This window comes from Polyodon spathula, unplaced genomic scaffold (genome assembly GCF_017654505.1).
Source record: "Polyodon spathula isolate WHYD16114869_AA unplaced genomic scaffold, ASM1765450v1 scaffolds_780, whole genome shotgun sequence".
In the NCBI taxonomy this organism is placed as follows: domain Eukaryota; kingdom Metazoa; phylum Chordata; class Actinopteri; order Acipenseriformes; family Polyodontidae; genus Polyodon; species Polyodon spathula.
Window position 1 is genome coordinate 1 of NW_024472268.1, and position 71,673 is coordinate 71,673.

General features: G+C 46.4%; 2 protein-coding genes and 1 long non-coding RNA gene across 4 annotated transcripts in view; 2 read left to right on the forward strand and 1 right to left on the reverse strand.

The window, feature by feature from the left end:
• Nucleotides 1-1,152: 1,152 nt before the first annotated feature.
• Nucleotides 1,153-33,317, reverse strand: LOC121308805 (acetyl-CoA carboxylase 1-like; the record flags this gene model as incomplete). Its single annotated transcript, XM_041241449.1, has 37 exons — nt 33,092-33,317; nt 29,968-30,100; nt 29,487-29,625; nt 28,964-29,073; nt 28,793-28,874; nt 28,454-28,552; nt 27,996-28,102; nt 27,532-27,642; nt 26,994-27,203; nt 25,931-26,101; nt 24,029-24,190; nt 23,768-23,931; nt 23,308-23,458; nt 22,919-23,022; nt 22,715-22,796; nt 22,417-22,562; nt 21,267-21,417; nt 20,993-21,127; nt 20,648-20,794; nt 20,158-20,346; nt 19,591-19,691; nt 19,282-19,370; nt 18,292-18,416; nt 15,935-16,048; nt 14,703-14,816; nt 13,758-13,847; nt 13,542-13,660; nt 12,589-12,612; nt 10,697-10,840; nt 10,387-10,489; nt 9,738-9,845; nt 7,325-7,381; nt 6,810-6,854; nt 5,124-5,165; nt 3,742-3,957; nt 2,586-2,741; nt 1,153-1,520 (listed from the first exon to the last, which is right to left on the reverse strand). Coding segments are annotated over exons 1-37 (4,802 nt in total), but the record flags the coding sequence as incomplete, so codon positions are not given.
• Nucleotides 33,318-35,139: 1,822 nt separating this feature from the next.
• Nucleotides 35,140-41,708, forward strand: LOC121308804. Its single transcript, XR_005948564.1, has 4 exons — nt 35,140-35,199; nt 40,029-40,115; nt 40,469-40,826; nt 40,956-41,708. It is a non-coding gene; the product is annotated as an uncharacterized LOC121308804 (long non-coding RNA).
• A 1,841-nt stretch (nt 41,709-43,549) lies between these two features.
• brip1 (BRCA1 interacting helicase 1) overlaps nt 43,550-71,673 on the forward strand; it is a 31,445-nt gene continuing 3,321 nt past the window's right edge. Inside the window, exons 1-18 of one of the 2 annotated variants that reach the window (XM_041241447.1) lie at nt 43,550-43,638; nt 44,151-44,267; nt 44,663-44,774; nt 45,119-45,316; nt 45,430-45,569; nt 46,201-46,356; nt 53,172-53,450; nt 54,488-54,709; nt 54,953-55,152; nt 55,539-55,671; nt 55,782-55,936; nt 57,143-57,308; nt 57,644-57,784; nt 57,988-58,149; nt 67,054-67,213; nt 67,813-67,934; nt 70,943-71,055; nt 71,155-71,237. In XM_041241447.1, the coding sequence (XP_041097381.1) occupies nt 44,175-44,267; nt 44,663-44,774; nt 45,119-45,316; nt 45,430-45,569; nt 46,201-46,356; nt 53,172-53,450; nt 54,488-54,709; nt 54,953-55,152; nt 55,539-55,671; nt 55,782-55,936; nt 57,143-57,308; nt 57,644-57,784; nt 57,988-58,149; nt 67,054-67,213; nt 67,813-67,934; nt 70,943-71,055; nt 71,155-71,237 (2,635 nt within the window). In that variant the 5' untranslated portion in view covers nt 43,550-43,638; nt 44,151-44,174. The remainder of the gene's footprint in view (nt 43,639-44,150; nt 44,268-44,662; nt 44,775-45,118; nt 45,317-45,429; nt 45,570-46,200; nt 46,357-53,171; nt 53,451-54,487; nt 54,710-54,952; nt 55,153-55,538; nt 55,672-55,781; nt 55,937-57,142; nt 57,309-57,643; nt 57,785-57,987; nt 58,150-67,053; nt 67,214-67,812; nt 67,935-70,942; nt 71,056-71,154; nt 71,238-71,673) is intronic. The other variant, XM_041241448.1, reaches the window with a different exon arrangement.

The following is a 71,673-nucleotide window of genomic DNA, read 5'->3' on the forward strand; positions in this document are numbered from 1 at the left end:
CCCGTCCCTTACTCTTTAATAGAGAGGGTAGAACGTTCTCCTGTTCACTGTCCGAGTTTATAAATAAAACACCATCCTACTGTATCTACAGCTCTGGCCAAAAGTTTTGCATCACCTAGAATTTTAGGATATATATGAACATAATTCATTGAACTACAAAATTATATCACAAGTCTACTGGAAGCTATAATAGCAGTACAGTATTTAATGTTATTTTCAAAATGTCAAATTTTTCGGGTTTTGTCTGTTTAAGTAGATGGAAAACTACAAAGCGCATTGTAATTTAATATGTTAACGTCACAATCCACTTTACGAAGCACAACGAGTTAATTCTATAGGGGGGTGCAAAACTTTTGGCCACAGCTGTACAGTACAAGTGAAAAGGATCTGAAAAAGTCAGCAATACAGTCATTTTACGATCATTATTTCTGCATCACTGAAAGAGCAGTTTTCTTTTACTAAAACCAGACATCTTTAAAAAGAGGCTCTATGAACTAAACATTCGTGTGTGATTGGATGATTTCTGAGGTTACTTTCTTTGTGATCGCATGGAACCTGCCCCCCGTGAATTCTTTCTTTGCAGGATTTTAATTTTGGGCTACAGCAAGACAACGGGAGCCCACTTGTCTTTGCTTGAGAGTTTGAAATTCTGGGGTTGGTTGTGATACTAGGGGTGGTCGAGCAGCTTCAGAAGACACCCAATGGACTGAACTGTAGAGAGAGGAGAGGAGAGGAGCGGAGAGGAGAGGAGAGGAGAGGAGCAGAGCAGAGAGGAACAACGGAGAGGAGCAGAGAGGAAAGGAACAGAGAGGAGCGGAGAGGAGAGGAGCGGAGCAGAGAGGAGAGGAACGGAGAGGAGCGGAGAGGAGAGGAACGGAGAGGAGAGGAGCGGAGCAGAGAGGAACGGAGAGGAGTGGAGAGGAGAGGAGAGGAGGGGAGCGGAGCAGAGGAGAGGAGAGGAGAGGAGAAGAGAGGAGAGGAGAGGAGAGAGAGGAGAGGAGAGAGGAGGAGAGGAGAGGAGAGGAGAGGAGAGGAGAGGAGAAGAGAGGAACAAAGAGGAGAGGAGAGGAGAGGAGCGGAGCAGAGAGGAGAGGAACGGAGAGGAGAGGAATGGAGAGGAGCGGAGAGGAGAGGAGCAGAGCAGAGAGGAACAAAGAGGACAGGAGAGGAGAGTAGAGGAGCAGAGCGGAGCAGAGAGGAGAGGAACGGAGAGGAGCGGAGAGGAGAGGAATGGAGAGGAGCGGAGATGAGAGGAGATGCAGAGTATTATACTGTACCTGTGCTCGGGGCCTCACCTGTCGGTCGGAGTGGCCCAGCTGCCCAGTGAGCGAGTCGGTCACCTCCTTGTACAGGCTGATGTCCAGGTAGTAGCCCGACTCGTTGGTCAGGAACAGGCGGATGGGGATGGCCTTGCCGGTGGGGGTCAGCCGGATGTTGATCTTCAGCTCAGCCTGAAGGACCCGCAGCTTCCAGAGCCGACTACCGTAGCGCATCACCATGGAGCGCACCGACTCCTCGATCTGTAATTCAGCATTCAGCACATGATACTCTACCACGACATATCAGACCCTGAACTAATCTCTAACCCTAACCCTAACCCTAACCGACTCCTCGATCTGTAATTCAGCATTCAGCACATGATACTCTACCACGACATATCAGACCCTGAACTAATCTCTAACCCTAACCCTAACCCTAACCGACTCCTCGATCTGTAATTCAGCATTCAGCACATGATACTCTACCACGACATATCAGACCCTGAACTAATCTCTAACCTAACCCTGAACTAATCTCTAACCCTAACTCTAAATCCTAACCCTGAACTAACCCTAACCCTAAACCCTAACCAATCTCTAACCCTATCCCTAACCCTGAACTAATCTCTAACCTTAACTCTAAATCCTAACCCTGAACTAATCTCTAACCCTAACCCTGAACTAATCTCTAACCCTAACCCTGAACTAATCTCTAACCCTAACCCTGAACTAATCTCGAACCCTAACTCTAACTCCTAACCCTGAACTAACCCTAACCCTAACCCCTAACCAATCTCTAACCCTATCCCTAACCCTGAACTAATCTCTAACCCTAACTCTAACCCTGAACTAATCTCTAACCCTAACCCTGAACTAATCTCGAACCCTAACTCTAAATCCTAACCCTGAACTAACCCTAACCCTAAACCCTAACCAATCTCTAACCCTATCCCTAACCCTGAACTAATCTCAAACCCTAACTCTAAATCCTAACCCTGAACTAATCTCTAACCCTAACCCTAACCCTGAACTAATCTCTAACCCTAATCCTAACCCTAAACCCTAACCCTAACCAATCTCTAACCCTACCCCTGACCCTGAACTAATCTCTAACCTTAACTCTAAATCCTAACCCTGAATTAATCTCTAACCCTAACCCTAACCCTACCCCTACCCCTGAACTAATCTCTAACTTTGGTTTATATAGGCTCTGTCTGAACCTAATGTCATGCTGCTGGGTGAGGCAGCTGTTTGGGTGTGGTTTCCTTCAGGGATTGCTGTTCTTTATCTAGGCTCTGTCTCGGCTTGCTGTAATGCTGCTCTCACCTTGGAGGGGTCCATGATGACGGTGGGGACGAAGTTCAGGAAGATGTGGTTGCAGTCGGTGCGCACGTTGGTGTTGTTGAAGGCCACCTCCAGCTCGTCCATGGCCTCCAGCAGCAGCCTCTCGCCCTCGTTCTGCAGGTACTCGAACGACGCCTCCTGCAGGGCAGCAATGGCATTACAGGGGAGCTGCCCGAGAGCCCCGAGCCAACAGCATCCACAGATATGTTCGGGAGCAGAGCTGAGGAACCTTCACTTTCATTCTCTCATATCGCGTGTAAAATTCAACCCGAGAATTTATCAGTGTTTATTAAAACATTAAAGCCTGGTAAAAAAAATGAATGGAATTAAAAAGCTGCTGGCCTGCTTCAATTCTCTCTGTTAAGAACTTTCTGCACAGATTGCGTTTTGTTCCACGGCTCTTTGTGATCACTGTGTAATGAAAGACACTCCATTATAAAGCCCAGGCGGTTGCTACTGTTGCTGTTGATAAAGGGTCTCATTTCCCATCCCTGGCAAGTGGATTTTGGAGTACACTGAATCACGTTTATCGATTTCCAAAAGTATAAATCTGATTAAAACGTAATCTTCAGTTTTTCTCAGTGTCTTAAGCTACACTGTATGCTGTTTACATGAAACAAATAGGTACAGTGCTTAGTATCTTCAGACCAGGGGAGAGGACAGGAGGAGAAGAGGAGAGGAAGAAAGTATGAGAGGACAGAAGGAGAAGAGAAGCTCAGGGGACAGGGAAGAAGGTGAGGAGAGGCTCTAGGGAGAGGAGAGGCAGGGGAGAGGCTCAACGGAGAGGAAAGGAGAGGCAGGGGAGAGGAGAGGAGAGAAGGAGAGGAGAGGAGAGGCTCAACGGAGAGGAGAAGAGAGGCAGGGGAGAGGAGAGAAGGAGAAGAGGCTCAGGGGAGTGGAGAGGTGAGGCTCAGTGGAGAGGAGAGAAGGAGAGGAGAGGCTCTGGGGAGAGGAGAGAAGAGGCTCAACGGAGAGGAGAGGAGTGGAGAGAGGAGAGCGGGAGAGGAGAGGCAGGAGAGAGGCTCAGGGGAGAGGAGAGGAGTGGAGAGGCTCAGGGGAGAGGAGAGGAGTGGAGAGAGGAGAGCGGGAGAGGAGAGGCAGGAGAGAGGCTCTGCTCGAAGGCGGTGCTCAGACCCACCTTGGTGACCAGGTCGGAGTGGCGGATGATGGCTCGTACGAAGAAGCGGTAGTCCGTGACCTCGATGCCCACCTCCACACGGGCCGCTCCCAGATACAGGTGCATCTTGTGGTTGGCACAGGGGATGGCGGTGAGCTCGAAGTTCCTCATGCGGTTCAGCTCCAGCTGGAAGGCCAGGGCGGGCTCCAGGTGTCTGTAGATACGATCCTCCTCAAACTGAGAGGGCAAGACAAGCGCAGGCAGCAAGCTTAGCCAGACAGCAGGAGCCAAAGTCAATCATACTCTGTGTGACTGCCGGGCCAGCAGACCATCTCAACAGTGCGAGCACTCATACAAAGAGAGAACAACAACACACAGTAACAAGCCAACCCCATACTGAAGAATAACAATGCAGCACGAAATAACTTGGTTTGTTACAATGCAGTAATAATATTTTCTTATGATATTTCTAGATTGTTGTTTGCATATTTGCTTTTGTTTTGAGCTAAATTGCTAACTTTCTAACCGCCCCCCCACCCCTGCCCCCCACCCGAGTAAAAAAATCCCATAGCGAAAAATAAGTTAATTCACTTTACTTTAAATGGGAACGGGCTGCCTGAGGAATCCAGTTATTTTACTGAGCTGGAAAATGCCCACAAGCTAGCAGCTAGGCTAAGTAAATTAAATAAAAGGCAATCAAATACTATTAATGGGAGTCATTCCTCTCTATGGGGAAATAATTATAAAGTTCATTATTGTAATGAGTCAGGCAGCTTTAGTGGTTGAAAAGGCACTCAAGGGAAGAGAATGCCATCATATATCAAGATACAGTGCCAGTGTCCGGACTCGCACCGATGGGTACGACAATAACAATAAGAGGAAATAAAAAAACATAGAGGCACAAAGTAAAAGCCCACAGTTTGGGGTGCGGGGTTCCTTTCTATACAAGAGAAACGTGACGGGACTGAGGAGAAGGGCAGCTGCTCTCTCCACAGCACTTGACCTCCTCCCACGTGCCTCCTGCTCCACTTCACTCAACAGCTTCTTTAACTTGCTTTCCAGCCTGAGGTCTGCTCTAATGATGGAAACAGAGGCCGACGGTGAGCTCCAGAGCTCCGCATTCAAAACCAACGAAACTAAAATAAACCTGCCAGCTTTTCTTCGCTTTCCACTTCTCACTTCAACAAACCGGTTAGTTACATATTCTGGCTGGTCCAATTAAAAAAGTATCGCCTAAAAAAATAAAGGTGGGAGGGTGAAGAGAAACGAACTGGTGAGATGTCACCCTCCTGTCTGCAAAGCACATGCATGTGCGGAGCACGCCAGCACAATCCAGCCTGCTAAGAACAGCATGCCTTCTCCCTCAAGGGGTCGGGCACAGATACGCAGACAAACCCGCTTACCTGGTCCCTGGCACGGAATGTGAAGAACTTGGGGAATTCTCTCTGTTTGTGTGGGGAAACAAAATAAGAAAAGCCCATTATATCATCACACACAAGAAAGCCCTGTGCTTCCCACATTATAAAACCCCAGAAGACATTATAAATAATACAGTGTTCAGCCTACGGGCGAAGAAAGCTACCAAGAAAAAGAACCCCCCCCCCCCCCAAACACATTAACAATGTAGCAATTCCTTCACATCCCACTCAACTTACTTATAAAACAAAAGTGAATGGCTTTCCAGAGGGGAGAAGCTGGGCTGCACGGTGAAACTGAGAGTGTGGAAAATCGTATAGACTGTGATTAAAGGTTTGACAGAACCAGCTAATGGATGCGTTAGCGGAGGTTTGCGCCCCCCCCTTCTTGTTTAATTTCAGTTCAATCTGAAAGCACACATGGAATATTGTGACACTAGACCTGCCTGGCAGGGGCACGGGGTCCCGCTGGGTGATAATCACATCGGCGCTATGGAAACAATCTCAATAATTCCCTGAAATGAGCCTGTGGAGACGCCCTGCGAATCCGAAGATTTGAAAACGATCCCGGACAGCGGATTCCTAACAGCAGTGCTCACCGCCGAACACCAGGAGAAGACGGGGTGCCTCCCAGAGGTGCCTTCCTTCCTCGGGGCCATGCTGCCTGGCAATTAGCAAGACTGTAAATACGAGAGAAAGCCAGCACGGCCGCGCGTTGTGTAACCGAGAGGAGAGAGCTCGCGGGCCCATTCTGGAAGCGGAACTCTCTTGGCTGTTTCTCGGCAACTACGCTTTTGTCCAGCTTTACAGCCGCAACAGCGTTAAGAAATGGCTTTCCATCCCTATTAACCAAAGCTGACAACGAGCCAGCAAGCGCCTGGGTTTAATCAAAAGCATCGCTGTAGAGCCATGCAATCCAGCAGCGCTACAGCAGGGCTATGGCTGCCTTACAGCTGCATTTGCCATTCCCATTAATACGAGACCAAGGCTGAGCTTCTGAACACAGTGCCAATAACCCTAACACTCAGAACCCCCTCGATGGCATTGGCAATTCAGCCATTTCCAAACACGGTAAGCAACATCTGTCTTTAAACAATCGCTTGCCCCACAAATCCCAAATGAAAGAAACATATGATGGAATGCATCACAATGCATTTCATCACACAGCTAGTCAATGGGAGCCAAGAATCCAGCATGGTGGCTAATTTAACAGGATTTGATTTAGTCGGGGGGGGGGGTGGAGGAAACCCAGGGCCTCCTCTCAGAGAGAGAGAGACACAGAGTCTTGTAATTAAGACAGGACACAGCAACTACAGTAATTACCACCGAGGGCTACAAAACAAAACTGCTCTTATCGTAATCAAGGTCTGTTCTCATCTAATCAAACAGACAAAGCCATAATCCGAGAATTAGAGGAGGCAAATGAAACATCACCGACGTGCATGCAGGTTTCCGAACGGGGAGGAGTGCGACTGGAGCACTCCTTCACCTGGACCGAAACGCTGTCTTCACGAAACAAAGCTGAACGTAACGAGCACTAGGAGCCTGTTTAACACACTGACAGATCAGGCTTTGGGGTGCGATGAAGAACACTGTTTCTGAAACACTTATTTCTACAAAGAACAGTGAGCCACTAGACAGAGCACCCTGCAAGCCTTTTCGTTTTCTACTTACGTGGAATCTCTGATCCACCTCATAGTTGACCTGCTTTCTGAAATCCTTTTCGCACAAAATGAGAGAAAGAGAGAGAGAGAAACAGAAAGAAGAGAAAACAACTAGCAATGAGTAGCGGGATTAACAAATTAAAACAAAATTACAGAATCAAAATTTAAAAATAAAAAGCAAAACACACAGGAGAATCCCTTCTATCCAAACTGCTGTGGGGTCGGACAGAGGTTAGGAAGAGGGGGGGGGTTCAGTCTGCAGTGCTGATACTGGTGGGGAATATCAGGGAGACTGAATAATAAAACAGGGTTCAGATAAAAGGGGTTCTCTGTGCTAATTCTATTCATTTTCATTTTCATTATACAATCAATTCAGAAGCAAGGCTGCAGGTAAAACAGGACAGTAACAATGATTATTTATATATATATATATATATATATATATATATATATATATATATATATATATATATATATATATATATATATATAAATCACATTTGGACTTTTCAAGCGTTTAAATACCTTTTGAGCAACCAGGAAGGTGAGTCTACGAATCCCATTGTCAATCAATACAGATTTCTGAAAAAAAAAAAATCAATAAATCCAAAATGAATAAAAGCAAGCATGTGAGGCCTGATTCGGGGTGTGTCTTCATTGTGAAGACCGGAAAATGCATTGGAAAAAGAAACTTCCATTGCTTTGCTTCGATTTATTAGCAGGCAAGAAGAAATCCGAGATCTCTGAGATGGTTGATCATCTCAACCAAGTTTACAGCCATACATACACTGGTGTGTTAGTGCTGACTGAAGCGAGCCAAGCTAACAGCTTTTCACAAGGAGAAAGCACACGCCAATTAGCATCAACACCCGAGCCTTCCTTCTGAATATTGCTCTTAAAACTGGCCAGGACTGGGAATTAAAACTGGTCAGAAATCAGGAAGCTTCTTACAGCTTTCCAAAACTGTACCAGTGAAATCCGCGCAAGCTGCAGTAAATTATTTCCAAGCACATCTCATGGTGTCAGAATTGCATTTCGATGGGAGAACCTTGTTTCGGGACGGCTCCGAGGTCAGGACGAGTTTTATTTGCAGGAGCCGGACTCTCCGCATTTCGCCTGGATCTGAAGCTGTGCACTCACTTAACATTCCCTCTTAATGAGGAACCTTACTCCCCGGCCCGTCTGTTAGAAACGATCCTGCATCGCAATCTCAGGAGCGGCTTTAATTCTCAATTTCAAGACGCTCCTACCCCCAACAAACACAACGTACAACAAGGGGCAGATAATGACGGCACAGCCGCGGGACTCTGATTGCATTCTAGAAAGCACAGAATTCACACAGCGTGGCCCTGGTTATTACAGCGAGATTAGGTCATCAGTTACCTGGAGCAACTCTATTTACACAAACTGCTGCAGCCTCAATGGGGATTCGGGCGCGGGGGGGATCGGAGACGTTATGATCCTAATTTCAAAGAGACCATGCTGGGCAGGAAGGCCATTTACACAATAGCGATTCTCAGCACAGCATCTGTCTGTGTCGCCACATCTTCCTACGCTTCAGGAGTGTTGACGAGTTCCACGGCTTGCGTGTTTTTTTTTTTTCCCTTGGCTTGTGCAAACTTTTGATTAACCCTTTATTGCACGCGAGGATATGCATGTATACTCTGTTTCCGGGTTACCAATACAACAGTTGAGTGTAAAGGAGATTTCTGGAATAACAATGTATTTACTAAACAGAGAACTACTTTAATAACCAGAAATTGCAGTTCAAATTCTACTAGCAACACCGCCAGGTAAAAATGACCTAAAACATGAGGCGCTGGAAGTGAAAACAGGAATACCTATTTTATCAATCCAGGTCTCTGATCCATTTCAAAGTGCTGTATAAGCTTTATTTAAGGACTACTACATTTTTTGTTTATAAATAAGCTTTGTGTGCAAAGGGGTTTGCATTACAGCACAGATCAGTGCGCTGCGTTAAAAGAGGTCTTTTTATTGGTGATGGGGATTAAAATTATGAAACGTGTAAACTCTCTAAAGCCCTCAAGTGCTGATAGAAATTATGTGCATATTTTGAAAATAAAATGTAAAAAACCACATCTTCTCGGTGCTAAAGAGAATGCAGGCTGGTATTTTCAGGATGTTACGGGTTACCAAATACCTCCACTCTGACATGCGCCACTATTCTGCCGAGTTGTAAGCCTTTAACTAAACGACGGCTACCTTTTTACAGCAAGTAATCCTCTTAGGAGGGAATCTAGCTTTCCTGCGTGAAGATTTATCACGCTCTCCCCCCCCCGCAACTTCAGACACATCTCTGTACGCAGCGTGTGAGCGGCGCGGACGCTGTGGGATAAAGAAGGGCTCAGAGTAGGGGCATTCCTGCCTTCTTCCAGGTGTCTCTTCAGAGACAAGGAGCCACAGTCACAAAGCTGAAGATTAGAAACCGCCAGGGCACTGGGAATTGGGTCTCTTTCAACTGAACCGATATATTATGCATGCAAGTACATGCTCAAAAGATTACTTTATTTAATCCATTAAATATTTCTGCAAATACTATAAAAGGTATGTTGCAGGACTGTTAAAAGATAAACGGCACAAACATGCATCCATGCATACAAAAGGAAACAGAGGTTATTCAGAGTGGATTACAAACCCGCATTCAGTACAAATACATTTCTATACATAGCGTACGTTCTGCACACAAACACCCATCAAGAGATCACTCTAGAAGGCTCCACCTGCTTTATGTACAATGATTTTACACTCAGTTTTAGGCACTGTATTAAAAAAAATATAGGAGCGCAAACTGAAAAGGGTGTAAAATAATATGAACATTAATTCTGAATTGAGTTCGATCCATAATGTTTCACATGTACCATGCATGGCAATAAGAACCCAGAAGACGTTCTCCCTCCCAGTCCAGTGCAGCGCTCACCTTTGATTGAGTGAACTCTTTAAACATGGCAGCCAGTGCATCATCCTCAATATCACTGTCTGTCTTAATGGCCACATTCAGGATGTGAATGGACTCATCTTGGGCGCTCTGTAATTTAAAACAAATTAGAGATAATGCCGGTCTTCAGATATTGCCAAGGTAACAGGCTCATTCTGTCACAATGACACAGCTAAGGAAATGAGATGAAATATAACCAAATTACAATCTTGGGTGGGATTGTTTGGACTGGAGATCCACTCCAGCAGCCTGTCAAGACTCTAAGTAGCTCTTAATACCTGCTCCCATCTACTGAAACCAGCCATTTTCGGTGCATCTGCACGGTACAGCTTAAATACTTCACATAATGGAGAACACAGATAATGCGTTTTCCCCTGACCTCTGTTAAACAGCACAAACTGACACCATAACTCTGGATAAGTAGCATTCAGCAACTTTTCTTTATCGTTCTCAACCAGTTACTTTTTACAGCAGGCTTGTGTTCATACTGAAAGTTGCAGAATACAAAAAAGCAAGAGACAGAAGAGTGCTGACTGTGAGAAGCAGGTGCCTCTCCACAGAAGGGTATTGCTTGTGTGCTCTGTGCTGCCTGCTCGGTACTGGTGGCGGACTGGGATCTCTGCATTCTCACCTTGTTGTTTTCCTCACAGTACAGGGCGGAGTGGCCAGGCTCCGGGAATGTGGGGCTGGGAGGCGGGGAACCGCAGAAGCAGCTCATCACGTCATCGAAGTTTCTAAAAAAAAAAATAATAAAAAGCCATCAGCACCAATAAAACGTTTGAGTCACCTGGCTTCCTGGTCCCGAATTGATCTTCAGAAAGAGCTTCAGCTCAACACCACCTTGGCGTCTTTGCATGGTTTTTAAGCACATCGTTGGTAAACACGACACTGAAATGCAAGCAGTGGCGCAGCGGTAACGGCCAGGGCTGCGGCCCCCTCACCTCATGAAATCGTCGAAGGAGCGGAAGGAGACCATGGCGCCCATGCGCTGGCAGGGCGGGGTGAAGGACGTGTCCAGCAGCACATCGCTCACGCTCGCCACATGCTGCATCCCGTAGTGGTTCAGGTTCGACCCAAATGACATTCTGGATCATGACACAGACAGTCTGTTAACATCCTCATCACTGGGCTTGTTTTAACTTCAGAGGGGACAAACAAGAACAAACAGAGCACCCCCCCACCCCTCTAGCTTTCCCTTTCTACCTCTAAATGTTTGTTAAAATGTCGACCCTCTCACAGAAAATCCCCATCCTAGTCCCTGGAAACACTGACAGAAAGCTCCTGGCACAGCCAGCTATTTTCAGGCTGGTGTTAATAATAAAGAGGTTATATTAGAAAGAACCCGTATTAGCGGTTCCATGAGGTACAAACCAGCCCCCCTGAACATCTTGAATCTCGATCCTCAGCCTGCTGTGACTGGATCTGCACAGACAGGGGTACCATGAGGTACAAACCAGCCCCCCTGAACATCTTGAATCTGGATCCTCAGCCTGTTGTGACTGGATCTGCACAGACAGGGGTACCATGAGGTACAAACCAGCCCCCCTGAACATCTTGAATCTGGATCCTCAGCCTGTTGTGACTGGATCTGCACAGACAGGGGTACCATGAGGTACAAACCATCCCCCCTGAACATCTTGAATCTGGATCCTCAGCCTGCTGTGACTGGATCTGCACAGACAGGGGTACCATGAGGTACAAACCAGCCCCCCTGAACATCTTGAATCTGGATCCTCAGCCTGCTGTGACTGGATCTGCACAGACAGGGGTACCATGAGGTACAAACTAGCCCCCCTGAACATCTTGAATCTGGATCCTCAGCCTGCTGTGACTGGATCTGCCCAGACAGGGGTGCTGCTCCCATCACTCAAGACTAATTAGAGCATGCGCTTCTGAAATACTTAGCAAACACCCAACATGCTTCTGTGTCGGTCAACACAGCTCTGAACAAAGTGAGGACAGCACGAGGAGGGATCTCAGCATTCCACAACCCTGCAATGGACAGCAGCCATCTCCTAACCTTAAACACTGGAAACTGGGAAAGCAGGTTCTCAGGGAGCAAGACGACAAATGAGATGAAGAAGAGCACCTTCAACACTCTCGGCATATTCAAACCAGGATGCATGTCCTCAGCACCCTTAAGGGGACGGGGAGAGGCGCAATGCTCTTAAACTACTGAAATGGAATGATTTCTCACAAGCACAGCTCCAGTCAGTCACCAGCTGCAGTGCCAGCGAAATTGCTTTGAGGGTTTTAAACATGCAGTATGCTCATGTTGATGCAAAACTAGAAACTACTAAATGTACTCAATGCATTGTACATTGCCTGCAGGACACACACACACACACATATATACACACACACACACACACACACACACACACACACACACACACTTCAATTCTATAAAACAGCACAACATTCAAGACATGTACAAACACACAGGATTACTGCTCTGCTAAATGCCAGCTCATGCCATGCTACATTAGAACGGCACTGATTAGAACACCACTGTTTCATTTACCTTTGCAGCTGTTAGAAGCTATTAGCCATAAGCAAACATGACAACATTCACCCCATTACCATTCAGAACAAGTCAAACCTGCTGGTAACAACCAATCAGAGGACCACGTGTCCCTGATGCTCTCTAACATGTACAGTGAGATGATTTCTACATGGGAAGTGCGCTGTGTGGGGGTCTCTACACACAGGTGGTCTTTATTCAAGGCTTGATAGCTCCCTCCCCCCATATAACTACGCTGTACAACTTTGCAACAATTCTAGATTCTAGCAACTGGATTGAAAAAAAAAAAAAAAGTAATTTGTACAATACCTGTTAAGAGTGGGGATGTTCCCTCTGCAATCAAACAACATTGATTATTGATTGGTTAGTGCCAGCCAACACAAGAGAGAATGCAGTCACTGATCCTGAGCGAGCGAATGTGTGTGTGTGTGTGTGCATGCGCGTGCGTGTGTGTCAGCTCGGAGCTGTCTTCTTACAGAAATGATATATTTAATTGCAGATGTGTCTCAGATTTTTCTATATTCTCTAACAACGTGCGTAGCATGCGATTAAAACGATCTGCAAGTCATTTGGACAAAAGTGTCTAAAACCCACCCTAAGACACTTCCTCCAAGTTTAATGAAACATGAATCGTTTTATTTTGCGTTTTTGTCATTCCGCTCCGCTCACTGAGCCAGTGACATGTGTACGTCCAATTCAAACTCCATCTCTAGTTGAAAGATATGTAAGAGGTTAAGTGTAATTAGTGATTCGCTCTTGTTTAAGATTTAGATTTCAATTCTCAAGTGCTCTCATTCCTGGAAGATTTTAGGTGAAAAAGCCAAGTGCATGCAAACAGTGAGTTTCAGGCAACAAGCCATTGACCAGTGCGGTGTGCTCGTGTGAGGCAGGGCTGAAGCTCATAATAGAGGAATCAGAGAGACAGACACAACAGAACAACAAACACAAACATGTCTGGGATGCTAGGTTTATTTTAACTATGATCTGTCACCCAGTTCAGTCTATCCCTGCTGTATTTAATTTTTATTTTTAAATCATGCCTGGTGCTTGTTTCTCCTATCCAGCACTAGGTTTTACTGAATTCTGTCTCTCAATTTTCCATCAAGTCATCCAGAATGCAGAAACATTCCTATACAGATTCTTTTTTTTTGTTACGCTGAACGCTGTTTTCTCATAAACATTTCTTTAAAGCAAGAGACAAAATGTAAATTATCTCCAGCAAACGATCAAGAGTGAAGGCAGCCCGGTCCTGGGCTCGTTACCTGTTGGGATGAGAAGTGGGGAGCATGAACTGGAACTCCACCACGCAGGTGCTGTCTCTGAGCTGCCTGTGCTGCACGCTGTTCAGCTCGTAAGCAATGTACGCTCTGCGCACGTACACCTGGGTGGGAGAGAGAGAGGAGGGGCAGAGCCGTGAGGGATCAGCCCACACCTTCACGGAGTCCTGCGCGGGTCACAATGCAGGGGGAGGGACCTACCTCAAGAGCAGCCATCCTCACCACCTGGTTGCTGTGATAGAAGAAGTTTGGAAGCACGTCAAAGATGGACGTCTCGGACAGGATGAGTTTCTGGAGATCAACGGAAAGGATCGGGAGTCAGGAGAACATTAAACAACTTCACAGCTCTGCCCAGAGCTGGGCTGCCACCCCACCCACAGATATGCAAGCAGAAATGTGTCGGCCTCTCTCTGTGGGTGCTGTACTGTATACACACACGCTTGTGTTGTAGTTGCCCTTCGACAGATGTTAGATCTGTGGTTTGCTGCCTGCAGTTAGTTATTTTATACTTGAACACTTGGGCAATGGCTTTTCAATAGGCTTTACGTATTACTAGACTACATCAATCCGAGCTGGTCCATCCGCTGTGCTTGCTGTCAAGCCTTGCAGGAAACCTCCCGCTGCTCCCGTGATGAAGCTTGTTCTCCGAGGCCCCTTTCCAGTGATCTGTGGAAAAGCCTGTTATCGGAACACAGCACTCGTGGGCACACGGCTTCTTATTTGAGAACCACAGAACTTTTTTACAGGGCACTGCACATGCAAACAACTCAACAAATTCATTCACAAAAACACTACTCCAATACTGTTCTAATTAGACTGCATTGCAGCTAGTGTGAACTAACCAGATGCCACACTTAATATTTGCAGGATTTTAGTAAAATATACAACAACTCATTTTTAGGTAAATTACAATAAAGGGGTAAACTTGATCAACCCGCAGCCCTAGTTACCCTGCATTTACCCTTCAAATAGGTGCAGGTGTATGCAATCCAGGGCAAGGAGATCATGTGTGTGGAGCCTCTTATAATATAAATGCTTTTGCAGTTTAGGGTTAAACATCTTCGCTTCACAGATGTCTTGCCCCAAACTGCACAAGACAAGTTAATAAGGTAGCAGGTGGCATTGCCAGGCTGTGAAGAGACCCACCTGCAGATTCTCGATGCAGAACTGGTGCCCGTACATGTCGATGGCAGACAGGAAGATGGACTCCACCTGGTTGTGCCGCAGCTCATAGGAAGGCAGGTGCGAGGCGATTAACACCTGGGGAAGGAGCAGGTAACACAGGGCAGGTAAGACTGGGCAGGTAACACAGGGCAGGTAACACAGGGCAATGAAAGAACACAGCCCGGAGAAGGCAGGGTCTCCAGGTCAATGCAGACTCCATCCAGTGAAGAGAAACTGCAGCTAACTACAGCCTGAGCTGAGCTGGCGTGCTTTCACACTTTAATTACATGTCAGCTTTCATTAAACTAGGTGCAAATATTCAGTAATTAACACATAATTAGATATCAATTAACAGTAATTAACAATAACCAAAAAAAACATCTGTGTATTCGTTACACTTCATCATTTGGGTAAATTAATTACAAACAGCGAAACTTGGGTCTGTCACTTTGTCTGTATTTTCCTCCATCTCAAAGTGTATTTTATAAAGACTTTTATCATGCAGGATATTGTGCGTATGGGTTCTCGAGACTCAGCCGATATCCCTGGCACAGCATACAACAATGCAGTTCAGCACTGTGTGCTGTCTTGTGTTCTGCATCATGCTGCCAACACCACTCTGCCACTGCTGCCCCTCTTTACTGCACATTGATTGTGAGCAGTGCCTGATGAAAGAAGCAGCTGTACACAAATCAAGAGGCTGATCCTTCGACCCCAAGGAGCCCCGACTCTGCAGGACCAGAACCCAGTGAGGTCAGAGAGCCGCTTCAAACGAGCCCCTTGTTACACACTCCAGTGCACAGGCTCCATGGAACTGAAGTCCTTCCTGTAGACTTTGATAGCCCTGCGGACAGAGCCAGCACGATCTACATTGCACACAACACTGTGTCTGAATCCACACTGCACACAACACTGTGTCTGAATCCACACTGAACACAACACTGTCTCTGAATCCACACTGAACACAACACTGTCTCTGAACTAGAACCAGGGTAAGGGGACCGGGATGCAGAGAATTGACCAACCAATAAGAGAATGTCAGTGTGTCACTCTGGAGAAAGGCATTCCTGAGCTGTCCTAGGCTTTCTCTGACTGCTAATGCAACAAGGAAGGCGGTGCTTTAGAGGGATTCAATCATTTAAAACTAGAAAGCGTACTACTGGGAGTTTAACTGAAGCGAACACCCCGAGCCACTAGGGGGCAGTGTAACTCACCTGGCGCGCTCGCAAGGACACCTTGGCATTGGTGGTCTTGCTGAGCTGGGTGAACTCCGTCAGGATGGTCATCAGCTCGTCGGTCAGGGTGGGGTCGCGCCCGCACAGCTGGTCCTGCGGAAACCAAGACAGGGGTCAGCGTGGTTCTGTTACGGAGAGACACCTCCTCGATTGGCAAGCCCTGCATGCCGGGAGCACTTTGCAAGAATCGCCACTTTGTAGTGATAGTGAGCAGCACCTGGACACATGTTGAAATGTGACCCTCCTGGATGGAGATGTGCTCCGGGAGAACGTGAATTGAAGATCACGACGAGTGAAGCGTCGCTGCTGTTGATGTTAGAAACAAGCGGACAGGCGTTTGGGATCGTGCCTTTGTTTTTGGGTTCACGGCGGTAGGTTCTACGTTACAGTTTATGACAATGTGTTTGAAATAATGGATAAGTTAAGTGCAAGTTCTGTACACTTTTGAATTCGTGTACAAAACTTGTGTACGAGACACTGTTTTCAACAGTGATTAATACTAAGCGCCACATCAAGAGTCATTCATCACGTAAAGCATGCTGCTGCTGAAGCTCCTTCCTGTGTAGAGGTTTGTATTCATTATTTAAGCCTGGCATCAGTAATTCAGTAACAAATGCAATTATTTCACATTGAATGAGATCCTCGTCACACGTGTCCAACACTGCCAGAAACAGAACTCTTATTAAAAAATAAATAAAATATCCCACGGCATCGCTGCCAGGACACACCTGAGTGGGTGACGGAGCAATCAGAAATAAACTCTTACTGAACACGAGACTTGACAGCAGGACTCAGAAACACTGTCTGCCGCAGGGCAAAGACCATCACCGGGACATACAGAAAGATGTGTGACTTTCATTTCATTTTATTTTATTTAAAACACACAGCGCTCCCTCGATCTTTCACCACTCACTCGCTGACCTCATTCACTGTGAGGCAGGCCTGTTAACAGTACAAGCTGAACGTCTTTTCCTGTATAAGGACTCTTCACTGATTCATAGTTTTCATTCTGTAACTCTGAAACAGAGCACCGTATACAGTGTGTGTGTGTGTGTGTGTGTGTTGCAGTGCAGCTCTGGAGTGACGGGGCAGGCAGGCGGGTGTGGGGGAGGGGTGATGAACTGAAAGCCCTCACACCTCCACGACAACCCCCATGTAATTACACACTCGAGTGGCTGGACTGAAGAAAATTGAAGGCCTGAGCTGGCGAACAGCTGCCATTTTCCCTCCCCATCACCGGGCTGTGATTACTAGAGAAATGAACAGGCCGGGCGCAAGCTCCTTCACAATTCTCCCAGGAAATACAGCTTTGTGTCCGAGTAATGAGATTCTTATAGCACGACCCTAACTTACAATCACAGCGAAGAAGAAATAAAACAGGACACGGCCCCTATCGCTTCCAAATGAGTACCTCTCCAAACACCAGAGAGGTGCTGGGGGGTGAGGGGGGGGCACCTTTTAGCAGCATGCATGTGTTCAAAAATATATAGAAAATCAGTCTTCAGCAGCCCTGCAGTGTTTGCCTATCAGGGTGTGTATCGAGTGTGTGCTGGACACTGAAAACACCCCCTGTTTTACATCTGCTATAATACATTCTCATTGGTGTCTTTTAATGACAGTGTTTTAAAATTCAAATCAATACATACAATCTAGTTAAGAGAATCCATCAGACATGCAACAGTCATCTTAAAGGTTGAGAAAGATGAGGTGGACACCAAACAGCGCTTCACTGTTTTTATTTACAATGTAAATGACTTTGCCGGGAGCACATCCACTGCTGAGGATTCAGCCACTAACGCTTTCTTTCTATCACAGAACACGTTATCAGGTTTAATGCTTGTTTCGTTTCCCCTGCTGTGTAAGTACTTCCTTTCTGCGAAGCAGATTTTAGAGGAAGGCCCAACTCAAATGGAGAGGTCAACACTCTGCTTTTGCATGGTCTGCAGTTTGCATGGTGATTGGAACGACTGTGAATCGAATCACAGTAAATACAGCTCTGCTTTCCCTCTCTGTTCATTGCATATACTGAAACGCAGACACGAAAAGACAGACACTGAAAAGACACGCAGACACGTAGAGACACGAAGACACGTGCAGACACACACACACACACACACAGACAGAGATGCTGTAGACACATGCAGGCGCATGCAGACACAAGCAGATTCATGCAGGTGCACGCAGACACGCGCAAACACACGCAGACCCATGCAGACGCACGCAGACACACGCAGACCCACGCAGACACACGCAGACGCACGCACACACGCAGACGCACGCACACACGCAGACGCACGCACAGTCAGAGCTGCTGTAAGAGAGAGCTCTGCACTCACAATCAGCATGGTGACCAGCAGGTTCTTCTTGGTGACCTGGGCGTGTGAGAAGATGTAGTTGAGCACGTTGACCATGTCTCCCTTGTTCTCCTCGCGCAGCGCGAACACGCACTTATCATAGTGGCCTGCAGCGGTCATAAATAAAGCCATTCTTTATTTATTATCATTACATATGCAGATATTTCAAATGCAACGCTTTCCATCCTGGTGCTATTGCATGGCTGATTGACTGAGATGGACAGCGAGAGTATGTGAGTTTGAACTACTGCAAGTCACAGGAAATAAAAGCAACTTTCCATCCACAGCACAGACTTAGCTGTAGAACAGATATCTGCATACGAGCAAAGAGCAGGAAGATCTTCAGTGAGCCAGAGGTGTAAGAAGAGGCAAGAAAACGAATGTTAAAGCCTTGGCTAGCACTGCCCTCAATTGAAGTGAATTGTGTGCCTCTGAAAGCAACGTGTACATAATAATAATAATAATAATAATAATAATAATAATAATAATAATAATAATAATCATCACTGGAGAGTTGCACACCCCTGTGCTGCTGTGGATTTCAAAACGAAAAAAAAAAAATCTATTAATTCATAGAACACAAACTGGAAGATAATTATGTCTGGGTGAATTAAAACATTACAATTAAATTATGTGTGAAATAATGTTTACTTTAAATGCGTTCCTGACAGCGAGCAGAGTGATGACTCTGACTAGTCTTGCAAGGAAATAAGCCACGCTGGACACAGAGAGGGCTCGTTAGCTTTATTACGCAGTGTGCTGGCGACATCAAGTGGCTCTCAGGGGTATTACACAAACACACTATTTAAACTCTGCCACTGTATCAACTGTGCCAGAATGAAAATGTTAACAATCTGAGCATTTGATACAAGACTCAACTTAACTCCCTGTAAAAATACATCATTCAAGACTAGACATGGCAGACGATTCAAGGCAGTGTTCCTTTGAAGCTGAGCTTCTGCTTGTTCTTACCGTTCTGGAATTGAATCTCCACTTTGAGGTACTGCCGGAGTAGATCCATGACCACTGCCTTCATGTGGCCCCTGATTCCACTGCGGTACCTGTGGGGACACAGTCGAGAGGCCCCTGAGACAGGAGGGACACAGACACCTGCAAGGGGTAAGGCTGAAGGACAGGGAGGGGCCAGCTACTGTGAATGTGCCCTGATGTGCGCTCAAGACCACTCAGGTGTTTCCATGTATTTCTTTCAGCAGCTCTACGTTTAGCATGTCAGACGCCACCTCCCATTTACAACCTGAGCGGAGTATCCTGCTCACTTACTTCTGCACCAGCTGCACGATGCTCTGCGTGTTCATGAAGAAAACCTCCCTCTCGGACTTGCGGTTCAGCGTGGCTGCGTGGCTGTCCAGGATGTTAGCAATCTGAAACCAGAAGGACACACCCCTTTAGCACAGGTCCCTCTGCAAACGCTGAAGCTTTCCACTTGCTGGTGATTAATGCATGCTGCCTCACTACTCCATTAATATTGTTAAGATCAAGCCAGAGTAAACATGCACTAAAGAGGGAGAAGCCACAGCTCATGCTAGAGACTAACAGCCTCAAACAAAACTGAGGTTGTACAGCTTGTCAGTGACAGCTCAGGGATGGAAATAAGACTCCTACTGCATAGCAGCTTCACCCATTCCAGGTTTTACTACGAGACTAACTTGATTAGCCCCAGTGTGTTGGTAACAAGGTCAGATGTGTCTTACTAAACTCGTTGTAAAAACCAGGAACGGATCACACTGCTGTGCAGTGGGAGTCTTACAACAAGCTCAGGTGTGTCTTACTAAACTTCTAGCAAAACCAGAAACGGATCACACTGCTGTGCAATGGGAGTCTTTATACCTGCTGGCTGGGGAACTGGCAGAGCACGGAGGTGATGTTGCTGGCATACTGAGCCATCTCCTTCTTGATGGCCTTCTCCACGGCGATGGGGATGCGCACCGACACACTGGTCATGATGTCCTGCAGCTCCAGCAGGGGCAGGGAGGGGTCTCGCAAGGTCTTCATCAGCCTCTCCACCCACTCCTTCACCTGAGGACACAGGAGGAATCCCTATACCAGGGCAGTGCAACTGCAGAGTTCAATTAACTTCTCTAAAAGAGTGTTTCAGTTTGTAATGCACATCTCGCTCTGCCCCCCCCCCCACCTCCCCCCGTACGTTTTTATAAAATTGTATTCCTTTCTAGATATATTTGTGAGTTTTACATCAGAAATGCTCAAAGAAACGTCGTTTTGATGATTCTCTGCCTGATTCGATTCCTTCAGTATTTCTGCACGCAGCACTATGGCACTGTGTTCTAGCTGGCTGCAGGCCTGGCTGCTTTGCGGGTACCTTGGTGCTGAAGAAGGGCTCAGGCAGGCAGTACCCATTCATCACGTTTACCAGGTGGTCCAGCACGCTGTGGAAGACACGGTGCAGCTTCTCTCCGTGCAGAGACATGGCCTGGATCAGGGGCAGCTTGCCAGTGTACAGTTCCGCCTGGGAGAGGGGGAGAGGCAGGGAGAGAGCGGCTTAAAGAATGAACGAATAAAAAACTAAAACTAATCGAAAACGAGCACAGCACACCCGAGAGCAGTGTGCCGGAGGAAGGGGAATGCATTACTCAGCCCCTGGGCTAGCTGAAGGCTGCTGTGTTTGGAGGGTTCCTCCTCAGCTCTGATCCCAGTGGAGTCTCACCTGCTGAACCCTGCTGGGATCGTCAAGCTGCAGCTTGGCAATGACACAGCCCGGCTCCAGCACCGCCCCTGCTCTCTTCACATAGTGAATGCAGCCAGACTCGCCTGCAGTGAGAGTCATCACCATCTTCATTACCTGGACAGAGACAGGGAGAGAGAGAGGAGAGCTCAACACACAGGAGAGAGAGGAGAGCTCAACTCCGCCCCGCTTTCTTAACAAGAAGCAAAACAGAGGCGAAAGAGGAAAGAGGAAGTAAAGACAGAAGCGTCCTGACCTCGATCTCAGCGTAGCACTGCCCTGAGAAGACGTGGCCCCCGTCCTCCACAGTGTACTGAATCAGCTTCCCCGCAGAGGGGGAGCGCAGCAGAGACGGGTCATTCTCCTTCTCAAACACGCACGTCTTGTTCCCAATGGTGATGCGGTACCTGCACACAAACCGGGACGGGGCGTGAGAAAACACTCCAATCTGGTACCAACGAGACTGCCGCTAAATGCAGCCTGATCTGAAGTGAAAGTTTACACTGCAATGACACGGTGACTCTAATGCCCTGCGTCTGGGCATCAGTGTTGTAGTGACTCTCTCTGCTGGTCTAGTCAGTGCTGTAGTGACTCTCTCTGCTGGTCTAGTCAGTGCTGTAGTGACTCTCTCTGCTGGTCTAGTCAGTGCTGTAGTGACTCTCTCTGCTGGTCTAGTCAGTGCTGTAGTGACTCTCTCTGCTGGTCTAGTCAGTGCTGTAGTGACTCTCTCTGCTGGTCTAGTCAGTGCTGTAGTGACTCTCTCTGCTGGTCTAGTCAGTGCTGTAGTGACTCTCTCTGCTGGTCTAGTCAGTGCTGTAGTGACTCTCTCTGCTGGTCTAGTCAGTGCTGTAGTGACTCTCTCTGTTGGTCTAGTCAGTGCTGTAGTGACTCTCTCTGCTGGTCTAGTCAGTGCTGTAGTGACTCTCTCTGCTGGTCTAGTCAGTGCTGTAGTGACTCTCTCTGCTGGTCTAGTCAGTGCTGTAGTGACTCTCTCTCTGCTGGTCTAGTCAGTGCTGTAGTGACTCTCTCTGCTGGTCTAGTCAGTGCTGTAGTGACTCTCTCTGCTGGTCTAGTCAGTGCTGTAGTGACTCTCTCTCTGCTGGTCTAGTCAGTGCTGTAGTGACTCTCTCTGCTGGTCTAGTCAGTGCTGTAGTGACTCTCTCTGCTGGTCTAGTCAGTGCTGTAGTGACTCTCTCTGCTGGTCTAGTCAGTGCTGTAGTGACTCTCTCTGCTGGTCTAGTCAGTGCTGTAGTGACTCGCTCTCTGCTGGTCTAGTCAGTGCTGTAGTGACTCTCTCTGCTGGTCTAGTCAGTGCTGTAGTGACTCTCTCTGCTGGTCTAGTCAGTGCTGTAGTGACTCTCTCTGCTGGTCTAGTCAGTGCTGTAGTGACTCTCTCTCAGCTGTACCGGTCCACTTCCTCCTTCATGTAGGTTGTGTAGCTGCTGCCGTCATAGGAGAGGAGCAGCCCCCCGTCACTCAGCCTGTGCACGTCCACCTCCACGCACGAGCAGTTCATGATCACCACGTAGGAGTTGGGAGACTGCCGGGTCACCTGGGAAGCACAGAAGAGAGCCCCGGTCAAGCCTTCACACACACACACACACACACAGTGAAATAAAGGTGCATCCACACGACTTGCTAGCCCTGTAGGGGAGTACATGCGTGCATTCGCTGTTCCCAGAAGATGCGACTCCACAGGTTTACCTTGAGGGCGTATTTTACAGCTTCGTAGATCAGCTCCACATCCACCGTGTTCAGCAGGGTATGAGCCGGGAGGACCTGCCCCCTGGGAGGAGAAAGCAGGAGGTCAGCAATGCAGAGTGAGGAGGGGTCCCTGTCCCCAGCGATCACCACCCCCTCCCACCACAGGACCCAGGAGCTGCCCTGCACAAAGCCCGCGCGGCGTACCTTTCCAGAGAGTGCAGGAAGTTGGAGACGCTGTTCCGCAGGGTGACGTCGGCCACGTGCAGAGCCCCGCACACAATACCCAGCATGGTGTCGGGCCTCTCCGCCTGGAGAAGGACAGGGTTTAGCAAGGCAGGGGAATAACATTCTGCAAGTGTCAGGCAATGTCAGCCCATGTCGATCACCTGTATTCCAGCGTGTCTGGCCGTGTCTCTGTGTGTGTGTGTGTGCCTGTGTCTCTGTGTTTCTTTGCTTGTGCGTGTGTGTGTGTGTGTGTGTCTCTCTCTATGTGTGTGTGTCTGTGTCTCTGTGTGTGTGTCTGTGTCGCTGTGCCTGTGTCTCTGTGTTTGTTTGCCTGTGACTGTGTCTCCGTGTGTCCCAGTCTGCGTTACCTGTACTTTCTCGGAGATGAGCTTGTCCAGCCAGCCCGTGTCAATGCTGTTTTGTTGGAAAGACTCTGTCTCCAGCAGCTTGGTGAGATACTCCACGGTGGTCCTGAAATCCCCTCGAATTGACAGCTCCTTCAGAGCAACCACCATGTTACTGAAAAATAAAAAGCACAGGACTGAGGGGCACATCCAAGAACACCAGGTTTCTATAGCAAAGCACCACTGAATAAAACCTCATTAGACAAGAGCTTGGCTACAGCGCTGCTGTCCTCAGGAGTTAATCCACACTCGCACTATTCCCATGTTTGTCACACCCTTACAGTAATAGTAGAGCAGAAGCATTCCTATAATGCGAGAGGGCAGGTGTGTTTGATAAGTGGTGACAGAGCTGGATTCAGAGTGGTCAGGAAGGTGTGTTTGATAGCTGGCAGTGGTCAGACTAAAGCAGCCAGGGCTCACTCACGAGATGGCCTCTTCACGGTTCTCCCCCCAGGAGAAGCAGTGTCCAAACTGGGAGTCGGCAAACTCGTGCAGCCCCCCCGCCGCCGCCACGCTGAAGTAGCCCCAGACGTTCTTACTGCTGCGGAAGTTCAGCTCCTGCACCGTGCCTGAGCTGGGCTTGAACCCCTGCGGACAGGGAGACAGGGAGAGGGGGAGTCAGGGCTGCAGTGGAGGCTCACACAGACGGAAGGGTGGAGAGAGATCATGAAGGGGGTCCTCGCACCTCGTCAGGGTTCTCGCTGGTGATGCGAGCGGCGATCACGTGACCTCGCGGGGAGGGGGCAGTGGACAGGCCCTCGAAGTCGATAGGTGATTCTCCCCAGGGCAGCACCCCATACATCACTCGGATATCCTTGATCCTGTGCAGAGGAATCCCCATGGCAATCTGAAAGAAATATAGTTGCATGAAGTTTATCAAAACGTACGACGCAAACTTTACACAAGCAATTTCTCATCTAAACAAAATGGCATAAATGGTAATCACGCATTTGCGTCATCCACATGTTCCCATGTGAGGTCCATGCGTGAAAGGGTTCAGTGGAGTGTTCTGTCTTATTTCAGAATCTCTGTAAGTGCTGTTTCCTGCGTGGCCAGCAGGTGGTGTCTTTGACCGGCATGTTGACGTGATTGACAAGAGCAGCAATCACACCTGACTCAATAAGATCTTATCATTTAAATAAAGTGCCTGTCGGGTCACCACTGTACCAAACTGCAGTTAAAATAACCTGAGAAAATGCAGAACAATGCAATAAGGGTGATGCAGACAACCCAGGCATCAACAGCTATTGGTAGGCGTTCCATATAAACAAATGGCACCGTTATATTATTGCTGTGTCCTGCAGTAGTCTTTATTCAGCCAGGGGTACTACAGGGTTTGATAGCATTGCTGTCACATGCTAAAGGACAAGCAGTCTTTGTTGAGTCCAGTATCCAAGACTCAATACTACACAGGACACATGCATCGCATGAGAGCGAGTGCTCCTCGAGGGGCAGGCAGCTCCCCTGTGACCTACATTGCAGTCCTGTGGCAGGAGGGAGGTCATGCTCCTGTTGTTCACATCCTGGCACTCTCCTGCTGTCCCCATGGCAACAGGAAGGCTGCAGGCAGTCTGCGCTGGTCCTGGGCAGGATGATGTGATGCATGTCTAATGTGATGTGAGGCTGCACTCTCTCAGTGCTGTGTGCGTTTACTGCGTGTCACAAGCACTGCAATCGGACTTGCTTTTTTAAAAATCCTTTGTTGCTTTCATTTTTTCTGTCCCTTGATTAATTTACATTTCCCCATCTGTTTAATAGGATTTTGTTTCTTATGTGTTTTTGATTTTATTAGATTTTCCTTCTTGAAACAGGGCTTAACCTGTAGTCAGTATAACACTAACACAGCCGTACAGTTAATGGGTAATCCTGAAACTCAGGATTGGGTTCAAGCCTTGTTTCCATCACAAACAAAGAGCAGTTAACATTGCATGCCTACAGCCGCCTGCATACTGGACTACCACAGGACCCCAAGATGAGGGAGGTACAGGGGGCTCTCCTGCAGCTGTGCGGAGGGCAGGTTGAGGGGGTCCTGATGGGTTACAGGGGGACTCTCCTGCAGCTATGCAGAGGGTAGGTTGAAGGGGTCCCAATGGGGTACAGGGGGCTAACCTGCAGCTGTATGGAGGGCAGGTTGAGGGGGTCCTGATGGGTTACAGGGGACTCTCCTGCAGCTATGCAGAGGGTAGGTTGAAGGGGTCCCAAGGGGGTACAGGGGGCTAACCTGCAGCTGTGTGGAGGGCAGGTTGAAGGGGTCCTGAGGGGTTACAGGGGACTCTCCTGCAGCTATGCAGAGGGTAGGTTGAAGGGGTCCCAAGGGGGTACAGGGGGCTCTCCTGCAGCTGTGCGGAAGACAGGTTGAGGGGGTCCCGAGGGGGTAAAGGGGGGTACAAGGGGCTCTCCTGCAGCTGTGCGGAGGGCAGGTTGAGGGGGTCCCAAGGGGGTACAGGGAGCTCTCCTGCAGCTGTGCGGAGGACAGATTGAGGGGGTCCCGAGGGGGTACAGGGGGGTACAGGGGGCTCACCTGCAGCTGTGCGGAGGGCAGATTGAGGGGGTCCCGAGGGGGTAGAGGGGGGTACAGGGCGCTCACCTGCAGCTGTGCGGAGGGCAGGTTCACGTCGGCCACCATCTCTGTGCAGGGGTGCTCCACCTGCAGCCGGGGGTTGAGCTCCAGGAAGTAAAAGCTGCCATCCTGGCTGTACAGGTACTCCACTGTGCCGGCACTCACATAGCCAACCATCTTCGCCAGCTTCACGGCACACTGAGAGGGCGAGAGAGTGAGAGAATGAGAGATCAGCTTCACGGCACACTGAGAGGGCGAGAGAGTGAGAGAATGAGAGATCAGCTTCACGGCACACTGAGAGGGCGAGAGAGTGAGAGAATGAGAGATCAGCTTCACGGCACACTGAGAGGGCGAGAGGGTGAGAGAATGAGAGATCAGCTTCACGGCACATTGCTGGGCATGAGAGCGAGAGACAGAGAGACAGACTTCACTGCACATTTAGTTTATTTTCATTATTTGAGTTTTCCTGGCCCTCAAGTGAAATCCTATGAATGCAGCGTGTGTTTCTGTAAGAACGAGGCTTGGCCAGCATATAGGAGTTCTGCTGGTTAATGCTGTGCTGGTTTACCTCACTCTTGCTATATTTATACTATGCACACGTTGTACTTTCACACTGCACTGCAAGCCAGCCACTAACACACTGTAGTACAGAACAAACACATTCCTCAGAGCACAGCCTGTCCCGGGATCACTCCCATCAGCAGAGAGAACACACTGAACTGAAAACTCAGACGCTCATTGGATAAAACAAAGGGGCAGCCAACTGGTGAAATCCCAACAGCCAGGAGTTAAACACGGCTACACAATACAAGAAGAACAAAAAAACTGGTCTTCCCACACTGGATTAACACAAACCTTACCCAGAGACAAAGAAAAGCAGGTTTCTGCACCAGGAACTGCAAATGAGACTATCAGGGAGACATTATTCCTGGTTCACTGTCTAAGAATGAAAAACTAACTCAAGAACTAAAAACAGTGTTAGAGTGTTTCCTCTGGCTGAGTGTTCTGAAGTTCTGGCTCTATACAAACAGACAGGTAAAGTGCAATACGAGCACAGCCAGCTCCCACGGTGCCTCTCCTCCAGTCCCACCTGCTCCATTTCCTCAAACACGTAGTGGGGGGCGATGGTGGCCGGAGCCTCCTCGATGATCTTCTGGTGCCTGCGCTGCACGGAGCAGTCGCGGCCGAACAGGGAGATGGCGTTGCCATACTGGTCAGCCAGGAGCTGCACCTCCAGGTGCCGCGCGTGTTTCGCCAGCTGCATGACGAAGATGGGCGAGCCAGGGACTTCGGTCTGGACCTGGAAAAGCAGACAAGCATCTCTTTAAAACCACAGTGAGAACTAGTGAAGAGCAAGGAGAGGGACAAGGCACAGACCCAAACTATTCACAAACAGCTTCATTAGAGACGCAGAGATGCTTCTATTGGGTGGCTGATGAGGCTATGCTTGTGCAATCTGGAAAGTGGCGTGCAATGAGAGTCTGATATTAACAGGGTTGTTTCTGGTATTGCTCGCTCCCATTCTTATTCCGTTTTCCACCTGCATGCTTTCCAGACACTCTGGTTATCAGAGCACTCCCAGGAGTGGGAAGCTGTCCGGGAGATCGGGAGAGGCCCAGTTGACTGACCTGTCTGAAGAGGTTGGGGAAGTCGTCTACGCTGTTCACCTTCCGGATCCCCTTCCCTCCTCCGCCCTCCGAAGCCTTGATCATCAGTGGGTAGCCCACCTTCTCAGCAGCCTGCAGGGGGCACAAGGTCACGGGGTCAGCGGAACACTCAACATGGCAATGCCAGCTCCTGATTGTGCATCAAAACATCAGCTCAACACACTGCTGAGAAACACTTACTACCTCCTACAGTTTGCACATAACTATTATACTTTATTATTATCTGTTTGTAAACTACAGCCTGTCTGACTGTGCGAAGGGGTCGGCTATATAAGAATACAGAATGTCCTTAGCAAACGATTCATGCACATTGTGGGGCGTTCTCAAAACAGCAAGGAAAGAAAAGACTAGCAGCACTGGTGAGCTGTGCTCGACACTGTGTGTTCTCTGCAGTGGTGCTGCTGTCCTGTGGAAGCTCTGCTCACCTGCAGCCCCTCCGCCTCGTCTCGCACGCAGCCCTTCTCATACACCTCCGGAGGCACACTGATCACTCTCCTCCTCTGATCACTCTCAGTCCATTCCACCGTCAGCCCTGAACAAAACACACTGCGTTAGCACCGCTCAGCGGCACAGGCCAGGCTGGCTGTACCATGTTTTCACTGGGATTATTACCACGCTTCGCTTCAGAATCAGGTCCACCAGAAACCCCTCGGTCACGATTTTTTTTATTGATTTTTTTTTCATTTTAAAAAGTGTTTGTGTGAACTGTATGTAATTCGAGAAGTTGCCCTGCCATAACTTTGAAAAAAAAAAAAAAATTATAAAATAGATACATAGATAGGAAACTTAACGTGATACAATTATGCACGCAGTGAGTGAAGAGGACAGATTTGCAAACACACAGACACTTTGCATCTCTCTCAAGACAAACGCAGCCTCTCACCAGATCCACTCCAGGGCAGTGTGGGGATCCCAGCGGTCTGTGCCACGATGGAGGAGGCAATCTTATCACCCAGAGCCCACATCGCCTGGCTGGGGGGCCCTGCAAGCAACACACACTATTACAGTAGAGCAGGACAAGCGCTAGCGATTTCTAATGCAAGTTAACCTCCGATCCTAATACAGTTATCAGAATCAAGAAGCAACAACAGAGGATGCCAGACACCTCCAGTCTCTACCATCTATCTTGCAGCAGGTCTGCAGATATATTAATGGCAGGCTTGCAGTGTAAAAGTGTACAGTGGAGAAGTCAGGACTCCAGGACCCCCCGAGTCTGTCTTACCCAGGAAGGCAATGCTGTTCTTGTGCAGCAGCTCGGGGAGTTTGGGGTACTCAGAAGCGTGGCCCCAGCCTGCCCACACAGCCTGCAGATGAGATGAAGACAACAGCATTAGAAAGAAATGTGCAAAGAGCTGCAGCTGCAACGTTTGACGCAGGAGGCGGTCAACAGTACCTGCACTGGGATGCGCTTGGCGATGTCGAGGATCAGCTCCACGTTGGCGTAGTTATTGTTGTTCGTTCCTCCCGGCACAGGAACATAGTGGTCTGCCATTTTAATATACTCTGCAGGCAACGGGTTAACAACACAGCTTTAAAGTCAAGGAGGCCGAGTCTATAAATGTAAACAGCACCGCCGCGACACGATTCAAATACACCGCCTGGGCATCAGGGTTACGAAGCCCAGCATCAACACACGATTTACTGTATTCTTCCCTTCAAAAGCAGGTGAAGCATGTGTTCCTGATCCCACCCTGTGTCATCTCTACACACCAGCACTGACATGCAGGTGTCTGCCCGAGCACTGTTCTGTTCTACAGCGTACGAAGGACTAATAAACCCCGGTGCTGCCCTGCCTGAAGCGGCTTTTCTGTTTTGCCAGCGTCTCGCCGGCAATCGTTTTCGTGTCATTAACACCCTGCTAAGCAACTGCTCAAGACAATAACAACAATAAACTGGGACTCGCTCCCCACACTCACCTGCATTGGCCTTCAGGTCTTCGGGGGTTACCATGACAACAAATCGAATGGCGCGCTCATTCCTAAACATCTCGTACGCCCACCGCCGGATTGAGCGCATGCATTTCACCGCTGCGATCCCGTTATTGGCAATAAGAACCTACAAGGAAAATACCACACATACATATCCATGCCATCCTCAGATGTGGGTGCTGGGGTTTGATCGGCCTATACTCTGCCCGGGAGCATTTTCCAGCACTCAGGAAATCCCCCCAATCAAGCACTTATCTGCAGTTATCCCCGGGTTACCCCTTAATAAATGATCCATGTGGGTGCCCTGGTGCTGTGAAATGCTCTAAAACACACCATGGTTCTCTAAAATGCTGCCGGTTATCAGGGCAGAGGTTAATCCAATAACACCAGTGCATAACCCAAACCCACACAGGGTAGGCAATTCTATGGATGGGAACGAAGACTGAACTCCTCCCTCACAGACACATACCTTCTCAATGACTTTGTTGCCCCCAAAGCGAGTGACGAACTCAGCGGGCGAGGCCACAGTGAAGTCCCTCTGCAGGTCCATCCTCCTACGCTCCCGGCCCTGCTTCACCAGGTGCAACCCCGACATGCTGGGCCTGAGTCCAGGGAGAGACATCACTGTACTGGACAGAACATACACCCACTGCACAGCTATCCACACCCAGCCCCACCCACTACACATCTAACCACGCCCACTGCACAGCTAACCACACCCACAACACAGCTAACCACGCCCACACCACCTACAGCACAGCCTACCACGCCCACACCCACCTACAACACAGCTAACCATGCCTACTGCATAGCTAACCACACCCACAACACAGCTAACCATGCCCACACCACCTACAGCACAGCCTACCACGCCCACACCCACCTACAACACAGCTATCCACACCCAGCCCCACCCACTACACATCTAACCACGCCCACTGCACAGCTAACCACACCCACAACACAGCTAACCACGCCCACACCACCTACAGCACAGCCTACCACGCCCACACCCACCTACAACACAGCTAACCATGCCTACTGCATAGCTAACCACACCCACCCCACCCACAACAAAGCTAACCAAGTCGCCCCCCCCTCCGCTCCACCATGCATGCTAACCACTCACTGCAAATGCCATAAGTTTTCAGTGCCACAAGATAGGCAACTTCAAAGAAGAGGCAGCTTCAGATGTCATTTTATGAGATTTCTATTTCACGATTCGGACCGATCTTTATGAACCAATGTGGAATTAAAGCCTGATAATAAACCTGTTTGGCTGTCCTATACAGGGCTAACCATGCTCACCCTTCCTGCTAGGCTATTCTCAAAGGTGGCTATACAGCTGTCTGCTGGGAATCACTCTGGGATCGTTGCCCTGCCTCATACACAAACTACACTGTCAGCAGGTCTGCTTTCTGATAAAGTGCAGCGCACAGAATGCTAACCCACTGACCAAACCAGCAGCACACAGCCCCAGAGGAGTCCTGCTGTACTGCAGCTGCCAGTCCTCCTGAATGTAGAACACTGCCTTCTGGAAACTGTACAGCTCTGTCTCGATCTCAAACACAGGCACAGAATCAACAGCCAGCCGCTTGTATGCATTCCACAGTCAGTCCATGGAACAGGGTAGCTTCCGGCCAGGCTTGTCCACTTGCTACAGCACTGCAGGCAAACTGAGCCCTGCTGACGGCTCCCTCACTCATTCCTATGAGTTACAAAACATTCAGAAATCATTACAATCCTTTCTGCACCCTCGTTACCACTCCAGTAGTTATGTCTGCTGGCATTCTGCTTAATACAACATGTACAGTAAGCACACAGTCCTGTGAATGCCTTTGTTGAGCTGTGAAAATGAGCAAGCATTTCGAAAACCGCCTTCCCTTTACCGTACTAACCTTCGCAGCATATGATAGATTGTCTCAAGGTTTTCTTCTGCAGAATATTCCATGGTGAAAAATGTCAGAAGCCTGTTGTACTCTCTCCCTCTCTCTCTCTCTCTCTCTCTCTCTCTCTGTTCCCTAAAGCTCTGCAACACACAAGGCCTCACCCCTTCTCAGCATGGAGTTGTCAAGCAGGTATGACAGGGCTGGGGGTGATCAGCCTGCAGCTTCTCATCATGAGACAGAGACTCCAAGCAGTTCCTGTGTGAGAGGGATCTCTAATCTTCATCCTTCTTTGTTTTCATCAGGGATCTGGCCGGCTGCATGCTGAATCAATGACACACTGACTTCACTATCACCCGGTTCATACTCTAGCCTCTACAGGCATTAATGTCTTGAAATAAAGCTAAAAGCATAGGTGGGAAAGATTCAAAAAGCACGTCTAGTGCTCTCCTCAGCTGAGCCAGAGTCTCCTGTGTGCTTGTTTACTCGATGACACTGAAGTCCTGTGTGTGTTCAGAAAGTCTGCAGCTCACACGGATTTCAAAATCCTGCCCAAGCTGCAGTTAAACAACCAGGGTCTCTGCTCTGCGGTCAACTCTGCCCTGACCGCTCCCCTTCTCTCAACAGCCACGCCCCGATCCAGTTCTTAACAAATAGGGAGAGACTGGGCGAGACAGTGGGAGGGGCTTCTCATGTTTGCTTTTCAATACTGCCAATTCACTGAGAGCACAGGTCAGCTTCAGTGCAGGGGGGCACGCCAGCATCACAGGTTCAATATCTGCAATGCACGGCACATTTCCCAGCAAAGCACAGCAATACTCTTTGATAACAGACGCAGGTGCACATACATAACACATGGCTCATACAAGCATTAGTTAGCATTGCCGGGAAGAGAATTGCAGTCCTTCGCATGAATACAGCAGGCAGGTTCCTGCGGTGAGATCTGTCTCAACGGTACACAGATACAAGTCAAGGTTAAGGCGATGGTCGAATCATTTGTCTGCTAGATTCTTACTTCACTCAGAGTTAAGAATGCACTAACTGTCACTGATGCCCGTTCAAACAAACACTTCAACAGTCACAGGACTACAGACTCCAGCTCTGTATTTTCAGATCTGTCCTGGACGAAGCAATCTGCCATTGTGAAATATTAGAATCTATGTCTTCTAGAAACCCACGCAGCATACAGGGGTGAAAGGAGGTGATGGTTACAATTGTTGGCTGCTAAGCAACAGCTGCCCTTTTATTCCATACAGCAGGCTTTTCTCCATTCAGAGCGGAGGGCTGTTCTTTCACACTACATGGAAGTGTGCCAGAAGTGGGGTTTCTTACTTACCACCCACTGGGATTTCAAGCCTTAATTATTGCACAACAAACTACACAGCAGAATGGGAGACTTACTTTTTAAATTCTGGTTTAAAAGTTTACTTTGCAAATAATCCTAACTGAATTGAAATATGTCATTTCTTCCACAGTGTATTCATTTCATTTTAATAAACTTCAATCTTGGTACAAGATTCCAGATGCGCTAAAGCGGTGTTCCAGTGAAAAATTTGTATGTACAGTAACGATGAAACACACATGTTGTTCTTGCACTGCTAATAAAAACAGTTAAATAAACAGGAGCCACAGAGGCTACAGAGCAGCTGAGCCATTCAGCCCCTGCACCTTACACTGCAGCGGGTCGGAGCAGCGTGGCCGGCTCACCTCATGTTCTGCGCCAGGCCGTCGATGTGGTTCAGTCCCAGGTCAGAGAAGCTGTCTGAGCCGAAGGAGGCGGGGGACAGCGAGCGCTCCTTCCCCAGGCTCAGGATCTCATCCTCGGAGTTCTCCTCGGACACAGAGCCGATGATGAAGTGGGACTGCGGAGCAGCCATCTCAGGGGGCTCCTGCTCTGTCATCACGGCTTCTCTGCGCTGACAGGCTCCGAGCACTAGGAGGAGAGTGAGAACCAGGATCAGCAGAGAGCAGGCAAGCACAAGCACTGGCAGCTTTACCACACACACACACACACACACTGCGTCAGGCAGGCAGGCTGGGCCCAGCCTATATGAAATCCAGCAATTGCACAACAGCACTTGAGCAAACAGTGACTGACCCTATCTGGCAGGTTGGTCTGCCAGGTGTTTAATGATGAGAAGAAGGGTTCAGATGTTTTCCGAGGTGAAGGTCAGTCTTTTTCACATTGTACTTGTTATTCCAGTAGGATTTTATTTTTCTAAATCATACTTTAAAACTTTCAATAGAATCCAGTAGCCACTATTAAATGCTTTAAATTGCATGAGTACTTTTATTTACTGTGTGTTGCTAAGACAACGGAGGAACTCCGAAGGTTAGTTCTATTAGTTTTGATAACATGCTCAGCTTTCTACCTAACTGCAAGCTTCATTTATCATGGTGTTGATTTTGTGCGCAAATCTTTGGGATGCCTTTGGCACTATACAAATGACATTTGATTAATTGATTAATGGATTTATTGCTGGTATCAAAAAGCTGTGATCTTAGAAATTAGCAAATGTGCCAGATTTAAAAGCTGCTTTTTTACCATGTAAAATAAAAAGGATACGAAATGATTTTTACATTAAGAACCAGAAAGAAACCAATCAGAATATTAATTTTATACACCCGTCTATGTTGGTTCTCATTAACACTAAAGATCTACTGCAGTCAGGGACTTCCCTTGTAAAAGATTACTGCAGTAAAAGTACAGTAAAGTGTATTGGAGTGAGAGCATGGTAAAGCCTATGCAAGCATTGTAATGCACAGTGAGGTATGGGAAAGCACATTCAAAAATATCACGGCAAACCATAGTGTGAATGCACAGTATAGCCCATAGTGTCAATGCACAGTATAATCCATAGTGTCAATGCACAGTGTAACCCATAGTGTCAATGCACAGTATAATCCATAGTGTCAATGCACAGTATAATCCATAGTGTCAATGCACAGTGTAACCCATAGTGTGAATGCACAGTATAACCCATAGTGTCAATGCACAGTATAACCCATAGTGTCAATGCACAGTATAACCCATAGTGTCAATGCACAGTGTAACCCATAGTGTGAATGCACAGTATAGCCCATAGTGTCAATGCACAGTATAACCCATAGTGTCAATGCACAGTGTAACCCATAGTGTCAATGCACAGTATAATCCATAGTGTCAATGCACAGTATAACCCATAGTGTCAATGCACAGTATAACCCATAGTGTCAATGCACAGTGTAACCCATAGTGTCAATGCACAGTATAACCCATAGTGTCAATGCACAGTGTAACCCATAGTGTCAATGCACAGTGTAACCCATAGTGTCAATGCACAGTGTAACCCATAGTGTCAATGCACAGTATAACCGTGGGAAATGCAATGGAAAGCTGCTGCATGACTGTGCAGCATGAACACAGTTAACTTGTATAAGGGTGCAGAGCCTGAGGTTTCCCTTGTAAAGCACAGATAAGTGTCTCCCAGAGCACACAGTGATCATGCACTCTGTGGATGCTGCATCCCTGGACTGTGTGCCTCTGCCCTGGGTTACACAGTACAGAGTCCACAGCACAAGCACACTGTCTGGGGCTTTGGACAGGAACACTCCCCCCCCTCTTTGCAGCAGTACAAGCCTGGGAGTGCAAGCCCTCAAGTTGCTGGCAGTAAAATAGACCACCTTGTATTATGCCAGATGGACAGCATACCAAAATTACTGTCAGTTCCAGTATATTATTAACAACAAGCGTGATGTACTACTCACTCTGCTTCCTGTATCATCACAGCATCATCCCCGGAAGTGACAGAGCCTACACACCGACTGACAGACAGGTAAAGCTCCTGTATCAACTGTTGAGACAATACAAGCGACTCCGCCTAACAAAAGGGAAAGCGGAACCACGTGTTCCACCGAGAGCATTCCTACAGTAAAAGCGCAGCACGGTGGCTTTATCACTGCTGCTAACAAGAAGTGGATTTACGTGCATCAGTGTGTATCCCAGTCCACTGCGTATGCAGCTACACCCTGAATGCATTCCCAAAACATGCCGTGTCGGCTCTTACGTGCAAATGCAGCGTAAATCCAGGAAGCTGACCGTCTTTCGGTGAATTATAATTTTCATTCATATATATATATATATATATATATATATATATATATATATATATATATATATATATATATATATATATATAACGACGTTACCTATTATCCCATCTCTCAATGAATACGCTTGAGTAGCTATGACACCACAGCTCGACGCAGCGGCTTGCTTGATGCCTGTGTAACAGTCTGTGCGTGTACAGTATTATTAGCGTGTATTTATTGTTCAACGCTGTCATCAGACAGCAATGGTGTTCCAGGAAGCATGTGTAAAGATAATTCTCCCATGCTGTTTCTCAATGCACTACTTTCATTGTGAGTATATCTCTGTGAAAATCAACCCAGAAAATAAAACTATCGCAGTCGTTTCTATCAAATAGGATCATTCGTTTAATAAGAATTCACCCAGGCGGCGGTACTGCGGTTGATGTTTTGTTGTTGTTGTTGTTGATTATTCTAGCAACACGTTAATTGTTTTATATCAAGCAATGGTAGACGTAAACGTCGACATGTTTACAAAATAAAATCTGATCTGATTGCACTGTAAATCTAAATGTAGTGTACAATGAATGAGCTATTATTACTGAAGAAGTACTCGCTAGGCTTGATGTATTCTGTTGAGTGAATGCGCATACTCACCCTGGTAGATACTGTGGAATAATCGACACGTTATCCTGATGTAACCTTCGGACTCTGATGCAGTAACTAGTCCAGAACACGTTACCGGAGATCATAGGTCCGATTGCAACACAAAAACCTGATTACTGTACAATGGTTTAAGCCGGCCGGTCTCACTGACAGCTACAGTCACAGGGATGGTGCGATCGGGGTTACTCCAGTGCGTTCACCTCTAACCCAAATGTACCAGCCCACGCTTCTGCAATCTCGCAATCCGATTGGAGGCGGAGCCTCTGGGGAGGAGTCAGCTCGGCTCAGGCCAAAGGGAGGTGTGCCCAATGAAAGCACGGCTGCGTTAACACGTGATATGGGTCAGCGTGGCCTGATCTGCCCGCCTGTCATGTGTGCACCCGGCAGCGCTCCAGATAGGCTTTAGGGTCTGGGAGCAACTAACTTACTCTCTGATTTTAACACCGAGAGAGTCAAATGTATTTTCAGGGCGTAAAATGCGACATTACCCTCAAGTCACGAGTAATCGCGATACATACTGTGCAGTCTTTAATGGTAATGGGGTAGGCATTTAAAAAGACACTTCTGGTTCAGCCGGAATGTTACTGTGAATTGCTGACAACCACGCGTGTGCTCTACAGTGTTCCTTATCGGCAAAGCGCATTTCTTTCGAGGTGTCACACTGACTGCGAATTAATGACATTACTTATATTTTAACATCCGATTCTTAAACATGTTACAACTTCAATATAAAGCCGTGCAGATCAATCAGATAAGGCCATGCATTAATACATTGTAAAACAGATCGTTTAATATTACAGGCATCTTATTTTAGCGGTCGCCTCTGGCGATGGTTGCAGTTGGATTTGTTGCAGTCGGACTCGGGTGTTTACCCTTCAATCCCTGCAGCTTCCAGCAGTTTCTGATTCTTACTGTGATTGGTTGCAAAGACGACAGAGGTAGCCGGAGATTGTTTGGTTTTTCTTGTGTACAGTTTCCTAGTAACTGAAGACATTGTATTCTGGGAGATGGTTATAGATGTAGGCAGGCCTGCTGTGCTATGCGTATTTCTACGCATTACATTTAAATTTAGTGCGTACAATGTTCGGAGATATATATATATATATATATATATATATATATATATATATATATATATATATATATATATATATATATATATATATAAATGGCAGGTATGCAGCTTATCTGAGTCGCTATTTATACCCCAGTAAAAGCTTAGAATGATTTTAAACTGTTACCCACTTGCGTTTTAAAACTTGTAATTTATTTTCTTAAAGTTCAATTTTCGATTTGAGGGTAAACACGAACACTGGAACATGTGTTAATCATGCGGTTCGTTGGCTATTGCTTGTTTTTGAATAATATCAGCAGTTTTTGTCATATCTTATCATATATGTCAGTTATAATATTTGCATAACACATTTTCATAATCCAGCCATTAGAACCAGCCAATGTTGTGCTCACCACAGGGTTAATTCTTCTTTTTGCACAGCACCCTTACGGTACTGTAGTATCCAGGAAATACAATTCTGAAAAGTCCTTGTTTATCCCGGGATCCAGAAGATTCTCTAGGGCAGGTAGCTGCTTAATTAAGAACCAGCAGGTATAGGAGGAGGTTTATGGAGGTATAGGGCGGCCAGGTCGCTCCTAAACTACACACGAACAGATTTGTCACTGTATTAAACTCTCTTACTGCGGTTGTTACACCGAAATGATTAAATATCGCCCCCTACTGTTGAGTTATGACATCCACCCAGACCATTACTATATACCGGATCCCTAACCCTTTAAAACAGTGTAAGACTTACTGTAATGGAACACGCACGCACACACACGCACGCACACACACACACACACACACACACACACACACACACAAGATGCTAACTACTTATTACACAATAAGGGAGTATAATACTTCACAGTATCTGGATAGAGTGTAATAGGAAAGTGGTCGACGGTTGAGATATTATCAATTTACTAGCACTGCAGTGATAGCGTGTGTGAGGTAGGAGTTCTTCAATTCACCCCAAACCACGGATCTCGGTGCAGGTCACCCTGCCTTCCCTTCCAGATGCCAGTTCCTATGTCTCTGCAGCAGCCCTGCTGTTCTGCTATCAAAGCTTCTATCAGATGCAGGTGACGGGTGCTACAGACCTACCCTTGACCATTGTCCAGTAAAGGGCTTTATCTCCATATCCTTGCTATCTCTGGATATGCAGCTCTACAGTTTTATGGTGTTTCTGGATTGCTCTTGGATGTGATCACAGTTAATAATTCTCTATGCTGGAGTTGCTTGCGTTCAGTAGGAGTAATTGTGCTCTTGTGAAGGCAGAGGAGTGATAGTTGCCCTGCCTCTGCTTGGTAAACACACAATGGATTCAGTGTCACTGTTTGCTTTCTTTTTGCTGTGCTCCAGCGTTGTTTGCAGTGGTGAGTTCAGTTTTGCTCTACTTACAGTTTTCACTCTGGTTTGAGGACGACTCCCATCCCTGGCACTACTCCACATTGTGCTAGTGCAGATGGAAACAGGCTGCTCTGTGCTGTAGAGGAGGAATAATCCTGACAGCATGTGTTTGTTAAGTACTCAGTCATTCAGCACTCGTTCACATGTGATCTGGATCATCAAGGCTGCTGTATTCATGTGTTTGCTGTGTACAGAATGAATCTAGTGGCAGGCAGCTGTGCATAGCTGTTTCATTTAGTAATACAGGTCTTTATTTAAGGAATGTCTTTGTCTGTCAGATTCTATATGTTTCTGTTTTACGTTTCATTGTATGTGAACTGTGGTTGCTAAGCGATAGCAGGGGATAAAGCACAGGTAGAGCCATGTGGCTCTCGTGCAGGGTGCTGCAACACTAAAACTACTGTAGTGACAGGATGAAGCACAGGTAAAGCCATGTGGCTCTCGTGCAGGGTGCTGCAACACTAAAACTACTGTAGTGACAGGATGAAGCACAGGTAAAGCCATGTGGCTCTCGTGCAGGGTGCTGCAACACTAACACTACTGTAGTGACAGGATGAAGCACAGGTAAAGCCATGTGGCTCTCGTGCAGGGTGCTGCAACACTAAAACTACTGTAGTGACAGGATGAAGCACAGGTAAAGCCATGTGGCTCTCGTGCAGGGTGCTGCAACACTAACACTACTGTAGTGACAGGATGAAGCACAGGTAGAGCCATGTGGCTCTCGTGCAGGGTGCTGCAACACTAACACTACTGTAGTGACAGGATGAAGCACAGGTAGAGCCATGTGGCTCTCGTGCAGGGTGCTGCAACACTAACACTACTGTAGTGACAGGATGAAGCACAGGTAGAGCCATGTGGCTCTCGTGCAGGGTGCTGCAACACTAACACTACTGTAGTGACAGGATGAAGCACAGGTAAAGCCATGTGGCTCTCGTGCAGGGTGCTGCAACACTAACACTACTGTAGTGACAGGATGAAGCACAGGTAGAGCCATGTGGCTCTCGTGCAGGGTGCTGCAACACTAACACTACTGTAGTGACAGGATGAAGCACAGGTAAAGCCATGTGGCTCTCGTGCAGGGTGCTGCAACACTAACACTACTGTAGTGACAGGATGAAGCACAGGTAAAGCCATGTGGCTCTCGTGCAGGGTGCTGCAACACTAACACTACTGTAGTGACAGGATGAAGATCGGGTCTTTACTGGAAAGTGCAGTTTTCATTAACAAGCCAATCTGAATTGATTAAGGTACTGAAATACAACAGTGACAGTGTCTGTGACTGGTTTTATTTCCCTTTCACAGAATAAGGTGTAAATATTCTGCAGTAAACCAAACTGGGCTGGTGTTTGGGACAGTAGCTGCAGAGCCTGACTTGCCTTCAAGTACATTTTGTTTTATCTTCATCTCAATAACCAGCACTTCAATCGACTCTTCTTCCAGCCGCTGCCCCTCTAAAATCTCACGGCGTGGTACAGTCCGAACCAACAACAGCTTCAACAGTGGAGCAGTCCACACAGCAGCAAGAGGGTGAGAACAGGCTGGTAATGAAAGACAAGACCTCTGGAATGCTTGTTTAACATTGTGATCCCTGGCTCAGTCAAGGGTCAATCGTCCAAGGTGGTTTGCATCCTGATAGTATATTTGAACTACTGTTCTTTTTGCTTTGCTTTGTACATAATCACCATTTACTGTGTGCTGTATAATGTAACAAAAGAATCAGACAAGGAACTCATAAAACGATTACAGTCCAAATATACAGCAACTCACAAAGCAGCTGGCACTGCCTGCTGCCTGTCAGCTATGCGTGAGATCCCTGGTAGTGGGTACGGGACCCATGCCGATTGGGTTTGCATGTATATAACAATCCCCTTGTGCTACAGGTGAAGATGCTGCATTGCTGTGGAGAGAGAGGCTGTACACTCTGGTCATCAGACCCCTCATCGTACTTGGCTTACTCGGGTGTGGACTGCCTGTCATAGTGTTTGTCATTTTTGAAGTCCCTTGTCCTGTAAGTAGCTTTTCTCATTGGTTAGTCTCTTTTTGGCCGCATTTGAATACTGCAATAATCCTATAACTCCCGATCGTCTGAACACCCCAGACTTTCTGCTTCAGATTGATTCACACTGTTGACATGGAGTGAGTGGGATGACTGGGAGCCTTGTGTTTCAGTGTCAGTGCTGCAGGAAGCTCCCAGAGGAGGAGAAACAGCCTGAGGAACCAGCAGACCTGTCGGTTTGGGTGAGTCACGAAAGCCTTTGTGCACCAGCCACGGGGGCAGGAACAGGCAGCTCTATGTCATGTTTCTTTCCAAGGGAGTCAGTCTGTCAGTGTTTAACAAGTTTGTTTTGTTTTTTTTTTCTCACTTAGCATTGCCTGTCAGGAATGCTGAAAGTCACCACAGGAGAAAACGCACCCAAGGAGATTGTGATTATCCACGAGACTTTCCTCTAGAGAATGAACAGACAGGCGCCTGGAAGGTGTTCCTTTTGGAGTTACAGAGAAAGACTGCATTTCTCTTCTCTGAGAGATCTGTTTTGAAGGTTTGAGACTGAAATTCTTGAAGATCAGTCACATGGATTGTTTGCAAAGAGAACAATGAAGTTATGTTTGAGAAACAGTACAATTAATTTTAACTCACCTCAACTCTGCGTCAATCATAGCAATGCAATGGGGCCAACTTGGAAAATAAAAAGCTTCATATGATAAACGCTCAGGCCTTTCTCCCCAATGAGAACTAGCAGTGAAATGAATGGCCATGAAACGATTCCACCTGAACTTTTAAACCACTGTGAAGATGGTGTTGCGACGGGAAATCTGTGATACATCAAATAAACATTAATTGGATTATTTTTTTTAATGTGTTAAACATGTTGTTTTGCTTCTTTTAAATCTAAATAAGTCATCACAATAATGGGCACAGCTGTCTCATATCACCTTATCTATGTAATTGTCACATGTATAATTTTATATACCTTTATTATACCAGCAAGGTTATTTTTTTCCACAATGATAAATACAGCACTGGCAGTCTACAGCCAAACCCATAAAATCAGTTGCCTGGTAAGGAATTGGAATTGCTCTGCTGTGAAGGATAATAAAAATACCTCAGTTTGCCATTGAGTTGCAAATGTCTCTTTGTTCTTTCATGCACGCCTCTGTCATAATGGCCCTGAGTATCAAAAGTGTCTTCTGCCAGTGTGAGACGCGCTGGCTCGGTCTGTTTAACCCAACTCTTATCCCCTGCCAGTGTGAGACGCGCTGGCTCGGTCTGTTTAACCCAACTCTTATCCCCTGCCAGTGTGAGACGCGCTGGCTCGGTCTGTTTAACCCAACTCTTATCCCCTGCCAGTGTGAGACGCGCTGGCTCGGTCTGTTTAACCCAACTCTTATCCCCTGCCAGTGTGAGACGCGCTGGCTCGGTCTGTTTAACCCAACTCTTATCCCCTGCCAGTGTGAGACTGGCTCGGTCTGTTTAACCCAACTCTTATCCCCTGCCAGTGTGAGACGCGCTGGCTCGGTCTGTTTAACCCAACTCTTATCCCCTGCCAGTGTGAGACGCGCTGGCTCGGTCTGTTTAACCCAACTCTTATCCCCTGCCAGTGTGAAACGCGCTGGCTCGGTCTGTTTAACCCAACTCTTATCCCCTGCCAGTGTGAGACGCGCTGGCTCGGTCTGTTTAACCCAACTCTTATCCCCTGCCAGTGTGAGACGCGCTGGCTCGGTCTGTTTAACCCAACTCTTATCCCCTGCCAGTGTGAGACGCGCTGGCTCGGTCTGTTTAACCCAACTCTTATCCCCTGCGCTGGCTCGGTCTGTTTAACCCAACTCTTATCCCCTGCCAGTGTGAGACGCGCTGGCTCGGTCTGTTTAATCTTATCCCCTGCCAGTGTGAAACGCGCTGGCTCGGTCTGTTTAACCCAACTCTTATCCCCTGCCAGTGTGAGACGCGCTGGCTCGGTCTGTTTAACCCAACTCTTATCCCCTGCCAGTGTGAGACGCGCTGGCTCGGTCTGTTTAACCCAACTCTTATCCCCTGCCAGTGTGAGACGCGCTGGCTCGGTCTGTTTAACCCAACTCTTATCCCCTGCCAGTGTGAGACGCGCTGGCTCGGTCTGTTTAACCCAACTCTTATCCCCTGCCAGTGTGAACGCGCTGGCTCGGTCTCTTTAACCCAACTCTTATCCCCTGCCAGTGTGAGACGCGCTCTGTTTAACCCAACTCTTATCCCCTGCCAGTCGCGCTGGCTCGGTCTGTTTAACTCTTATCCCCTCCAGTGTGAGACGCGCTGGCTCGGTCTGTTTAACCCAACTATATATATATATCTGTTTATAACTCTTATAGTGTGAGACGCGCTGGCTCGGTCTGTTTAACCCAACTCTTATCCCCTGAGTGTGATGGCTCGGTCTGTTTAACCCAACTCTTATCCCCTGCCAGTGTGACGCGCTGGCTCGGTCTGTTTAACCCAACTCTTATCCCCTGCCAGTGTGAGACGCGCTGGCTCGGTCTGTTTAACCCAACTCTTATCCCCTGCCAGTGTGAGACGCGCTGGCTCGGTCTGTTTAATCCCCTGCCATAAGGCATCTATGCTAAAACGCCCATTTCCCAGAAAATTCTCATTTAAAAAAAGTAATTAAAAGCGTTTTAATTTGGCCATTCTATTTACTTTGATTGCTATTTAAAAAAAAAAAAAAAAAAAAAAAAAAAAAAAAAAAAAAAAAAAAGTTTCCGCAAACAGCATTGGAAACTTTCGGGAGTTGGCCATCCATTCTTTTACATTCTCCTTCGGATTGGTTAATCGGATATGAGCTCTTGTATTATTGGTTGGTTGTTATAGAGGAGAGTTGAGTTCATTGGGCACGGCTCCGTTAACTCTCCGTTAGTTACCTGGCGTCAGAGCTCATTGGCTGTCGGCGACCCATCCTTGTGATGACGTGATAGATAGAAGGCCGTCCAAGAGAGCGCGCGGATTCTTTGGTTACAAAATAAAGATTAAAATCGAGCAGCGTTGCTGTATTTCAGTACTCCTGAACAAATCTCTTATCTTCGAGAGGTAATTATTCCCCAGTTCTTGTATTATTTAAATACGATACTCGCATATGTTGCGCGTTGTAACCGCAGGTGGAACTTGTATATTATTATTAGGACGTGCAGGGATTTCAATGCTGTTTACTGTAATTAAACACACAACTCCAGGAATCTTTGACATAGTTACTATCAATGTCATGCTAGAATTTCGAACCGATTTACCTAACGTTACATTAGCTAGTCCACGATTAATGCTAATCGGGGTCTGTGTGAAACCGGCGGTAAGAACCATACAGTAATATCTATCTATCTATCTATATAGGCCTGTTCTAATAATATCACCACAAGGTATTTCAGCATTCCGTTCTGTTCTCTTAACTTTCAGATTACCTTATTATTGACAGTCAGTCAGGACAGGCTGTTTACATTCTGTGACATGCCGGTGGTTTTTACTTGCCGCAGTGGGAGGTCATCACAGGCATGGATCAAACTGCTGTGCAACGAGGGGCTTCATCCCGGCGTTCTTGTGTTTTTCAGCTGAAGGCATGCGCGGTGTCTGCAATGGCTTCCTCCCTGTCGCAGTACACGATCGGCGGGGTGAAGATTCTCTTCCCCTGCAAGGCTTATCCCTCTCAGCTGGCAATGATGAACTCGGTGAGTACTGCACTGTAACTGGAAGGCAGGTTACAGGTTAAAGCAACCAGGTGACATTTTCTACATATTTAAAATTCTGCCGCCTCTGCGGGCCGGTCATCTGTTAACAATATCTCTAACACTGCACACCCTTTGCATAAGAAATAGTCACATTAAACAGTTACATTACTGTACACATGGGGGAGAAAGTGCCCTCGTTATGAAACACAGAAATGATCAATACTCTTAACGAAACCACGTGAGGGCAGAGCTGTAGGTTTTGCAAAGTAATGCCACTTCAATGCTCTTGTTTCTAGACATACAGCACATGAACCCATTGAATGTCAAAGCGTTTGGAGGTGAAGGGGCTGAGACATGAACATAGTGACTGGTGCCCTGTGTCATTGTCTCTGCAGATTGTCAAAGGACTGAAGTGCCATCAGCACTGCTTGTTGGAGAGCCCCACTGGCAGTGGAAAGAGCCTGGCTCTGCTGTGTTCAGCCCTGGCTTGGCAGCAAGCTCATTATGGTATGGGTCTGGCGCATCATCTTTCATGAGAGAACAAGGGGACAGGAGTTGCACGAGTAAAAAGGCACTAGGGCAGTCAAGCTCCACCCTGTTGCAATAAGAAAAGAAAAAAAAGAAAAAGGTTTTTAAATGTGAAGAATCTTATAGTCTTAAAATACAAGCCAGCCTTGCTTCTGTTGCTGACGTGCGGTCTGTTTTGTCAGCTGGGCACAGTACAGGGGTCCTTATAATAAAAGCTTCAGTCCAATCTCTCCTCTTTGATCGGGCTGTGTTGTATAGTTTTTTTAGAATTGTGTCACTGTTGAAGATTCATATCCTGTGTCCTGTCCTAATTGTTTCTGTAGAGAAGCCGTCAGGAGAGGACTCAGGTGCTCGTGAATGTAAGCGGGAGGAAGAGGAGAGTTCCTCTCTGTGCCGGTGTTCGTGTCACACAGCGAGACCGCCCGACTCTAACCCTGCGGGAGACGGCCGCGCCGCTGCCTTCCAGGCGGACTGCAAAACATCGCCTGCTGCAAACGGGACCCCCACGCTAGGAAAGAAAGGTACTGCGCTCTGAGCAGCAGCAGCAGCAGCAGCAGCGTGACACTGTGACACCTGCAGGCTGTTTTAATACAGTGTGTGCGTGTGCTTGTTTCATTCTCCTGGGTTCCTCCAGGTTCCTCCCCAGAGGACTGCAAGCTGAAGACCACGCTGGCTGCCAGGCTGGCTGCGAGGATGCAGGCTTCTTTCCATGAGGACGACGACGACTTTCAGCAAGACAGAAAACGGATCCGCACCCCAGCAAGTGACCACAAGGTAGTTCTACAGCACTGTGCATTCAGACTGTGTTGTTTTAAATGTATTGTTTCTGTTTTGTTTGTTTTTTCTGGAATCACAAGATCAGCTCATCTCAAAGCTTCAGTGCACAGTGGAACGCTAATGTACACGATAGCCCTGAGGAGTCTTTCCAGAAGCAGGGTGTTGCTGGAATAGTTAGTAGGCATGACAAATAATGATCGCTGAACACACATAATAGGAGACCCCAAACAGGTAAGAAACAGGGTCGGGCCAGTACCTGTTTCCCAATTTCAATTCTATTTCCTTCTCAAAATCAATTCAAATTCCTTTATAAAGTCAATTCCAATTTCTTTGAAGGAATTGGTGTTTAGCGACATAATGATTGTTCACTACTAACAGTGACTTCAATTCAAGTGATTTGTTGCCACTGTGAGAAGCTCATATTTTAACAGATTGCTGTTCATTTAAATTTTGATCAGGGATGTATTGGAATTGATTGAAAGGGAATGGACCTGACCCTGGTAAGAAATGAACATGGAGATTATAAACGGTTACATTTCAAGTATATCCTCCTTGTTCTTTCCTCTTTCAAATAATGAAACCGTTCTATACCTGCTGCCTTGCCTGATACGATGCTTTCGCCATATAGGTGAGGAAGAGGCGCTGCCTGGATAAGGGGGTGCAGTTCATTGATGATGATGAGGAGGAGGAGGAGGAGCTCCGGGGTCCTGCTCCGCAGCCTTGGACAGTGGAGCTGAGCACACAGGCAGAGCCAGCCAGTCTCCTGCCAGCAGCACACACAGCAGTGAGTACACAGCCTGCCTGCAGCATCCACACACACACAACAGTGTGTACAGAGCCTGCCTGCAGCATCCACACACACACAGCAGTGAGTACAGAGCCTGCCTGCAGCATCCACACACACACACACAGTGAGTACAGAGCCTGCCTGCAGCATCCACACACACACACACAGCAGTGAGTACAGAGCCTGCCTGCAGCATCCACACACACACACACACACACACACACACACACACACACACACAGCAGTGAGTACAGAGCCTGCCTGCAGCATCTACACACACACACACACACACACACACAGCAGTGACTCATAGTCGGTCGGACGCCGTGAGATCACACACACACACACACACACACACACACACACACAGCACACCTGCCTGCAGCATCCACACACACACAGCAGTGAGTACAGAGCCTGCCTGCAGCATCCACACACACACACACACACACACACACACACACACACACACACACAGCAGTGAGTACACAGCCTGCCTGCAGCATCCACACACACACACACACACACACACACACACACACACACAGCAGTGAGTACACAGCCTGCCTGCAGCACACACACACACACACACACACACACACACACACAGCAGTGAGTACACAGCCTGCCTGCAGCATCCACACACACACACACACACACACACACACACACACACAGCAGTGAGTACAGAGCCTGCCTGCAGCATCCACACACACACACACACACACACACAGCAGTGAGTACAGAGCCTGCCTGCAGCATCTACACACACACACACACACACACACAGCAGTGAGTACACAGCCTGCCTGCAGCATCCACACACACACACACACACACACACACACACACACACAGTGAGTACAGAGCCTGCCTGCAGCATCCACACACACACAGCAGTGAGTACAGAGCCTGCCTGCAGCATCTACACACACACACACACACACACACACACACACACACACACAGCAGTGAGTACACAGCCTGCCTGCAGCATCCACACACACACACACACACACACACAGCAGTGAGTACACAGCCTGCCTGCAGCATCCACACACACACACACACACACACACAGCACACAGTACACAGCCTGCCTGCAGCATCCACACACACACACACACACACACACACACACAGCAGTGAGTACACAGCCTGCCTGCAGCATCCACACACACAGCAGTGAGTACAGAGCCTGCCAGCAGCATCTACACACACACACACACACACACACACACACAGCAGTGAGTACACAGCCTGCCTGCAGCATCACACACACACACACAGCAGTGAGTACACCTGCAGCATCCACACACACACAGCAGTGAGTACAGAGCCTGCCTGCAGCATCCACACACACACACACACACACACACACACACACACACACACACACACACACAGCAGTGAGTACAGAGCCTGTCTGCAGCATCCACACACACACACACACACACACACACACAGCAGTGAGTACAGAGCCTGCCTGCAGCATCCACACACACACAGCAGTGACTACAGAGCCTGCCTGCAGCATCCACACACACACACACACACACACACAGCAGTGAGTACACAGCCTGCCTGCACCTGGCACATGCTTTATAGGCACTGCTCCTGCACAAGGGAAGCAAAAGCAATCTTTGAAATGTACAGATTACAATAGGAAAGACACTAAATTACTGTACTGTTTGGTTTAACATAGAAAAAACATTAAATGGCAGAGGGAGAGACCGGTACATGAGTGTGTGTGTTGCAAGTAAAAGCATTTAGCAAACTGTGCGTTGATATTGAACATGAGCAGGTGTGTTTTATAGAATGACCACTAGAGTGTGCTGTGGCACTTGGCTATATTAGTTCATGTATGTTATGCTTGCTTTAGGGGCTGATGCTTCATTCTCCTGTAGCTAACACGCATTGGCAAAGGGATTTGCAACTGCATTGGAAAATAAAGAAAATATTAATAGGGAAGCAACTTGTTGTATAGCAGACTAGGTTATCAGTGGCTAAACTAGTATAGGGAATGTGAAACTGGGCTTGTTACTTTGCAGCTAGAACGTCAGTACTGACCGCCTTGAAAGATGTTTAAATCTCTCTAGTATCTGAATGAACTGCAGTGTAATGGAACTCAACCCACTGATTCGAATTGAACAAGATTCTTTTTTTTCTGCTTTATTCTTTTAATCTTGGGGTGTTTTATTTTTAAACGGCATTAAAAAATATAATTAACAAACAAGGAAAAATATGATAATTATAGTCATAATTCAAAACCAAATGGATGATGTGAGAGCCTCCCCAGTGGGCAGAACAGCCCCACTTCTCCTTCACGTCTGGTGGTTTTGCACCTTGCTTGCTGTCGCCTCCCCTTTGCAAGTTAATCCAGTGCACTTTCCCCCTCGTTGTCCGGCAGTGGTTATTAATCATCTCATAAATGAATGATCAGCAGGCTTCTATCTCGTGTAACGCTATATGATGGAATCCCTGCTACTGCAGCCCCAGCGTAATGAAGCTGAACAGAAAACCAAGAGCATTGTAATAAACACTCTCGGTCTGAAGAAAGCAGCGGTGAAGAGACTCTGTGTCAGTGCGCTCGCCCCTCACACAGGCTAACATATTGCTTACAACCTGCACAATGGAGCCCGGGTGAGTTCAGTTACACGTTCCCAGAGACGAGCAGTCTGTCACAATGGCAGCGCTGGGATGAAGAGAGCGGGGGGGCGGGGGGTTCGTGTTACACTCTCTCACCTGACTCTGCATTCGATCCCTCGCTCGCTGATTGACATCTTCAATGGGGCCTTTGAAGCGAGCTCCAGCTTAATTAAAACGCTCGCTCGCTTAGCGGCGATCTGTGAAAGCCTGTGATAAATATTGAATGGGGTTCACCCGCTGGTGACTGCGCAGGGGATAAACAGGTGCTTTGTGTCGGGTGTGTCATGCGATCATCGCAGCGGGGTGCAAGTGAACCCTCCCCACCCCAGGAGTGGAGTAATAAAAGAATAGCCCCTGTGCCGTGACAGAATTGCACCGTCACTCTCTCCTGTGCTCGCATCTCACTCTGGTGTGTACAGTGTGAGGTTTCGCGCAGCACCGTTATAGCACCACATTGTTCAGGTGTCTTTTGTTACTGTGCTAAGAAGTGGGGAAGGTTGTATGAAGCTGCCTTTTCTTTCTGCCGTTGTGTGGAGAAAAGGGATCGGGCTACCAGAGCAGAGAGAGACCATGTCTCCTCCTGCCGTCGCTCTGCCACAGCACAGGTGTGCCTGCTCCATTATCAAACCCAGTGAGAAAGCCGCTGCCCAGCCCAGAGCTGGAGCTGGAGCATGCAGACTTCACTCCACTACTGGTATCTGAGTTGAGCTGGAATGAAAGAATGAAGACCAGGCATCTGCATTGAAACGCCGCACTACAAGAACACGGATTGGTGCCATGCTTCCTTTAGGATGAGGGAGGATATGCAGGCTTGAGAGGAATGCTTTCACTGTAAATATGCTGTTATTGAGCAGAGTTTCTGCTCGTTGATTATATTCTTGTAACATCAGCGTACCCTCAACAATGTATAAACGCAGGTCTTTAAATTTCCTCTAAAATCAATTCAGATAGTTTCCCAAACCAGTTCCTAAAGTGTTGTTGCTAAGCAATTGTAGCAGAAAGATAATCTACGTGATCAATAAAAGCCGAAGGTGCAGTCCTAACATTTGTGATCTCGACCCGCCCAGTGGTTGCGCTGGTATTAAATAGCAGGTCTTGATTCTTCTGCTCCAGGTAAGGATTAGTTGCTGAGCAATGGCAGGTATTAGTTTGTTTTATTTACCCTGCTGCTATTGTGTGCCATACTTCAAGTTAAGTGCCCTTCACAAAAGACTGCACACCTGAGTACAATTGACATGTCCCTGCAGTATTTGGGTATCTTGTCTGTCTTGAAGGTAGACTGCGGACACACCCGTCTTTCAAATGCATACAGAATGATAATACGCATCATACTGGCAGACCATTCATTATGTACAATGTAATTCTAGTGACCAATCAGATTATGAGTAGCATGGTCAGGTGGTGGATACTATTGCAACATTACAATACAGGTTTAGTTGGGCACTTTGCTGCGCTTCTGTTGGTTATTAACAGTATTCAATGCAGAGCTATGATACATGTTGACAGCAGCCTCTTGCAGCCCTGTTGGGATTGTTTCTGCACTGCGGTACACAGCGGCCAAGCAGACTTTAACTGAGGTGCTTCTGTCACTGGAGGGAAATGCTGCAATGTTCAGTTTCAATTAATGCATCACTGAGGTGTTTAAGTGATTCAAAAAGATGCCTCTGAAAAGTTTAGTTCGTACTTGTTTAATTTCATGTGTTATTTTTTTAGCAGGCTGTGGTTCATTTTAAAAGAACGCTTTTTGTCTCAAACTGATGAAATCATTTCAGATTGCTGCTTAACCATCCATACATGCCAGCAACAGGTGATCACGTGTTTGAAGAGAACTATCCACCTGGACTGATGCCCTGATAAAGTTGCTGGTCACAATGCTAATTTATAGCTGTTGGCATATTGGTATTCAGATTGGAAATGGCCCATCTCTGAGCTGAGCCACACAGCTTTATTAATGCTGGGATCAACCAGATAAGGCAATCATTGTCCACGCCATTATATTCATAATGCCAAAAAAACCCCGAAATAACAAATTGACCCCCCTGCTTCACCTCAGTACTTTATATTCTCTAAGATCCAGCACTGTATTCTTACGCTATATACTTTACGAACTTCATTAAGAGCAGAGCTGCTTTGTCCAGGTGACCCAGTGATCGCAACTAAGATTTGCTGTATATCACTCCGAATATTACAATGCAAAGGCCAGCCTTTCAAATAAAATGATCTAGTTTTCCGTTCTGTTTTGCGTAATCGCACGAAGCATGATTTATTTGAATTGCGTTTGTGTTTTATTTTGTTCTGTGTGAAGTCATTTCAAGTCTGATCAGTATAGCTAGTGTCTCTGCAGGAATGCACCTCAGGCAGCACTATTAGCATTCCAGCGGTGCCTCCTTACCACTATCGCTGCTGCTCGAACTAGCATGCGAGCCGGAGCAGGGGCTGTGTCGGGCAGCGCATGTAACATATACCCTTGTGTCAGCTGTTTCCTGCCCTGTTCCTGACAAGGCTCCTATTCATAACTCTTCCCTTTATCCTTTTCAATGAATAAGTAATTATGCTATGCACAAGGCAGGATATTTGGAGCTGGCTATTTAATGTGGCAGCCCTGGGTAAGCGGATCTGCTGTTAGTGGCAATCTGAGCCACGGATGTAACCATTCCACACGGCTGTAACTCCATCAGCTTGGAGGGGCTGTTTATTTGGCACATCAGTGACCCTTTTATCCCGGTGAGTGACAGCGCTGGAAGGGTCCCATTCACCTCCATTCTATGGCGTATTGTAATGTTTAATGGAAGACAAGGTTGTGAAGGACTGCAGGTAATCTGAACTCGGTTTTCCACAGAAACGGAGGCTGTGAGACAGCTTGATCCCCGGTATTGTGGTGTAACACTCGCCATGACTTTGCATTTGTTTATAAGGGATAATCTTACTGATTCACAGTTTTAAAAAAGAGAGTGAGGGGTTTATTATTAAGAGTTACGTTGGGGAATTGGGGTCTTCTAGTTATTAAATACAATTCAGATGAATGTATTGACTGAGAGCACAGAGAATAAGAGACATGGAGAACTTGACATTTGTTTATAAAGAATAAAGATTTTTTTGTGGCATATGTAAATATATAAAAAGAAAAATGAGGTACGAAGTTAACGGCATGTTGTAACTGCACGTGAAACAATCCCTGATTTAAAGACTACAAACAGAAAGGAACTGTTTCTATGTGTAACGATGCAAGACGTGATGCAGAACCACGATCCAGCAGTGCTACATTGAAGAACTCGCAAACATGCAAATGCATCATCCATATGAACTTTTACATCTTGCAAGTGACTTTCCAGCTTTCCCCTCGCCATTGTTTCTTATTGTAAAACGTGTTTCCACATGTCACTGCGGTAATATCTGTGCTAATGACAGGGCTGCTTCGGGTCAGTAATACTAAGTGGGGGTTCTTGTGTCTTTTCCAGGTGCCCGATCCTCTGCGGGGAGTTAGGTTAACATGTAGTTTGCTGTTTCGGGGTGTGTGAATGTTGGGCTCGGAGTGCTGCAGTGCCTTGCTTCTGCAGGACTCGTTTTCCATTCCTGGTGGTTGCAGTCCCTGCAGATCCCGGCTGCCTGGGATTCGCACTTCCACCACTGCTTTCCAAGTGGGATTCTGTTACTGGAAAGCCGCGGGGGGCTCAATTTCCTCCGCGAATGAAATGCCATCTGTGCTCCGCCATTAAAAGCTACAATTAAAAATCGGTTTCATTACTAAATTTAACTGACACTGTATCAATTTTTAATTTCCAAAGGTTATGTTACTTCTGTGCGAGGATGTCTTATCTCGCTGGAATTTGCAATTTAGTTACAAGAAACACGTTAAAAAAACCAAAACAAAACCATGCTTTATTTGTTTATTTATTTATTTATTTCAAATGGGTTTTGTCGATAGCATACCGATACCTATGGCAACTTTAATCTGTAATTTTGTATTCCCTTATACTGAATTACAAACGTTGACACAGCATAAGTAAATACACTTCAGAAGTTCTGCCTCTCTGAAGTCTGTCATTTTATTGTTTTTTGCTCAATATAAAAAAGGCTTCTAGCGTCTACAGTGTTTCCACACGTTCTGTGTAACTCCGTCTTTGCTGACGGACGCTCTTTCTTGATTGTTTCCTCATTGCTAGTCCCCTGGCCCGTGCTCTGTGTGCCCCTGCGCCTCCACCAAGCTGAAGCAGACGGACTCCCACTGCTGTGCCAAAGACAAGGAGAAGGTCCCGAAAATCTTCTTCGGGACCCGCACTCACAAGCAGATCTCCCAGATCACACGGGAGCTGCGCAGAACGGCGTACTCCAGCGTCCGGATGACCATCCTCTCCAGCCGGGACCACACCTGCGTCCACCCTGAGGTGTCGGCAGGGGGGAACCGCAACGAGAAGTGCAGGGAGCTGCTGGAGGCCAAGCACGTGAGTCTGGGTTCACTTCGCTAGGCAACACCGGACAGTGCAGGGAGGGGAATGAGACTCTCATTGCATTTCCGTGTGCCCTGTTCCTGGTTCTACTGTGAGTTTAATAAGAAGTGCCTGAGCTTGTTGCCTGCACTGGCTAATCAAGCTTGCAATAAAACCTGGAATGGGTGAAACTGCTTATTTGCAGCCCTGCAAGTTTCCACCACCATACTCTGAGCATTAAGGAAGTTGCTTCTTCTATAAGCGTTCTCCAAAAATATACTGCAAGTACCTTTAGCTGTGTGTGTGAGTGTGTGTGTGTGTATGCATGGATAGGATTTTAAGTTCTTAATCCTGTTACTGTAGCCGTAGGTGGCAGTTACGGGAAAGAATACACTCGATCAGTCATACAGAGCTTTTTATTGTGTGGTAACGTCAAGGGCTTCAAACGTGTCTTATACTCTGAGCATTTATTGTTCCTGTTACCTGGGGAGGGGACTGCTGGTATAGTGAGAGGCTGATCACACTGTCACCATAGGTGTCTGCGCAGAGCAAAGCCCTATTGCACCCGTGGTATGATGAACAGCTAGCTGACAGTTTGAGAGAGAGAGAGATCAAAAGTATAAAGTGCGATCACGCTTGTGCTGGCCTCGGGGTTGTGTTAATGTTACAGCATACCAATGCATGAGCCTCTTCCTTGTTTTTCATGATCCCGTTTCACCCTTTTATAACGCTCTTAAATGCCTCAAAAGTGTTGGCTTTTCAGACCCTTGGCTTAAGAATGAGCAAGTATGAATGGGGTTCAAAGGAGCAGAGAGATCATTTTCTTCATATTAGTGTGGTGGAGGAAGTGCACACTGCTTCAGTGTATCTCTCTGCATTGCATGTCTTATTGCAGAGTAATCTTTTCTTAACTCGTTTTATTAAGACTTAATTTCTTTTGCAGTTATGTGGTATGTTTCAGTGGCCTGTATTGTTGTTATTCCCCCCCCCATGTCGTTTTAGCGCCTGTCAGATTGATTGCTCCTTTTGTTCTGAATGCCTTGTCTCTGCAGGAGAAGTCATGCCGTCCTTACCACAGCGTCCACAAGATGCGAGAGCAGAACACCCTGCAGTGGGTCCACGGGCTGCACCAGGCCTGGGACATCGAGGAGCTGGTGGGTCTGGGCAGGAAGCTGCGCTCCTGTGCCTACTACGCGGCTCGAGAGCTCATGCAGGAGGCGGACATCGTCTTCTGTCCCTACAACTACCTGCTGGACCCGCAGATCCGGGAGAGTGTAAGTCCCGTCGGAGCAGGGCTGGCAGGAGCTGACCCTTCCAGTCCTGGTCTTCTGTTCCAACACTTTCAACCTCCATCCAGACCCTGAAGGGGTTAACTATAGTTTCATTAAACCCGACTCAAGATCAGTCTTATAATATGCTTGTGTTAGAAGAAGCACATAAAGTTTTGTTTTGTGGGGTGGGGGTGGTTTGTGTTGATGGCGGACGGGGTTGAACAATGGACTCTTGTCCGCTTGCAGATGGACATCAGTTTGAAAGGTCAGATTGTGGTGCTGGATGAAGCTCACAACATCGAGGACTGTGCCCGGGAGGCTGCCAGTTACACTGTGACCCAGGCCCAGCTGCTGTTCACCCGAGAGGAGCTGGACAGCATGGTGACCCACAACGTGCGCTGCAGCGATCACGGACCGCTGAGAGCCCTCTGCTGCAGCCTCACCAAGTAACTGTTACAAACACACAGCTCGCCAGCTCATCAGAGACAATATAAATTCACACCAAGTGACTGATAGACACACAGCTCGCCAGCTCATCAGAGACAATATACATTCTCAACCAAGTGACTGTTACAAACACACAGCTAGCCAGCTCATCAGAGACAATATACATTCTCACCAAGTGACTGATACAGACACACAGCTCGCCAGCTCATCAGAGCTCATCGTTTTGAATCTGTAGATTAATGTTCATGTTTTTTTCTTGTGCTCAGCAGCAGTATGTGCTGTAGTTGTTAACCTGTGCTGTGTGATTGATGAGTTTGCATTTCTGATTGAGTACAGCTGTAGCAGTGATGATAATGCTGATCTCTGTTGTGTTTGCTTTGTGCAGCTGGGTTGAAGAGAGCTCTGCTGCTCTGGTGGACAGGGAGTATGAATCCTCCTGCAAGGTCTGGGATGGCAAAGAGATCCTCAAGGTTTTCCATGGCTTGGGGATAACAGAGGCCACCTTTCCTATCTTGCAGGTGAGAGCTGCCTGAGCTGCACCCGAGGGGCTCCTCCTGCTTTGTTGTGTTGTCAAAGGGCAGGCCATTGAATCGGGGTCTCACCCTGCTGTGCTCTGTGCCTCTCTCAGAAACACCTGGCGGCTGTGCTGGAGAAGGAAGAGAAGCTCAGCCTGGTGAATGGGAAGGAGGAAGCTGTGCCGGTCCCCACTATCAGCTCGCAGTCTCAGATGGTGCTCAGAGGTCTCTTTGTGGTTCTCGAGTTCCTCTTCCGATACAACTGCAGGTCAGTACCGGCACCCTGTCTACACCTCAGAGTCTCCATGTGTGCAGGGTTATGCAGGGATGGGAATAGGGCTCCCATTGCGTAGCACTTGGATTAATTCCTGGTTTTACTAAGATTTTAACAAGACACATCCAAGCTTGTTACCTGTACACTGTGGCTTATCAAGCTCTTATTAAAACCTGTAGTGGGTGAAACTGCTACGCAGTACGAGTCTTATTTCCACCCCTGGTATATTAACACTTGCTTTTTCAATAAGCCTTTACAATCAGCATTCCCAGTTTCCCTGTCTCATTATTCTATGACTTGTGTCCCCTGATTAGATCACGTAAAGCACTCTAAAGCTCAGGTGGGATTGTGACGTACACTTTGTACAAAACTGAATCACTACCGAGATGTAGTCTTGGATAGTCGAGATCGAGGGCGGAATAGGTATTCATGAAATAGTTACAAGATGATTATGTGCTGCTAGGGTGTGTACAGTAAGTACTGTAGATTTGCTGTAACTGGCTGCACCTTGTATTTGTTTGTTAGAATAGAACACAGAATGTGTGTAATTAGTTCTTCCAGGGTAGTCTAGCTGTACAGTTGTGAAAGGGTTAAGCACGCAAGATATTAGACAGAGTATTGATATTCAGTGACAGCTGTTTAGGAGAATTTAGCATGTTTGCAAGAGTGAGCTCAGAAAATAACAAATTGCTAAGGTCTATGTCGTTTGGACATCATTAGATAGAAATCAATATGAAGTGGGATCATTCATCATCCACAAATTACCATCCACATGGACAATATGCTATTCTCACTTCCTACATTGGTTTTGACAGGGCAGTGTTAGTTGCCATAGAAACACAGTATTCCATTTCAGCCCGTTATCGGGTTCCGGATTGACTTTCAGGTGAGGTCACTGTTATGCTAACATAGCACAACGTGCCTGATCAGTTCCGGCACGCGTTAGTATGTTGTTTCTAATTCTAGGATTAATATATTCATGCTATATAGGATATTAGGTGACTAGTGATCAGATAATGCAAATTATTCCTGGCGCTAGGGCAATGCCTTGCAGCCTACCAGACTACTGTAGTAGTCTGCAAATAATGCTTTCTCCAGTGCCTCTGTCCATGTAATCTGCACATGGGGTTGTAGTTCTCATAACTGCTCGAGTCCTGTTTAGTTTTGATTTTAACTTGCACCCATTTCCCCGTGCTTTAGGTTTGCAGAGGATTACAGAGTGGCGCTCCAGCAGACTTACGCCTGGTCTAACCAGCCAGACCTTCCTGATGCAAACGGCTTCTTCGCCCGCCCCAGGAGAATACAAAGTGCGCGCAAGAAGACTCTGGTCTACACGCTGAACTTCTGGTGTTTGAACCCTGCAGTGGTGAGACGCTCCTAAGCTTTAGAATGTGTTTATGGGGAGGTTTGCATCTAAATTAGCTTTAAATGAGGGACTAGAAAGTCGCAGGAGCCCCGCGCCCAGTCCAGCCTTCTAATACGTTTATTATTGAAATGATGAGGAGCCATCATTTCCTCGTGATGCGTTCCTCCCTTATAGCGGCACGGTAAACTGCTGTTAGGGAGTGGTTTAATCATGCGGTCCCGAGTGTGATCGGTTCAGAGCAGATTCACCGGGGGGCCTAAGTGTTTGTTTAGTATTGTCTCTTGGTTGTAGTGTGGTAATTCCTGAATGACCTTGCTGTATCTTGCTGTTTCCAGGCCTTTTCTGACCTGAATGGCACTGTCCGCACGATCGTGCTGACGTCCGGCACTCTCTCCCCGATGGGATCCTTCTCATCTGAACTCGGGGTGAAGTTCTCAATCCAGCTGGAAGCCAGTCACGTCATTAACAAGTCGCAGGTAAAATACAGTGGTGGAATCTGCACTGCTTAAAATCAGAACACTGAGGGGGAGTTCGAAATGGTGAAGAAGTACACAGATTCATTGCCTTATATTTTCCACGGCTCCATGTTAAATGCAGGCCGTGGGCAGTTTTGCCCGCAGTGGAAGACCCAGCCCCTCCTGGGTCTTCTCTTTTAATAAAAGCCTCCTTCTTGTCGCAGGTGTGGGTTGGCACGATCGGGGCAGGGCCGAGGGGGCGGAAGCTGTGCGCTACGTTCCAGCACACGGAGACCTTCGACTTCCAGGATGAAGTGGGTGGATTGCTGCTGAGCGTCTGCCAGGCTGTTCCCCACGGAGTCCTGTGCTTCTTGCCTTCATACAAGGTAGGCAGGAACGCTGCGCAAGAGGCTCCAGATGCTGACCTTTATGGAATGGCGCCCTGTAGTCTGTCTCAGTTTGGTAGCTCTGATATTTCCCTCCTTGTGTTGTATCTTACTGCTTAAATATAAAGCTGAGGGAACTTGGTTTCAGTAAACTAGGTGTCAGACCACTACATTGTACACCAGGGGAGACTTGGGGTTTGATGCAGCAAAGTTGCCTCAAACTAGGTCTCCTGGAACCAGGTTTCTTGCCGCTGTTCCTGAAAAAGTGGCTTTGTGTTCCCTCAGCTTAAGAAATGCATCTAAAAAGCTGCTAAAGTCTCTGAATATTTTACTGCAGTTACCTTTCTTAACCTTTAGATGGCTTCAGAGACCATACATTTCCATGGCAGTACAGAGCGAAGACCAGCTCAATATGAGTTACTCGAATCTGTACCTACATGTAAACACAGCACCCTTTAAACCATTAAGTCAAGGATCACAGTAGAATAAAACACACACTTGAAGTTAGTTACAACAAAGAGAAAAGCACTTTTTAATAGAGTAAAGTCATCGCTGTGTCGGTTATTCTGAGCTAAAAGTTTTAATAAGCCCATTATTAATGTTTAATAAATGTCTTGCAAACCTCAGAATTCAGCCTGCATTTTCCTGTATCGCGTTTCACTTGCAGGTTTGCTTATAGGATCCCATTGATAAATACTTTGTCCTTCTTTGTTTGTTATGCATTTGCTCTGAATAATTTATTTCCATTGAATATGTCTGTCAGAGTGAATCCTCCAAGGGTCTGGTAACTTTCTCAAATGACTCTCACAGATCAATGAGAGGCAGGGAGTCCGCAGCCAAGATGGGCAAAAGAGAAGCCGGGCTGTCCTGCGTGACAGACTGGAGCACACCAGGGTTTTTTATTTCATTACCTTGTGGTTGGAGAGAGAGAAAGAAAGAAAGTAGTATATAATGAAAATAGCATTCTGTGGATGCATAAAAATGGCTATTACAAAAAGTAAATAACCATTTTATGCATCCATACAAAAGTAAAATATATAATTATTAATTAACATAACATTTGGTCAGATAACTGTTTTGTATTTTTTTACAAAAATATTTTTAACCTTTAATCGGTGAAATTGAAACATAATGTTAATCGCTCATCTTGAGTGTGTATTATTCACTGTCTCGGGAAAACACAACCAGAATGAGGTATTTCTTTGCAGCTGAAATTCCCACCTAGACATCCCGTCATTTTGGTTCTACTGTTGCTCAATTGTCCTTGCTCTTATAATCCTAGACGTCCCATCGTTTTGGTTCCACTATTGCTCAGTTTTCTGGTATAAGCATGCCATGTGTGTCATCAATGATGCATGCATGTGGCTCCAGTGATGATGCGTTAATGTTGAGTGGGTGTGCTCGGTGCATCTGTCTTTTAATTGTGAGAGCGGAGGACCAGGGGCTTGGTGTCTCCAGTCCCTGTAAAAGAGATTCAAGTTTAATGGGAGAAGCATCTGAAAAGGGCAGCCTCAAGCACCGACCGGGAGCGCAGTGTAGTGAACTTTTTATAACCTCTGCGTTAAACTACAATAAAAACATTCTCATATTCTCCACTTGAAGGGCAATTTTCTATTTTATTGTATGAGGCATATTTAAAAGGATGTGTTTTAATAAGACCCAAATACAGTATAATCGTAATTCTCGAAAAACTACTCTCTTCTAAATCTTTTGTAGTCATTTTTGTATTACTTTAGTATAAATACATGTTAATTTGGATTCATATGTTGTTTTTTTCTGACTTTATGTGAACGAAAAGACACCCATTTGCCCGTTTTCCCATTGGAAATAGTGATATTTTGAAATATCACTGTCCTGGTCACAAAAGCAAAGTTTGTGGGGAATAATAGCCATTTTCTATACTTTTGAGGCATAAGCAATTAGGAAATAACACTTACTACCCAGGAACAAAAAAAAATAAAAAATTGTTACACTGTGTTGTTGTTTATTATTATTATTATTATTACTATTATTTATTATTCCATTTTTTTTTTTTTTTTATATGACAAAATAGCAAACCCAGCTTTTCAGTAATGCTTGTCTGTTCCGATGTCTTTGTTCTGCTCTACTGGAGACCAGTTTCTACACTGGGAATATTAGAATGCTTATAGTTGCATCCTGTCGTAGTTTGAACTCTGCATGCTGTGGGAATCGTTTAACAGTTACATCATAGCCAAGTCAAACCTGCTGTACATGCAGAGGAGAAACCACAGCAAAAAATAAAACACCTTATAAAAATGAATGTCAGAAAGTGAAAAGATCAGTCAGAAATGCAAGATGCTTTTAAACCAGATTAAGATAAGAACCATTAGGGTTCATGTCGCCGAGCTGTCTGCATTAAGATGTATCTCGCCTGGCGCCTGGAGCGAGGGTGATCTATTCAATATGTGTCATATCAAAGTCAGAGCACACAGCAACTGCAGTGCTAATGCTTCTGAGTTTCACTGGCCTCGCTCTCACCACACTTTCTGAGGCTGTTTTTTTTTTTCCCCTGAGTTTGTTCTGGAAAAAAGATTCAGTCTAAGTGTTTTATAATTTACAGATTAAGGCTACTTCTTTTGTGTGGATCTTGAGGATTAAATCTGAAGAAGGAGGAACTGTTCCTCTTTAAAGAAAATGACCGTATATTTTCCCCCTGCCTGGGGGCAGTTAGATTTCATAGCTTTGTACTGTTGGGAAGAGCGTGTTTTCAAATTGAATTCTATCAGTACAGGTCATTGATAATAGCTGATTTATTACATAGACACCAGCTGTTTCCATTTGGGCATTTATTATTATTATTATTATTCAAAATTTTGAATAAAATATAAATCTTGCCGGTTTTTTTTTTTATTTTAAAGCTGGATTTGCACAGGAAGAAGTCAGCCTAGCTCAGGAGAGTCTGCTCGCTGCATCGCTGATGAATAGCACTGTTAGAAATGCAGCTGTTACACCAGTGACCTCCTGTCCAGAAAGGAACAGTAGCGGCAGGACATGGCTCTTCTAAAAATAAAAAATCTTGCCGGTTTTACCCTTTTTTTTATTTTAAAGCTGATTCAATTCAAGATCCTTCACAGTGTTTATTGGAAGATGCTTTAATTTGGTCATTTGAAAATGAAATTGCACAGGAAGAAGTCAGCCTAGCTCAGGAGAGTCTGCTCGCTGCATCGCTGATGAATAGCACTGTTAGAAATGCAGCTGTTACACCAGTGACCTCCTGTCCAGAAAGGAACAGTAGCGGCAGGACATGTCACACTGATCTGCAGAACCCCGCTCCTCTACCACACCCGTCTCTGCACAGGTTAATGGCGCTGTGCATGTCGCACTGATCTGCAGAGCCCCGCTCCTCTACCACACCCGTCTCTGCACAGGTTAATGGCGCTGTGCATGTCGCACTGATCTGCAGAGCCCCGCTCCTCTACCACACCCGTCTCTGCACAGGTTAATGACACTGTGCATTCGTTACACTTGTATATGACACGCTTAACCTCTGGAACTCTTGCTCTTGTAATTCACGATTGGAATCAGATCTGTGGATTGATTGACAGCAGTGGAATGTGCCCCCCTCCCTCGCTGTATGGCAGAGGCACAGACAACCATTTTAACCACAGGACTCCAGACAGTGCAGTCATTAGTGTCCTGTAGGTCCAGAGGAAGAAACAGCAGACACTGTGGTGTCTGTAAAAACCCTTGTGGTGTCGTGATCTGTAATGTGACCAAGAAGTCATGTCCATTCACAGTCTGCTGCTGTTTGTTGTGCAATGTGGAGTATCAGACGCAAAGACCGCTGTTGGTGCCAGGGTGAGACGCACTGCTGGTGTCGCGAATGGGCTTTTCCAGAGGTGAAGGGTCAAAGACTGCTGTTTGGAAGTTACCTGCTTGCTCTCATGTTGCCGTGGTGCTGCTGGGAGCACATCGCTGCCCTGTGTCATGGTGTTGGATGCTGAGAAAACGTTTCTTACAACAGTATTGGAATCATCAGCCTTCAGGAATGCGATGCAGTGTTTGTGTGCAGAAACACAGGCGACAGTGAGGGGCTCAGACTCCATCGCAGGATCTCCAGTAATACTAAACTAAATAAAGCAAAGTTTTAAAGTAAACAAACTGTTTCAGAAAGACTGTGTTTGTGCACTTCATTATTGTAACCACACTGAGAGCTGGGGGAGAGGGAGGTGTCTCATATTGTTTGAATTATATATAATGCATGCTTTTTGTGCTTTTGTTTTTTTTAAGCATTAGAAGGTTCAAACTGGAAATGGCCACGTATCCTCGGCAGAAAGAGTTTGCAAAGTTCAATGTGTGTTTGTTTTTTTAGTTTTTTTAGTTTTTTTTAAACTGTTCCTTGCTAACATTTCTTGGGCTTGTGGTCACCACCAGCATTACCAATGGCGCCAAACAAGTTGGTAACCATGGCAAAGAAGTGAAGTCACCGCATGTAGGTGGTATAATGTTTTATTTAAACCCACGGACTAAGTGAACACTTTTAGGTTGAGCATAAACATGGCAATAGCCTCTGAGTCGTTTGCTAGACCACCCAAACTACAATGACATAAGGCTCCTTAATTATACTGCTGCATGTAGCAGTGACTTGAAATAGTGTGTTACCATAGTTAGAAAACTTTATGCTGTGTGAAGGTGTCATTAGTGGAATACATCAAATACACAAACCCAAAGCTACTAAATCCTAGCCAGCGTTAGCTGTAGAAAGCATGCATGGTTGCACAGTGGAACCATTTAGAAGCATATGAGAAGCGGCTGCTCTAGAGCGGTCCATAGTAACAACTGTGACTTGATTTGCAGAGTGCTGTCCAGTGGAATGTTAAAGAATTTGATGCAGAGATGAAAAGCTGTTGTTTTTCTGGCTTTCTGCAGGGTTGTGTGTTTTTTTTTTGTGAGAGAATTATGCCAAAGCCTGAGTCAGCGGCTCGTACTAAGATATAATTTATGTGCTGCGTTTATTATTCGCTTTGACAATATTTCATACGCTCCTTGTAAAACTATTCCGAGCTGTAAATCACACAGAAGTAGGAACACCAAGTAAAAAACGCTTATTTTTAGTTTCGTCCGAGCCCTGTAAAGAAGTAATAGAATTTGGAGAGAGAGAAACTAATGCCAGCGTCCTCTTTTTCCAGAGGTCTTAATGACGTATTACTGAGGGGAAAATGAAGGTTTATTGCAATTCGCTCGTTCTAAAGTTTCGCCAGGCAGCCGCGGCCCAGTGCTTTATTAATATTCTGAACGTCTGGAAGTCTCTGGGAGCTGTACAGGTTGAGCAAGCGCAGCGTCCCAGCGGTCCGCTACGGTTTCCTCTCTCAAGGATGACAAACTGACCCTATCCAGATTGGCTGAGGGAGTTCTGTTTGCATATACAGTATTCTTTCATGCCAATCTTTAAGTCCTTGTGGTACCGTGGTTCCCAAGCTCAGACGCGTCAGTTTGTCCTGGGAATGGAGGAAGCAGCAGTCCAACACTTCTTTCTAAGATTGGAGTAACCCTCGCTGCACCAGTGTAACCCGAACTTCGGAAATGATGTTTCTAGAGAGTAAAGCCAGATCTCACTGTCGTTATTCTGGCTTTAGTATTAATTCCTTTTATTTTGTAAGCTTTCATTGATTTCATTTTTTTTTTGCCAATGAAGAAGCAATACAGTGTGAGATCTGAAATGCTTTCCTCTGCTTTAAACACTATTATTTTAATTCAGCTATATAGATTCAGCTATAATGTTCGTGAAACGCAGTGTATTGTTAGGAAGGATAGAAAAAGCGATCTGGAGTGACGACGGTTAACTTGGTAACATTGTAACAGTGCTGGGTGTTTGAACTGGCGAGAGGGAGAGCTTACCGGTCAGTTGATGGCCGCAGACCTGCCTCTCCCGAGGTAGAGTTTCCGGTGTGGCTTCTTCAGTCCTTGCCTTTACAGTTAGTCCTCTCTCTCTCTGTCTCGCTCGCTCTGTCTGTTTCTGTCTCTTTGTCTCTGTCTCTGTCTCGCTCTTTGTGAATGTCTGTCTCTCTCTCTGTCTGTTTCTGTCTGTGTCTCTCTCGCTCTGTGTCTATTTCTCGCTCACTCTTTGTCTCTCTCTCTCTCGCTCTTTGTGTCTGTCTCTCTCTCTCTCTGTCTCGCTCGCTCTGTCTGTTTCTGTCTGTGTCTCTCTCGCTCTGTGTCTCATGAAATTATGATTCTGAATTACTTATGAGGATTGTGCGCTACAGGGTCTGTGCGTTCCAGCTATTTTCATTTAAATTTGGGTTTTATTTGTATCCTTTTCTTGGGGGGGGGGGGGGGGGGGGGGGGTCACAGCTTCTATTAACCCCTTCCTCACCTTCTCAGGTGTGTTTCTTCAATTTCTTTCTTCCGTAACGGTAAGCCAGACGGTTGCTATTTCGCCACCAGCAGGGAAATCAAATTGGTTCAACCTGAAATTGAGCTGAATTTAATTTATTACAATTTACACATTTTGGGGAAGAACAGGAAAATGATCTGAAACATTTGCCTGCTTGATATTCCTAAGAGCAGGGAGCAGTCTTCAGTGAGGGTGGAGGTGGGGGTGTAATCTGTCTTCACAGCAGAGGAGGGCATGTGTTTTCAGTTAAGAAGTTGCTGGTTTTTAGCAAATGGACAGGGGGGTGGGGTGTGTCCTTGTTGATTTGAATCCTGAAAAAAGAAAAAAGCTGTATGTGGCACCCCTGTAAAATGTGATTGAATCTCCCCCTGTGAACTGGGTAATGTGTTCATTTTTTTTTTTAATTTAATTGTTTCGAATGGGTGTTACAGCCCATGTCACATATTGTGACTCCCACTGTCTTGCCAGATAACGTATACAGTTGTCACAGATAAGGAGGGGCCGGGGGTGGAAGCGCCAGTAACAGAGCTTTGATAAGACAGCTCCTCTCGGGAGGGATTTCAGAACAGGAGTACGCTCCACTGTTCTAGAAATTCCAGCTCCCTCTCAGGACTGTTTTGTGAAGACAGAGCAGTAATTATGTCGCTTGTGATGAAGCCAGAGCATAAACATTTCCCATAATCCAATTATAAAAAAACAAATAGCAGTGAATGAGATGCAGCTTTGTTGTGGGTGTCTGCTGGGGCAGTGTTGGGGGAATATTTCTAATGAAGATTGAGGGCTTCTTTTACACATCTCGAGTTGCCTGGTACTTAAATCTCAGGGTAGGTGAACTTGGTTGATCTCAATCAAGATGAGGTATGGAGATGCATAATTAAATGCAGCCTAGACTGCAGCAGACTTGGTTCCCTGTTTATACAAAGCGTCTGCCAGTTAGACATTAAAAACCACGGGTTGATAGGGTGGCATCGTGTTGCTAATCCCAAGTTTCTTTTACAAACAGCAAAGAACATAAACGATGGAAACCAGAAGGGACAGTTCAGGAGCGCTTGACTTTTAAGATACCAGACCGTGCTGTTGGGTTTGCCAGCCTCAAACCCAAAACCATTCCGGACAGAATTACTACATTTATATACATCAACTCAAAAGAATAAACCCCCATGGAAAACCCAAGAAGTTCGCCAGTCAGTGTTGGCACTTCTCCTCCCTTTTAGTTACAGTGATTTAGAATGAAACATTGAAGCGGCAATCAAGTGGCCTTTCCAGGTTTCTGTTGAAAAGCGTTAATGAATGCCTTTCTCTCTAAACCATGTGCCAGTCAGGCACATAATCAATGTTTTGTGAAGGGTTGACCGTGTAAGAAAAAGTGAATAAAATGAACAATTCAACAAAGCCTGTTTGATTTGGAGGTAGTTGTGGGGATACACATTACCCTACGCTGTGGTAAACTTGAATAGGGGTTCGTCAAGGGACAGGTTACAGGAAGGTATTACAAAGCAACCTGCTTTGTTTTGATATCCTCGGCTGCATATCCCAGGCAAGGGGATGCAGTGGTGCTGCCCGCTTGCATCCTGTCTGCATGTTGCATGGAAATATTGTATCCAGTTGTGATGAAACTTTGTTAGAACAGTATTTAGCAAAAGGAATTGAGAGTTTCAGAATGGAGGGGGTGATGGGAGATGCTTGTCTTCAGATTATCAGGGAGATGTGGTTCGTTCCCGTGGCCCGCCTTGAACCTGGTGTCTCTTCAGTACCTCCTCTTGCTGCTAACACATAGCCTTGTATTCTGTGAAATGAGCCATGCAGACGTAGCTTTGTTGCTGTTGATGCATCATTAGTTTTGTTGCATTTTTGATCAAGTAAATACATACAGCAGGCAGTCCTGAGACTCCCATTAGTTCAAGTTCTGTGTGTGTGAGGTGGTGGTTGGTTTGTTTTTTTTGGCAGTTTCATACTGGCTTTAGAAAGCACTTAGAAGTCCCAGCTTTTATGAAAGTCCTGATATTAATGGATGTTGGGACGCTAGCACTTAACAGGGAGCCAGATTGAAGCTGTGGATTTAATGGCAGTTGTTCGGGTCCCCTCAGTGTGCTGGGAGACATGACTGTTGCAAGAAAAGCAGCAAGATTAATGTTCCTCGGGGATGCTTCCTGACTTCCAGCTTTTGGAATGCTGTACTAACCAGTTGTCTGGTGCATTTAAGAAGATACATTTTGCCGACGGCTCTCAGAATCCGCTCTGTGATGGGGAGTGCTGAAGACGGCAGGGGTGTTTTTGGAAAGTCACGTCTGCTGTGCAGTCAGTTCTGGGTGTGACCTCTGATGTCATTACTGCAGCTCGTGTAGCAGTGTTGCATCCAGGAATTGACTAAAGAGATGACATTATATATATATATATATATATATATATATATATATATATATATATATATATATATATATATAATATATATATATATACATACATTTTTAATTGATTAGCATGTTCATGCTAGACCTGTAACATTAAGTGATGCAAGGTTTATTTTGGTTGTCATTGTTTTACAGATGTTGGACAAATTGCGAGACCGCTGGGTGCACACGGGTTTATGGGAAAAGCTGGACAAGATAAAGACGGTAGTTACTGAGCCCAAAGGAGGGGACAAGAATGACTTCGACGAGCTGCTACAGACCTACTACAATGCAATCAAACAGAAAGGAGAAAAAGGTGCTTGCAGACAGAGACTTGCAGAATCAAACTACAAACTCTTCTGTTCAAGAACAGGGGAGGTTAGACAGTCCATGTGTTGAAGGGTCCGTTCCCAGTGTCTGTCAGCTGGCACATAATCTCAGGTGTGAGGCATTGTATGGGCTGGACGCTGGTAAATACAGATCCAGTCCTCAAGTACATCTAATCAAGCCTGGGTTTTGAAAGGGGAATTCAGTGTTTTACTAGTGCACTCAATCCAGAACCCTGGCAAGCTCTGACACTCCAGGCAAAAGAAGAAACCACTGGAACAGGAATTTCCATTCCAGCTCAACTCAGCAAGGCACGTCTAAGAAACTTAGAAGCAAAAATAGCATATAGGGTTTTTTTCTATGTTCTTGAAAGCCAGAGTGAGGATAAAGTCCTCCTCTGGAGGCATGGTGTTCTGTACATTAGTGGAACGTGACAGCTTGGAGTTCAGATGTTCTGAAATAATACGGTGGAACGAAGCATGATCTGAGTGGAGCTGGGAGCAGTGATATTAAGAAAGGGAGCTGAGGGCAGCAGGTTATTAGTCTGATGTGTTGTAATGTGTTCATGTGTCTGTTTCTCTTTTGAAGAGGGAGCCCTGCTGATTGCAGTGTGCAGGGGTAAAGTAAGTGAGGGTCTGGATTTCACGGATGATAATGCCCGCGCCGTGGTGACCATAGGAATACCCTTCCCCAACATCAAAAACCTTCAGGTGAGGAATATTAGCTAAAGGACTGAGCCCAAACATTCATAGACGATATAGGGTACTGTTCTAGGAGCACTCTCGGTGCTCAGGAAGACTTCTCATGCTGCAGAATGCTGCACGGCATATGCAGCCATCAGCAGCAGCAGCAGCAGAAGAAGGGTTTGAAAAGACAGCACTGCAACTCACACGTTGAGTTTAAAACATTGGCTTCAGCAAGAGGATAAGAAGTTGCAAGCTCAGCAAAGGGGTTGGATTGCGTTTCACTTCTTTACGACTTCAGAGTATTTCAGGGATTTAACCAAAGATCAAACTAAACTTCTGGATAACTGCAACATGTAACAGCAACAGTTTCATTTTCATGCGCATGTTGTATTGATAGTCAACCCTTGAGCAGTTATTTATAATAATAATAATTGCGATCCATGAACAGTTCCATCGTGATTTTGTTGTGTTTCTCCTGTCCAGAGCAGGTAGCGTGACCTTTTAAGTTTCGACTTGACTGTCAAAGTGTGTCTCAGGTTCCAGAGCTGAGCTGTCTCCGGGGGGTCTCCGGGATGATTGACTCTCTGCAGCAGCTCCCCTCAAACACAGCAGCAGCCGTGCACGCGGCACCTTCCTACCTCCAGGGAAACGGCTTGATTTTTTTTCACTTCTGCTCCACTGGAAATGGATTGAGTTTGCCGTTCAGTGGAGAGTTTTGGTTGCATTAGATTTTAATGTTACAAAGCTAGCAGGATATTAGTTGCATGTCCGATCTGTGCTGCTCATTCTCCTGTGCTTTTATGGTGAAACCTGAAAACATAAACTAAAGTTTGTTCAGTATTTAAATTCAGTCTTTGCCAGTGGAAAGAGAACGTGGTGGCTTTGACCTAAAAACATGTACACTGCAATGCAGAGTCAGTAATGCCATATTTCCAGGGGCTGGTGTGTTTCGAATGCTCGGAGTCTAGACGCTGGATTGGACACAGTGTGCCTTCGTGGCTCCTCTGCTGAGCCTTTCTGATATACACTTTGGGTTTTAGGGCTCTGTGCTTTGAATGAAGATCAGAGATTTAAGATGGATTAAGATACACAAATGTGTGCTGTTAAAATCCTAATCGTGGTTGTAAATGTCTTTGTTCTAGATTTTTGTAGGGCATCTTAGATCTTGGAGTATAAACACGTACTGTATAACTGTTATTAAACCCAGCATAATTGAAATTGCTATACATTAGCAGAACTATATAAAAAACTTTGAAGCTCCATAACTATTTTTTAATGTACATTATATGTATAATTGTGAGGTTCTGAATTGTGGAGTTAGCGCTACAAGAATATAATTTACTTGCCACGTTTTTAATGTTGAGTAAGTAACCAAAGTGTTTTATTTCTAGTTTGTTTTTCAATATAAAGTGCAAGATGTAGAAAGCAGCAGCTGGTATGATCAGGTACAGAGCTGTGCTCTAAACCCTCAAGTGAAGGAATATGAGCAGCAGCTCTGAGACTGACCAGAGAGGAATCTGAGTGACAGCTACAGGATGGCTGGCTTTGCCAAGGGCACCCCCCTGCTGCTCACCACAGCCACTTGTCTATAAAGCATGCTTGATGGCTAGGTGTGTGTTTTTAAAGATGAACAGGTAAAAGGGAAAAAAAGGGCTATCTTTTGACATTTTAACTAATTCCTTCTAGCCTGTGTTTTATTGCACATTTTGAATATTTGCTAGCAGCAAGAATTGGCTTTTTCACATATGCAGCCTGTCATGTTGCATTGAGCCTGGACGTGATGTCTGACAGGTTGGATGGTGAAATAGATTGAGATTGTATTTAGATGGCATTTGCAGCCTCGGGGAGCTGGCCTTTTACTTTTATCACTGGGCTTTGGACTTGATGATTAACCATGTGAGTTCCGTGGAATGCGCAACAGCTGCTGTGTGTTCATGTCAGAGTTAGTGGCAGGGATGGGTCATGTGATCAGTTTGCAGCAGTGAAATGCACAGAGAGCTTCACTGTACAGAAAACATGCACGTGCTTATCGGACGCACCGTTTCAAAATATTTCCCAGTCGTCATTACACCAATCGTGGATTTACTGTGTGACTGCAATCGTTTCCATGCCATCCCAGTACAGCTCAGGGAGCAGGGAGCAGGGGGCAGGCTCCGTCACTCTCAAACCTGTCTTTGATTGTCACATGACTGCCCTGTATGTGTGCTCTGCCGTCTGACATGTCCTATTGTAAATTGAATTGCGGTTACCTGTCACAAGCAGTTGGAGGTCTCCGGGCTCCTGTCCCGGAGCAGATCGTGTCGGATGGGAATTGAACTTTTCACTTGTCAATGGAAAAAGGTTAACATTAAAATATGGAGCAGTGGAAACATTGATGGATGCTTTCATGGCATTTCTGTGGCAAGCAGTTTTGTAAAAAAAAAAAAAGGGATTTATTTTTTTCATTTTCCCTTTTTTCTTTCTCCTTCTTACCCCCTTCATAACAAATCTGTCCGCAGAGGCATGCAAGGATAAACTTCTTCAGGCCTGGAGTGTCGTCTCTGCGATGCGCAGGAATAGAATCGTTCTGGGGTCCGTCTTCCTCTGCCTTGATTTAATCAAATCATTTCCCCATCAATGCACTTTTTCTTCCTCTCTTGTGACTTTGTGAACGTTGCAGGTTAACCAAGTGTTGTGTCTTCCACAGTGATCATTTCAACTGGCCACGACTCCCATCCTGAATCTTTTATTGAACAGAAAGCATGAGCGCTCTTACTGCTACTTTTAAACCCTTTTAAAAAGGGATCCTGAGTGTAAAGTGTTTCATTAATGTTTCATTTGAATGTTTTGCTTGCCTTTTGAATGCACAGCTGAATGTTTATTGTTGAACATCGGTTAATCTTCCTTAAAGAAACACAGGCGTGTTAGGGTTGAATGCAAATCCAGTTGACATGTCTGTTTTATTCATTGATCAATACAGCTCTATTAACGTGTGTGTTCTTAGGGGAGTGTAAAGAAGTGCTTTTACTTGAATGTTGTTTGATTTGGCGAAGGTGGAACTGAAGAGGAAGTACAATGACCAGCATTGCAGGACACGCGGGCTCCTGCCAGGCAGCCAGTGGTACGAGATCCAGGCTTTCCGAGCTCTCAATCAGGCGCTGGGGAGGTTTGTGTGCATCATCTCTGCTGGGCAGCGTACAGCACAATATGCAGGCGTTTACATTCATTCAGCTTATAAAAGAATATTGCGGTGTTTCATTTTCAGGTGTATCCGACACAAGAACGACTGGGGAGCCCTGATTTTGGTTGACGACCGTTTCAGATGCAACCCTAACAAGTACATAACAGGTATCGCTGTCGTTGTTTTCTGCCTTTTCGTGTTTTTGTAAGCATTTCAAACGTTGTGTGCCGTTGCTAACTACATAAATAAATTAAATGCATCAAAAAAACAAGCATAAACATTTATTTTAGATCATTTGAATTGCAAATGAATAATGTTCTAATTATTATTGATAACCAACTGATACAAGAACGCATAAGACGTTAGTTAAGATTCGTACGTTTTGCTGCCTCTTAATGCCATGGCAGTACTAGAAATGGATGTGTTCAGGACAGTTATGCTTCACCTTAGGAGCCTGCTCTAGTAATATTCCTGATTGAAACAACTGAAGGAATGAGCTGCATGCAGACTGATTTCTGGTGCACTAAATATGCTGTACCTGTAGTTGCATCCCTTGGACACTGGGTGGAGCTAGAATCCTATCTGCATTTCTACACGCAACAG